The 72,089-nt window shown below is 41.2% G+C and overlaps 1 protein-coding gene and 2 pseudogenes across 1 annotated transcript; 2 read left to right on the top strand and 1 right to left on the bottom strand.

The window, feature by feature from the left end:
- Positions 1 to 707: 707 nt before the first annotated feature.
- On the bottom strand, positions 708 to 1,189 carry LOC114104576 (large ribosomal subunit protein eL32-like; annotated as a pseudogene).
- A 1,071-nt stretch (positions 1,190 to 2,260) lies between these two features.
- LOC114104577 (intelectin-1a-like) lies at positions 2,261 to 16,328 on the top strand. Its single transcript, XM_071618786.1, has 7 exons — positions 2,261 to 2,318; positions 3,845 to 3,946; positions 5,070 to 5,317; positions 5,646 to 5,804; positions 11,438 to 11,558; positions 13,436 to 13,539; positions 16,176 to 16,328. Exons 1-7 carry the CDS (start codon positions 2,261 to 2,263, stop codon positions 16,326 to 16,328), a joined length of 945 nt encoding a protein of 314 aa, XP_071474887.1.
- Positions 16,329 to 33,273: 16,945 nt separating this feature from the next.
- Positions 33,274 to 61,783, top strand: LOC114082150 (intelectin-2-like; annotated as a pseudogene).
- The last annotated feature ends 10,306 nt before the right edge of the window (positions 61,784 to 72,089 follow it).

The raw sequence follows: 72,089 nt of genomic DNA, 5'->3' as shown, positions 1-72,089 counted from the left end.
ACATTAGGAACAGGAAGCTGGGGGACTCTGGAGAAAGCTTGCTGTCTCCTGAAAAGGAGCCACAGGAAAAGATGAGCCCTCCTCCCTCGGCTTGTAGGTAATGCCTGGAATACCAGTCGCCATCTTGAACTCAGTCGTAGGATGAAGCCTGGTGGAGAGAAGCTAATGAGTCAGTTAAGCCTGAATCCTAGCCTCATTCTAGATTTCTTTTCCTGAAGTGATATATTTACTTTTTGTTTAAGCCACTTTGAGATGGGGTTTCTATTAATCATCACTGAATGTGTCCTATATAATCTAGACCTTAATTAAACAAGTGTCAAGGGCAGTCGGATTTGGAGGAGGTGGCATGGGGAACCAATTGCAGAGGAAGTAGGAGGTACAATCAGTGAGACACAGTCACTGACTTAATGTTGGTGGTTAGAAGGGATAATGTCCCTCAGACAGGTCCACCATTTTCCTAGACTCTTTGATTCAATCAATCAGTAGTAGACTCTTCCATGATGCCAGGAGGTGATCGGGAGACCTGGACTCTGCCCCTATGCTTTCTCCATAAAGATGGAATGTGTACTAAAGATGTCAAAATATGAAAAAAATACATCTCAGAATTAATTTAAAAAGAACTAAAAGAAGTATATATTTTCTCTCTCTCTGTGTGTGCAGTTTTTCTGGGTTTATTTAAGTACAAATGAAATACACACAGGAGTCTCCTATTCATTTTCTTCATTGTGCAGCCCTGCATTGGAACTGGTGACTCCGAGGGCCAGTAGGGTTTCTTTTTTCACGATGACTCTGAGGTTCTTGGAGGAAATACTGTGAGAAATTTCAGCACAATAAGACTCGTTGCTCAGTAGCAGCATTTCCAGCTCCTTGACATTGGGGACCAGGAACTTCCAGAAGCCACTGAGTAGCATGGGCTTTTCTTTCTTGTTGCTCCCATAACCAATGTTGGGAATCAAGCTATGACCCTCGAATCTTCTCTGTACACAGTTGTGGCTATCCCTGGGTTTCTATTGGTTATACTTTTGACATATCAGCCTGACTAGAGCTGAATGAGCTTCTTGTTCCTCTTTTTGATGACCTTGGACTTCATGAGAGGTCTGAGACTCATGATAATGCTGAGCAGGAGATTGCTGGTACCACTGCAGGCAGTGCAAGGAGGGGAGAGGGGCAGAAGTGGGCATTCCTTCATGGGCACTGTTTTATTTTATTCTCTCAATATCTCTGATTATTTTGTACAAATCTGAACTTTGAACCTACAAAGATAAAAATATTAGCTTAATTAAAGAGAGGTTAACAATCTTTTCCTATGGGCTGCAAAGTTTTCAGTACTGTAATGAATTAGGGATTTGGTGTCAGTGAGGAGGAGCCAATCACTTCTATTATAAGCTGATGGGATTTGGATAACATTGGAACAGGAATGATATAGGAGCTTTGAAGCATCAAAGAGGCTTTTTACTGACTTAATCCCACATGCAGTGGTAGTAAAGTTTCAATAGTTTGTGACAAAATGAGGAAATTAAGGACAAAATAGCAAAACTTTGTATGGAATGACATTTCTTCAAGGTAAAGGCTTCTACTGATCCTGAAGTGGTACCTTCCCTATTTTGTTGTTAAAGTTTCCTTGTTCTATAAAGTGATGATGATAGTAAATATTTAATTTTAGAAAAAGGTTTTACTTATCAGGAAAGAAAGGCACAAAGAAAAACCCAAAATCATCCTCAACTCTTGATAGTCTCATTTATTTTTATTTTTTTGAAAATACACATGTCCATGAAATTTAGAAATCTAGGAACAATGCTAGTAGTTGACCTCTAATATTTGTCCTGCTAATTCCATGAATTGTCACTGTTTATCTTTCCTATCATAACCAGAGACTTCACCTCCTTAGGAATCATGCCAGGGGAAGGTGAGTCTGGAGACCTGGACTCTGCCCCTAGGCTTTCTCCATAAAGGGCTCAGCTCTCACCTCCCATTAGGAGCCTCTGCAGAGAAAGATCCAGTCTCCACTCAGCTGGCAACTTCAGCTCCTGGCCCTGTGTTGGAGAAGGGGTTTGCTTTCTGTGAGTTTAAAGAGTCTTTATTTCAGCTCAGGTCTTGTTTAGTTCCCAGAGATGTGTGGAGAGAGAGGGAGGGAGGAAGGGGGTGGGGGAAGAAGAGAGCACTTTGAGTCTTTGTAGGATTAGACACGAGTGGGGACAGGGATAAAGAAAAAAATATAATCAAGACAGTGACTTTCATCTTGGTTTTTTTTTAGACTACAATGACCCAACTCTACTTCCTTCTGTTTCTCATTGTGGCCAGCAGAGGATGCAGTGCTGGTGAGTCTCCCTATCAGGGGTCCAGTCCCCCAGCTCACCTGCACACAGCTTTCAAAGAAAACACAGTAGGCAGGGTTGCTTCCAGGAAGGGGACTCTCCTGAGCCAGAGATGATGTCTTTGAGATGCACAGAGGCCACCTTGTTGCTGATTTCTGACCTCTGGAGGGATCTGGTCTCTAGCAGTGAGAGTATTGCTAAGACATATCCTGGGTCTGGTTCTTTGTCTCTGTGTGGTCCTGAGGGGACCCTTGTAAGAAGTGTGGCCTCTCCTTGCCATTTTCCACTATGATGGCCTGCATTGACCTTGGGATTTCCATGGCAATTGTGTGACATGCTCTGTGCCCAGAGAATGTTCTCTTCATACTCCTCTCTATAATAAGAAGAGCAATGGCATTTTACAATCTGTATTTTTAAAATTAATTAATTTATCTATCTTTTAAAGATAAACACCTGTTTCTTTCCAGAGTACTGGGGATTGAGCCCAGGGGAACTCTACCACTGAGCCACATCACCAGCGAGTTTAATTATTTTTTATTTTGAGATAGGGTCTCACTAAGTCACCTAAGCTGGCCTTGAATTTGTGATCCTCCTGCCTCAGCATCCTAAGTCACTGGGATCACAGGTGTTTACCACCGTTCCTGGCTGAGAAAAGCATATTTTCTCACTTGATCTTTACAAAAATACTAGTAATTAGCTTCATCTTAGGCAGAAGGAAACTGAGGCTCAGGTGTGGCAAGTAGAACCCAAGGACTCTCCCCTGGAAGCCTGAGCTACTTAGGCCTGAATCCCTCTGACTTGAAAGCTTGTGATGCTTCCAGCCCTCCAGACTTTTAGACTGGTTTGCAGAGTTGACGCTCGTGTACAAGGTTCTTCATTCTGTGCCCCTGCTGGTCTCCTGGCTAGAGTCTCAGCTCTGCCAACCTCACCCTCTGCCTCAACCCCCTTAAGCTACCTGTATTTCCTCCTCAAGCCGGGCTTTGCTTCATTCTTTTCTCCAGGTCTTTGGACATGTTTTTCTCCTGCCTTGAATTCTCTTTTCTTTCTTCCAACTGATGAATCATGTCTATTCTCTCAGAGTACACTGTAGTGTCACCAGAACTAGAAAGCCTCTGTCACTAAGTCATCCTACCCCAGACCACCCCCTGGCTCCCTTCAGACTTCTCTATTCTCATCTCAGAGCCTTTCTCTTGTTCTCCTGAGCTTATCCTTCATTCCTTTTAATAGAATTTTCTGTTGGTTTTGGCAACTCCCTCTAGAGGTAAGTTCCTGGGGATGTTGAATTTCTTTGAATGCCCGGTGCCCAGGGCAGGGCGTGGCCCAGCACGAGGTCGTGTGGAGGGAGAGAGGTAAACCTGTGCTGGATGCTGGCTCAGATGGGCTGGTGGATGATGCTGGATAGCTCAGGGTCTTCAACCCAGGCAGCGAAGCTCTGCCACAGAGGTGGAGTGAGTTGGGGAATAGTGGTAAGGGAAGGCTGGGTTTTGTGTCAAAGCAGCAAAGAGAATGAAACTCTGCATATTCTCTAGCTGTGAGCAATGTTGTTTCCGAGGAATGGACCTGGTCATCATTGTATGCATCTCTGCCTAGAAGCTGCAAAGAAATCAAAGAGAAATGCTTTAATGCACATGGTAAGTATGGAGCCCTATCAGGATTTTGTCCTCTGGGAAGTTTTTTATTTATATATTTATTTGGTCTATTTGTTTGGTTTTAGCTTATTGAAAAAAAAAAATTGGTACTGGGGATTGAACCTGGGCACTTTACCATTGAGCTACATCCCAAGGCCTGCCCTTGACCATTGGCCTACTTTTTTGAGACAAGGTCTCTCTAAGTTTCTGAGGCTGATCTCAAACTTGTGATCCTTCTGCCTCAGCCTCCTGAGTTATTGGGATTACAGGAATGTGTCACTGCACCAAGCTGGATATTTTTGTGACAAAATGTATATATTATATATTGGATGAGCTTTGTCATTTTAAGCAGTTTTAAGTGTACATTTTAGTGGCAGGAATTACTTTTGTCAATGCTATGCACTCATCACCACCATCCGCCTGAAGAAAATTTTCATTACCTCAAACAGATACTCTATCTATTAAGTAATAAATCTGTATTTTGCCTTTACCTAGAACCAGGTAACTGCTGTTGTATTCTCTATCTCTGTGAATTTGCCTATTCTAGTTACCTCATATGAGTAGAATCATAAGGTAGCTGGCTTATTTTACATCTGGTCTATCTCAATTAGCATAATGTTTTCAAGGTTTATACTTGTAGCATGAATAATTACTTCATTTTATCAATTGTTTATAGATACATGTCAATATATGCACAATATAGATTGTATATGATGTGCGTGTATATACACCCAATATTTTATTTATCTGTGGAATACTTGGGTTGTTTCTATGAGTCTTGTGACTAATGTACAATAAATATTAGTGTACAAATACGTGTTGTGAGACAAATTTTTAATTCCTTTGGGCATGTACTAGAAGTGGAATTGCTGAGTCATATGAAAATTCTGTGCTTAATTCTGAGAGGAACGTTGCTGAGAGCTTGGATAATTCTGTGTTCTGCCTCAGTCAGTAGGTTGTGTTATTCAAACCTGGGGGTGTTCCACTACACCAAGGGATGCATAGTGACAGGACTCAGGAGAGGAGCCCTTAGGCCATGTTTCTAGTTCCCAGAGCTGTCCTGGTCATGGCACTGAGATGGTATGAGCTCACAGACAGGGAGGCTCAGGGCTGGTTCTCTCCACAGATGGCCTGTATCTCCTCCGGGCCAAGAATGGTGCCATCTACCAGACCTTCTGTGACATGACCTCTGCGGGTGGTGGCTGGACCCTGGTGGCCAGTGTGCACGAGAACAACATGGCTGGGAAGTGCACGGTGGGCGATCAGTGGTCCAGCCAGCAGGGCAACAGAGCAGACTACCCAGAGGGGGACGGCAACTGGGCCAATTACAACACCTTCGGGTCTGCAGAGGCGGCCACCAGTGACGACTACAAGGTGGGTGCCACTGGGAAAGGGTGAGGACCTGAGTGTGGCTGGGCCACAGCATGCAGGAGGGAAGTTGGGAGGGGGGCTGCGGACATGGGGCTGGAGCAGAAGAGAGAAATAGTCACATGCCTCACATCCTAGCTTCCTCCCACAGGGCCATTAGGCAGCAGGGTGGTGGTGGGGGCATGATCTGCTGGAGGTGGGTGTGTGTGAGCATGGCTGGCCATCTGTCCCCCTGGAGCCCAGAGCTGTCAGCTTAGCTGAGGGAGCCCATGTGTGTCTTTTGCCCCTGTGGGACCTTCTGAGATGGTCAGTGTCAGTGTTGGTTGCTTTCCAGAACCCTGGCTACTATGACATCCAGGCTGCGGACCTGGGCATCTGGCATGTGCCCAACAAGAGTCCCATGGAGAACTGGCGGAACAGCTCTCTGCTGAGGTACCGCACCACGACTGGCTTCTTCCAGCATCTGGAACATAATCTGTTTGGCCTCTACCAGGTACACAGACAGGGCTGTTGGCTGGGGAGCACTTAAGTGTTCATGATGGGGGGACAAATCAGCTCTCTGGAGCCATGTCCTGATTGAGTGGCTGGAAAAATCAAAATTGTCACATTGCTCACGACTAAAACACTCAGGGGTCACTCCAGGGGAACTGGGCTAACTGGGCTACACGAAATAACCACACAAGAGACAGAAATACCTTTTTCTTTGGGGGTGCTATTACAGCTCCTCTGACCTTAAGGGTCCACAGAAAGAGAGAGTGAGGGAGCACATGCTGACCCCTTTTATTGAGGAGAAACCATTCAAATGAGGCAAGGGGTCAGGTTTCAGGGGGCTGAGTGTAACTTCACGATGTCTGACATCTAGCAAGGCCACATCCAAGGGCAGAGTAAGTGAAGGGGACACACAAAGGGAGTTCCCATGGAACATTCTACCCCATGGGACTGCAGGAAGGCACGCCTATGCATGAAGACACATTTGGTTGCATTATTTCTACCCTCAAGATTGGGGCTACCGTCTTCAGTTACTTAAAAGTGGCCAGACCACTGGAAGTGACCGACAATGCCTCAACCAATCAAGAGAGGAAAAACACTGGTCACATGACATGGCAGCCTCCCACATATTCCCCCTTTCTTAATATAAAAAAGTAACTGGGGAATTCTATCTTTCATCACTGGATTCTTGGTTCGAGGTCATCATGATCTGCTATTGAAACACAAAAGGAATTAGTAGAAAACATATCATTTTAATAACACAATCAACTTGGAAGATCCAGGTTATTATTATTACTTCACCAAACACTCATCAGAAGATTCTTAATTTTTTCCCAATTTTATTGGGAGGCATTGCATTTAGCCATAGTAACATAAACACTTTCATTGGCATTTAAGCCTCTCCATAAACCATAGAGCAGAGGACTCATTCACATTATTTATTACATTGTCTGTTAGAGCATTATAATCCAGTTCTCATCCTTCTATCAGCACTTATCTATGAAGGATCTTGAAGTAATTTAAGTCAAACATTAAGAAAATCCATACATTGTAAGTTTTAAGATATAGCCAAAAAGACTGTAATTGAAAAAGCAAGGAATAATATTTAAAGTAGTCACTTCAGGGATCATGAGACCAGCAGCTTGCCTAGGTCTGGTTAATTGGCATGCACCTGTTTCAAAGCCTGAACATTAACTTCAGCATATTATAGCTCTGAAATATTAGCTGTCAATAACTAATGATATAATTAGTTGTATTTTTATAAGCTACAGGATATTTATTATCCTTTCTCTTAATTGTCACATTTGAGGAATTAATTAGGTCTGTCAGTAATGTAAATACTCTTGAAAAAGTCTATTTTAATAATCTTTCTGACAATTGTCCAGATATAGTCTTAATCACTAAAGACCAGCATAATTGGCTGGTTTAGGTTTCTCATACATTGTCTTTTTCTCAAAAGATACTCCTAGTAAGCCTGTTTCCCACAGGATCAACATATAACTGACCATTACAGTCAGTACAATTAATCTAGTTTCATGGGTGGACTTTCTGTAATGTACATTAAAGGTGGACCTGGGAAATGGGTCCATACAAGTCTTTTCATAATTTTTACTTACCTGACAACTTGTGAAGCTACATGGCTATAAACTCTGTAGCTGGAAATTTACCTTCTTGTTCTAGATTTCTCAGTCATTATCATGATAACTGGTTTAAATTCTCCTTTGAAATCTGATTTAATTTACTGAATCGTGTTCTATAACATTAAGACTCTCAATATTATAATTTAAGAAAAAATTTTAAAATATTTTGTAAGACCTAGTGTGGGTCTCTGGGGTCCTATTTTCCCCCTTTTCTTTATTTAATAAAATTGAGTAAAGGCTTGGCATAAGCCATAGTATCATCAGTTTAAGTTATAGATAATAGTACAAGTATTTAAATGATAAGAATATTTACCTTTTATTGATTATTATATTTTTAAATATAGATTAGTTGATCTATTCTAACAATTTTAAAAGAACTCTTGATATCTTCTTGAGGTCTTAAAATATTTTAGAATATTATCCTTTAAATAGGTATCTCTTAATTGTCTTTTAAAAAGTATGATTAAGGTTATTTCCCAGTGTAGGGAGCAATATATAAACCTTACCATATTTTTTTATGGATAATAGGTCCAGTTATCAATGAGTTTTTGAAGTTTGTAACCTTTATTGTTCAAAATTAACATAAGACTTTAATTTAGAGAACCTCAGTCCTAATAAACTATTCTCGCAAATCTCATAATTATCCAACAGTGTCTTTGAATCAATCAAATTTAGTCTCCAAGGACAATTGTCAAAATTGGGATCTAAGTCAGTAGTTTAATATATTTAGTGTTTAATTGAGGATATGAATTTATTCACCAAAATTAATCCTTGCCTTAAACAGTAAGAATCATTAGGCAATAAAGATCTTCCTTTAAGGAAATAAACTCAAGATTTTAATAAGTCTTTATCATGTCAAAACATGGACAAAATCTTAGCTCACATCAGTATAGTAAAATTAGGAAAATAGCCTGAAATATCCTTGAATTAATCAGTTAAAAATTTTATAGTTAATCTGGTACATATAAATCTCTTTGTTAATTGTTTTAACTTTCTAAATCATCTGTTTAGGTAATGATATAAAGATCTTTCTATTTAGCAATATACTTTTATCATTAAAATCTAGAATATAAAGACCTTAGTTTACCCAAAGATTATTTATTTCTTCTTTTTAGGACCTCCAATGTGTGCTTCCTCTCTGTTGAAGCATCTTTTTCTTCTAAGATTTTTCATGGTTATAATTTGGAAAAATTTCTGAAAACCTTAGAATCTAAACAAATTATTGTACTTTGATAAGAGGAAATATCAATGAAAATATAGTTAAAGTCCTTAGATGTAATTATATCTTTTTATCATCTTAAAGTTTGTACAATAACTTTGAGAATTAGAAATTATTTGAATGTTGTATTCTCTTGAAAGCAAATTTATAGGAAAATACATTTATCTCAATATCTGTAACTAAAAGACAGCATCAGATAAATGAATGTATAAAACATATAAATTATGGGTTTCCTGTTGAAGAAAAACAATTAAACAAATATATATTAACTAAACAATTAGACATATGTTAATTATTGTATGGATTAACAACTATAGATTATCGAAATACCTAGAATATATATATATAGAATAAGGGCATATCATAATTGTATTAACTTTATATAACCATGAGGTTCTTAGATATTTGGATCCATTTCAATTTATTTATAACTAGGAGTGCACTCTTATATGTGATGTCAAGTGATGCAGCTGAAATAAGATCCTTGTGTATACATTTATTTCTTTCTTATAATTATATACTCAGGAATGAGAATAAGGATTTTTTGTTCATCACAGGAATATTGCCAGCTTTTGTTCCTATGGCAAGCAAATACATCCCCATAACCTCCAAACTTAAAAGCAAAATATAAAGAAGCATGTTTAGTATGTCTCATCAATAGAACATTATTTAGTAACACAACTATAGAGAAAAGTTGGGTTATTTAACTCAAAACTAACTTAAATTTAGGGCTACAATGTATAAACCTGTGGAATTAGATTTTGCCTGAAAAAGGATATCTTTCCATGGCATTTACAGGTGAGCATTCTTTAAAAATGCAGGCTCTGAGCAGCTCTAGTAGTAGGTCTGAAACAGGAAGTACAGGTTAGGAAGGCGGGACCAGAAGTCTTGTCTGAGTGACTGTGGAAGAACCAATGGGAATCCGGAGAAAATGCCGGAGGCGGGACCAGGAAGCCCACTCCCTGGATAGGCGTGGCGGTTACCATGGTGAAGGAAACACCATGGAATCTGCTGTCCATTGTCCACAGCAAAGGTTCCCTTAGTTTTCTTAGCCAGTTGGATTTCTTTTGGTTTTGTCTGCATTCCCCCGCCTGGTCAGGATCCTAGGGCGAGTAGCAGCTTGCTTTGTCTCTGCAACCTGCGGTAGCAGCTTGTGTCCTCCCATATTTTCTACATTTTCTTGTAGCACCTGGGTGGGTGCTTTAAAAGTGAGTTTTAGCCGCAGATGCCCATGTTACTATCAGATCATAAGGGAGTCTGTGTTTGGCATCTAGGTCAGATCATTTACGGGTTAAAAGCACTGCTGACCAGGGGTCTAGTTACAGACCCCATAGAGAGCAGCGCTAAAGTCTTTTGTCCCCAGCAGCTGCATTAACAGCCATTCTGATCCACAGAACAAGAATGTAGTAAAGAGGTTCAGCATAAACTTTCTGAGTATTCACAAAAGCAATAGAAAAATAAAATTTACTTCTCTCCAGGTAAAGAATCCTTGGATTAGGTCTCATTATAACATTTTTTTTCTTTTATTCACTTTCCAAGAACAGACTTCTAATACATAAACCCAAAAAAAATCTTTATAAAGATTCACAAAAACCATCCAAAGAAGTACATAAAGGTGCTTTTCCCATGGGAGAGGACTCAACTCAAAAACATAGCCTCTTAATCATCTTAATAACTATTTACATTTATTTAGAGTCTCTAGAATTACAAAAATCATTTTTTTTCTTTCTAAAGACAAAATATTCCCCAATATTAAAAAGTTTAAAGTCACAGACTTTCCTTCTGTCTAACTCGCTTACTTTCTACAATTCAGGCCAGAATACTCTGCAATCCTAAACAAGCTTAACTTCTGGAGAGAAATTCCAAACTCACTAAACTTCTAAAATTTATCCTGGAGCCCACCCAGGGACATCACTTGTGGTGTTGCTCATGACTGAAATACTCAGGGGTCACTCCAGGGGAACTGGGCTACAAGAAATAACCACACAAGAGACAGATAACTTTTTCTCTAGGGGTGCTGTGATGACTCCTCTGACCTTAAAGTGTCTGCAGAAAGAGAGAGAGAGAGAGAGAGAGAGAGAATGTGCTGACCCCTTTTATTGAGGAGAAACCATTCAAATGAGGCAAGGGGTCAGGTTTCAGGGGGCTGAGTGTAGCTTTATGATGTCTGCTGTCAGCAGGTTGACTGACACCTAGGACGGCCACACCCAAAGGCAGAGCAAGAGAAGGGGACACACAAATGGTGTTTCCATGGAACATTCTATCCCAAACAGGAAAAGGGGTAATACCACAAAGGAGCAGGTAAGCGTAGCTCTACCCATGGCGCTGCAGGAAGGCACGCCTACACATTTGGTTGCATTATTTCTACCCTCAAGATCAGGCTACCTCTTCAGCTACTTAAAAGTGGCCAGATCACTGGAAGTGACAGACAGTGCCTCAACCAATCAGGAGAGGAAAAACACTGGTCACATGACATGGCAGCTTCCCACACAAGGTCACTACTATTTGAGTGATATTTTAAAGAGTTCAGTACAATGTCATGTGTATCCCAGAAACTCTGAGCCAGGCAAGGAAGAGGCCTAAGGGAGAGCAGAGTGGGGAGAAAGAGGAAGAGACAGAGGACTTGGGACTCTTGGGGAGATCCTGCTATGGGGAGAAGGAGTCGTCATTATTAAGACTGGTTTCTGAGTAATGACAGTTGACTGGAGGGATCCCTTTCCTGTCCAAAATGGCGGCAATCTACTGTCCTTACAAAACTTTTCTTTTTGGTTCCTGCAGAAATACCCAGTGAAGTATGGATTAGGGAAATGTTGGAATGACAATGGCCCAGCAATACCTGTGGTCTACGACTTTGGTGATGCTCAGAAAACTGCATCTTACTACTCACCTTATGGTCAAAGTGAGTGTTTGCTCCCAAAGTCCAATCAGAAGTCCTTTCTTGAACTCCTGGTAAAAGAGGGAAAGAGGGTAAATAACAATAATAAAGAACTTCTAGACAGGGTCAGAGGTGCATACTTGTCATCCCAGCTACTCTGGAGGCTTGAGGCAGGAGGATTGCAAGTTTGAGGCCAGCCTCAGTAACTTAGCAAGACCCTGTCTCAACATAAAATATAAAATGGGTTGGGGATGTGGCTCAGTGCCAGAGCACCCATGCATTCAATCCCCAGTACCACCACCAAAAAACCAAAAGCTAGAATTCACTAATTGAGCTGTTAAAATATGTCAGACTCATTCCTAGGAATTTGATGTGATTTTGTGTTATTACATCATGAGAAAACTATGAAATTAGGATTATAATTTTCTCCATTTTATGGAGCATAAACCCAGCCTTCCTCCCTGTGCAGCCTCTTATAATAATTAAGAAAAGGCGAAGGCTAATATTTACAGGAAAGGACTAGAAAAGTGGTGAGGAATATTTATTTTTATTTATGTATTTATTTATTTTGTTCCTGGTGATAGAACCCAGGGGTGCTCAACCACTGAGCCACATCTCAGCCCTTTGTTATATTTTATTTAGAGACAGGATCTTGCTGAGTTTCTTAGGGCCTTGCTTAGCTGCTGAGCCTGGCTTTGAACTTGTTATGCTTCTGCATTAGCCTCCCATGACACTGAGATTACAGACATGCTACCACATCTGGCCAATATTTATTTTTGTTTTGGTGGGTAGCTATTAATTTTCTTTAAAAAGATCTTTTTCAGTACAATGAAACCATAGAAATGAAGTTTTGGACCAGAAAAATCAAGAGCCATGTGTTTTTGGTATTTGAAGGAAAGCAAGTGATGCTGGGAAAACATCCCATGGTCACTGGCTGAGAGGGGTGTAAACAGCAACAGGTAGCTGCATCGGACATTGCTTACCCTGCTCATCTTTACATAGGGATTTTTCTATTTTTTTTTTTTATTTGGTGGTATTGGGAATTGAGCCCGAGGGTACTCTACCACTGATCTACATCCCTAGCCCCTTTTTAAATTTTGTTTTAGGGTCTCACTAAGTGGCTGAGACTGGGTTAGAACTTGCAACTCTCCTGCCTCAGCCTCCTGAGTCACTGGCATTACAGGTCGCACTACTGTGGTGGGCCTAGTGAGCTTTCTGTCCAGTCTAATGTCTCCTGCAATCTTTAAGAAAACAAGTCTTCTGTGAGTTCCAGCCTCTTACTTCAGATGAGAGAGCTACCCTCAAGGCCAAGTTCCGGTCTGGGATTCACCAACCACTGGCCACATGGTGTGGAGCTCCATCCCTATGGCTTGGATATTCGGCTGTAGGCTAAAGTCTTGGCTTAGGGCATCTTGTTCTGGTTAAAAAAGAAAATGCTTCTAGTTATTATTATTATTATTATTAGATACTGGGAATTGAACCCAGGAGCACTGTACTACTGACCTACTGCACCAGTATTTGTTGTTTTTTTAAATTAATTACCCCCCTTTTTTTGGATGGGCCTTTATTTATTTATTTGTTATTGATTTATTTACTTATATGCAGTGCCGCTAAGAATTGAACCCAGTGCCTCACATGCTAGGCAAGCACTCTATCACTGTGCTGCAACCCCAGCCCCCTGCCCCAGTCTTTTTTTTTTTTTTTAATTTTGAGTCAGGATCTCTCTGATTTAGAGTCAGGACCCTCTACTGAGGGTCTCAATAAATTGCTGAAGCTGGTCTTGAACTTGTGATCCTTCTTCCTCAGCCTCCTGAGTCACTGGGATTATAGGTGTGTGCCTCTGGTGTCCTGCTCTAGTCACTCTTTTAATACTTGGCTCTTGTTTGCATCTTCTTTTTCAGTGGAATTTGTTGCAGGGTTTGTCCAGTTCCGGGTGTTTAATAATGAGAGAGCAGCCAACGCTCTGTGTGCTGGGGTGAGAATCACTGGCTGCAACACGGAGCACGTGAGTTTCTGGGAGACAGCAGCAGGCACGCATGCGTGCGTGTGCGTATGTGTGTGCACTTGTGTGTGTGTGTGCCTGTGTCATTGTGCATCAAACTTGCTCTCTTCCCCCCTTATTCTCTTTACTCCCCTTTCCCATTTTTATTGGTATATTATACATACTAGTGGCCTTGTTGCTACATATTCCTACATGCACATGACATAATTTGATCACTTTCATTTTATAGTACCTCTTTCCCTCCCCTCCTCCATTCCTGGTCCTCTTCCTCTACTCTACTTGTCTCCCTTCTTTCCCACTTTATCCTCTTAGCTTCTTTCCCACTTTATCCTCTTAGCTTCTACATATCTCATTACTCTCTTGATGGTGTCATATGAACAGAATTTGAATGGAGTCCATTTTATCAATATTTTAATTTATGGGGAGTATTCTTGTGCCTGTTTTCTTCCTTCATTTCTTTCTTTATTTTCTTTTTTATTTTATACTGGGGATTGAATCCAGGGGTGCTCTATCACTGAGCTACATCCCCTTTTAACTTTTTGTTTTGAGACAGGGTCTTTCTAAGTTGCTGAGGCTGGCCTCAAACTTGCCCTCCTCGTGTCTCAGCCTCCTGAGTCACTGGAATTATATGCATGTGCCACCATGCCCACTCAGCTTGTGTTTTCTTTAAGAAGTACTTCCTGTATTGAGGTCATAAGGCTACTGCAAATATAACATTAATAAAATTGGGAAAATGTTAATATTAGCATCTAGAATACTCATATTTATGTGAGCATGTGTTTGTGTATGAGAATGTGACTTCCTTTCTCCTTGCTGAGGCTCAGGGACCAGGACTGTGGGACCTCCTGTCCAGGCACAGACATCCTGTACTGTTTAGGACCAAAATCAAAGGTTGAAGTTTCCAATGCACCATTGTTGTATTCTCAGTCTTTGGGATTAAACATTCTATTATCTAGAGTTAGGGTGAGGATTATGTTCAGGAACAACCCATGAAAGCCTTTTGAAGCTGAGAGTGCTTGAGAAACATGAGGTGTTGTTACTCTCCACCTGAGCTTTAGCTGTCATAGTCAACCTTGGCCTTCCCACCCCATCATGGGATTGCATGATGGACCATGTGTTGAGATGTTACCAGGAAAGTCCTGGACATATTCTGCTAAGAACCTCACTCAGGCCATCCCAGCTCCCTACCACAGGTACTATCTCTGGCCAGAGGTCACCACGGGGACTGATTGCCAGAGCAGGACAAGGCAGCTTCACCATCAAGGAGGACCCTGGGGTTATGATGGGGAATTTTCAGTACGGAAACACTAAAGGAACAGGTCCGTTGTGACTACCTGGATCCCCCGGCACCTCGAAGCCATGGCTTCAGTCATGTGTAATGTAGTGTGCATATGTGCCAGCACACAACTGCTCTTACCTGCCCTGGGCACCTACACTGTACTAGAAGAGGAGACACAACGGTGATATATTCCTTGCTCTCATCCAACAGAGCAGACTTTCACATAAAGGTTAAATTACTATCTGATGAACCCAAGGTCATAATAGAAATATAAACCAGGGGGTGGAAATGTAGATCAGTGGTTGAATGCTTACCCAGCTTTTGTGAGGTCCTTGGTTCATCCCTCAGCAACAAAAATAAGAGAAAACAAAACAAAACAACACGACAACAACAACAACAAATAACTAGTGACTATAAGAACAGCTAACTCCGATGAGGTGTCAAGGAAGTGATTGTAGGAAAGGGAACTTCTGTGCTGAGTCTTGAGAGCTGGAGAGATAGAACTTTATGAGTTCTCAATGCACTTTAGGAAATGAATAATGTGTTCAGAATCATCAGTGTTTCAGAAGGCATGTGGCATTGAGGGGGCAGCAAGCTGTTTTGCAGTTTTGGTGCATGCGATGTATGTGGGGTAGCAACAGGAACTGGATTATAAGAGACTTCACATCACACCAATGATTTTGAACTTTATTCTATAGGTGATGGGAGTCAATAAAGCACTTGAAAGGGAAGATTGACTTGATCCTCTTTGTGATGATCATGTTGGTAGCACAGTGGTGACAGATTCTAGTGGGGCAAGATTAAAGACCAGGAGACCAATATTGAGGTGGTTCCCCATAGTCTAGATGAAGGCCTGAAACAGGGTATTGCCAAAAGGTATGAAAAGGGGGTACTGTGAATTCCAGAGATTCTAAATTTATGTCCAGTTGAACACAGATGATGGAGAGGCAACAAGTCTAAAATAAACTCATGGTTTTCATTGGGGTAAGGGAATATCTTTTATTACATCAGGGTGTCTGGATGATGAGCAGGTTTGGGGTCAACTAAGGACATATGCTGCTGCATAACAATGTTTTGATCAATGACATACTGCAAATATGATAAAGGTCCCAAGAGATAATACTGCTTTGTGACATCATGGTCATCTTAGTTTGTGTAAACACACTATCATGTTCACACAGTGTCAAAATTGCCCAATGATGCATTTCTCAGTAAGTGTCCCCATATTAAATGATGTCTGGATGTACTTAACTGTGTTTTGGTTGGGGGGGAGCTTGAAGTGCCTTCAGAGAGGTCATTAAGGTCTTTGGGCTCACCAGCAGACCTCTCATCACCACCTCCTCCTCTCCTTGTTTCCTAGCACTGCATTGGTGGAGGAGGATTCTTCCCAGAGGGTAATCCCATCCAGTGTGGAGACTTCTCTGCTTTTGACTGGAATGGATATGGAACTCATGTTGGTTACAGCAGCAGCCGGGAGATAACAGAGGCAGCTGTACTTCTCTTCTATCGTTGAGAACTTCATTCTACAGGACCCAGAGCTCTTCTCCCAGGGATGTGGTCCCAAGAATAGAAAACCATTTGCTTAGGAACTAGAATGTTAGTTGCACAGGAAAAAAGAATAAATCATATAATAAATCATATTATTTTAGGAATTGGTGTTTTTGTTAGTCCGCTTCGCATCACTGTGGCAAGAATAATTTAGAGGAGGGAAAGTTTGTTGTGGCTCATGGTTTCAGAGATCCAGTCCATGGTGGATCAAGTCTGTTGCTCTGGGCACAAGTGAGGCAGAACATCACAGTGGAAGGGTGTGGTGGCTACTCCATGCATGACAGTCAGGGTGGGGGCGGGGAGGAAGCGAGAGAGATAAATAATATAGTGGGAAGAAGAAGTGAACTTCCCCAGTGACCCACCTCCTCCAGCCTTGCCTCACCTGCCTACAGTTACTGCCCAGTCAGTTTATACCAATTAGGATGGACTGATTGGTTACAGTGCTCACAATCCAGTTACTTCACCTCTGAGTATTCCTGAATTAACACAGGATCTTTTTACATAGGGAGTAAAGCACTGCAGGAGATCCCAAAAGACTGTCTATTGCTCTGAACTATTCTACTTCCACCACTTCCGTGCTTGGACTGTTAGGGCTTAGGAATCCTGACAGAGGAATATGCCATCCCTCAACACCCTTCAGGTAACCCTTTAAAATAGCCAGAGGAGTAAAGGGCAGGGAGGAGGCTTTTTGTCCTGCTCCTTCTTACCTTACCCATATGGACTGCTCAATTTGCATCCTCTACCTGAAACTCCTAAGGAAGAAAATAGTCTTTTTGTGTGGGGGATTGGATGGGTGACGAAGACACCCAATATCCATATCTGGTGTCTGACAGCCTTGGTGGTGGGTTTCTCCTTAGGGAAGGATGGGGCTGGCAGGCCTCTGAGGATGACTCTTCTAGGGCAGTGGCTAACCCTCCTGGGATCCCATCTTCAGAGCCTTGTTCAAAAGGGGCCAAGTGACCCAATCATCCCCACTGGGTTATCAGTACAGGTGGGACGGGATGACATCAGTTTTGGCCCTTGGTTAAATATTTGGCATTTTATTGTGTTTTCCTCTAGAATGCCACCATGTTTATAATCAGCACTTCCTTATCTCCACTACTCTAAGTGGAATAATTGTATTCCTCTCTGACTGAGAGACATCCTTCTTGGGTTCAATAGTTGGTGAGAGTGGCTCATGGAATCCAGGAAAATAGTTTAGTTATTCTTGGCAATTAATTACAAAGTCCACACCTCCTGATTTCAAAATGTACTACAAAACCGTATGCTACTGGCATAAAGACAGGCACAGAGACTAATGAATCGGCCAGAGAACTCAGAAATGAGCCCTCAAATTATGGTCAAATGACTTGGAACCAGGTTGCCAGGACCATTCAATGGGAAGAGGACCTTTTTTTTGACCAATGGTGCTGGGAAAAGAGAATATCCACAGGCAAAAGAATGAAACTAGACCCTTGCCTAACAGCACACACACAGAAATTAGCTCAAAATGGATCCATAATCTACATGAAGGACCGACAATTATAAAACTCTTAGATCAAAACAGGTCAGAGTTCATAGTAGTGAGTTTGGAAATGACTTCTCAGACTTGTCAACAATGACACAGGCAACTAAAGAAGGAAAGGACTAATCAGACTTATTGAGAATTAAACATTTTGTGCATCTGGCAGGGCGTGGTGCCACAAACCTGTAATCCCAGCAACTGGGGAGGTAGAGGCAGGAGGATCACAAGCTTGTGGCCAGCCTCAGAAACTTAGTGGGACCCTGTCTCAAAACAAAACAAAAAAGGACTGATAACTCAGTGGTAAAGTGCCCCTGGGTTCAATCCCTAGTACCCAAATATGTGTGTGTGTTTGTAATTTAGAAGCACTATCAACATAGCAGAACAACCACAGAGTGGAGTAAATATTTGCATATCATATATGGACTCCTAAAATTCAACAATGCAACCCCAAACAACTCAACTCAAAACTTGGTAAAAGACTCAAACAGACATTTCTCCAAAGAAGGACTATAAATGGCCAAAAAGCATATGAAAAGGTGCCAAGTACCACTAATCATTTTGGAAATGCAAACCAAAGCTCTAGTGAGATACCACTTCATAACCCATGAGGATGGCTACTTTAAAACAAACAAAAATGAATCCAGATATAACAAGTGTTGGCCAGGATGCAGAGACATTGGGATCCTTGTGCACTGTTGGAAATGAAATGGCTTAGACACTGTGGGAAAGATTTTGGAGGCCAAGTTCATAGCTGGAACGTACCAACCACTGGCCACAGGGGTGTGGCCTCCATCCCTGCAGCTTGGATGTTTGGCCTAAACTTTTGGCTTAGGGCATCCTGGTCTGGTTAAAAAAGAAGATGCTCTAGTTATCGTTGTTGTTCTTGTTATTATTATTATTAGGCACTGGGAATTGAACCCATGAGCACTTTACCACTGAGCTCCAGCTCTGGTCTTTTTAATTTCTAATTTTGGGGGAGGATTTCACTAAGTTACTGAGGGTCTCACTAAATTGCTGAAGCTGGTCTTGAACTTGTGATCCTTCCTCCTCAGCCTCCTGAGTCACTGGGATTGCAGGTGTGTGCCACTGGGCCTGGCTATAGTCACTCCTTTTTTTTTTTTTTTTTTGGTACTAGGGATTGAACCCAGAGGTACTTTACCACTGAGCTACATCCCCAGTCCTTTTTAAATTTTATTTTAAGGCAGAGTCTCACTAAATTGGGTAGGACCTCACTAAGTTGCCACGGCTGCCTTCAAACTGTTGATCCTCCTGCCTCAACTTCCTGAGCTACTGGGATTAGAGATGTGAATGGGCTGTGTCCTGCTCTAGTCACTCTTTTTAGTACTTGGCTCTTGTTTGCATCTTCTTTTTCAGGAGAATTTGTTGCAGGGTTTGTCCAGTTCAGGGTGTTTAATAATAAGAGAGCAGCCAACGCTCTGTGTGCTGGGGTGAGAGTCACTGTCCGTAACACGGAGCGGGGAGTTTCTGGGAGACAGCAGCCTGCATGCATGCGTGGGGCAGAGTGTGTGTGTGTGTGGGGGGGGCATGCTGGCCTGTGCAGGATGTGCCATGTGTATCTAAATTGCTCTCTTCCCCACTAGGTCTCTTTACTCCCTTTTCCATTTTTCTTGATGTATTATACACACTAGTTGTCTTGGTGCTACATATTCCTACATGCACATGACATATTCGGTCACTTTCACTTTACAGCACCTCTTTCCCTCCGCTCCTCCTTTCCCGGTCCTTCCTCTATTCTACTGGTCTCCCTTCTATTTTCATGAGACGCCCCACTTTCCCCTGTATTCTCTTCAGCTTCCACATATCTGGTTACTGTTTTGATGGTGCCCTATGAACAGAATTTGAACGGGGTCCATTTTATCAGTGTTTTAGTTTATAGTTAGTATGCTTTTGCTTTCTTTCTTCTTCCTTTCTTTTCTTTTTATAGAGGAGAGTGAATCCAGGGGTGCTCTATCACTGACCTACATCCCCTTTTTATATTATGAGACAGGGTCTTGCTGAGGCTGGCCTTGAACTTGCCATCCTCATGTCTCAGCCTCCTGCGTCACTGGAATCATATGCATGTGCCACTGTGTCCACTCAGTACTTTAAGAAGTACTTCCTTGTGTCATGGTCACAAAGATATTGCCAAAATGACATCAGTATTGGAACAATTTTAATATTAACATCTAGAATACTAATCTTTATGTTTTAGGGGGTTTTCTCTCCAGTTTGGTAGAAGAGTGCACCATAGCTGTGATGACTGAAGACTGTTTTGGGGGGAGGTCTTGTAACTCCGAGGTAGGGAGAGATAGTCATCAAGAACAAGGACACTCACTCTTCCCTTCCCAAGTGGCTGAGGCATGAGGATCTCAAATTCAAGGCCAGCCTCAGCAATTTCCAGAAACCCTCAGCATTTGTGGTAAGACCCCATCTCAAAACAATAAAATAAAATAAAAAGGACTGGGGATGTGGCTCAGGGGTAAAGCACTCTTGGCTTCAACCTCCAGGGACAGACAGACAAAAAACCAACAAGCACCACAACACCTATCGCCCACGATCCACGCTGGCGATGGAATCAGGGTCACTCTGCGTCACTCTGCGTGGTTTGGGCAGGTGATGAAAAGGCCACATGAACACGAAGGTCCCTTTTTCTCAATTGTGGGAGGCAGGGCGGCTCTGCAACCTCAAGGGTCAGCTCCACACTAGACACTGGACCTGGGCAAGAGCACAAGAGAGAGCGCACCCCGAACCCCTCTATTTATTAGGACAAAGACATTTGATAGAATATTCCTCCCAAATAAGGCAGGGGATGATGTTTCAGAGGAGGGGCTGCCCAATCCCGTTGGGTGACACCCAAGCCCAGAGCAGAGGCACTTCCTCGCCCAGTGAAGGGAAGGCCCAATGCTTCGCACAGTGTGCGATGCCAGTTCAATGTCCTTGTTACTCAAAGCTGAGGGGGTGTGCCTAGCTCATGTGCAGGGCAGCCCCCGACAAATCCTCCTCAACAAACACACCCCGAAACCATCTTATATTGCAAAATATATTCTCATCTCACAATAAGGAATGGTCTGACCTGCAATGTCCATAGTGCTGTGGTTGAGAAACAAAGGCCAGCTAACATAGTGAGACCATCTCAAAAAAAGAGACTGGGGATGTAGCTTGGGGTAGGATGGTAGAATGCATCTGAGTTCAGTCCCCAAAACTAAAAAAAAATCTCAAGGTCAAGGTATCCATTGTGCAATACCAGGCAGTCCTTCACCTATCACCCCTTGGTCAGGATCCTTAATCAGAAGGAGGAAGGATGACCAATGTATTTTTCTCCATAATAATTTCATAATATATTTTTGGGTAAGCAGCAGATTTTATAATGGTAACATCAGGAGATAATTACAAGGCTTGTACAAGAGCATGTAAGTCTGATTCCAACTGGCTGAGCAGAGTGGATGAGTCTGATATCATTAGCACATAGGGACCAATATGAAGGGGGATGGAAGCAAGAATATCTTGTGTGTCATAGTCATTGAAATAGCTGGTAATGAATGAGGCATTTCAGAGAGGATGATGACTTTTGCCTTCCAGAGAGGACTTAAGTTTGCTCCTGGCAGGTGCTCAGAGGTGCTAGTACTTAGGGATCACCTTAATTCTATTTTAACATTAAGATGACTCAGAGGAAGCTGGGAATGTAGTTCAGTGGTGCAGTGTCTGCAGATCAGGCGTCAAGCCCTAGATTTAATCCTCAGCACCAAAACAAAAACAATAAAGTCTCTGGCTCTTCCTTAATTTATATTAGTCTTAAGAACAGGACATTTCTGCACTAAAACTAAAATTTTCAGTTTTTTATCATATTTTTCGGTTATTTGTTTAAAAATATGTCTTCTGCTGGGTGTGGTGGTACATGACTATAATCTTAGGGACTTGGGATGCTGAGACAGAAGGATTGAAAGTTCAAACCAGCCTCAGTAAGTTAGCAAGGGCCTAGGTAACTTAGCAAATCCTGTCTCAAAATAAAAAATAAAAATGGCTAGGCAATTCTGGTTAAGAAAAAAAGTGCCTTCTTTTTTATTATTTTGAACATACCAAACACTTAGTCTGTGTCTGATAACTCTGTTACCTGGATTCCTGTGTTTGTTACATCATCTGTTATTTCTCTTGGTTTCTGTCATTGTTTTTTCTGTACCTTTGGAAGGTGATTTGTGATTGGGTGCTTGCCTTAGTCCGTTCAGGCTGCTACAACAGAATATCTTAGAATGGGTGGCTTAAAATCAACAGAGATTTACATTTCTCAGTTCTGGAGGCTGGGAAGCGTAAGGTGAAGGCACTGGAAGACTTGGGGTCTGGTGAGGGCTGCTTTTGCACAGCTCACTATCTTCTCTGTAAACTCCCCTGTGGAAGGTGAGAGGGAGCTTCAGGACCTCTTTGATAAGTGCATGAATCCCACTCATGAGAGCTCTGCCCTCATGACCTCATCTCACAATGTCTCTACCTCCAAATACTCTCACATTGGGGAGTAGGTGTCAACACATAAATTCTGAGAAGACACAAACATCAGGCCACAGCAGGCTGGACCCTGTGTATCTAAATTGCAGACACAGTTGGAGACCTAGGATGACGACTGCTGTTGGGGGCTCAATTGTGTTCCCTAAGAAGATATGTCGAAGTGCTAATGTCAGGTACCTATGAATATGACCTTATTTGGAAATAGGGCTTTGCACATGTAATTACTAAAGAAAGAGGAGTTATACCCAGTTAGGCCTGGCCCTAACTCTAATATGATTGGTGTCCTTATAAGAAAGAGAGAAGAGACAGAGACAGAAACCTACAGAGGGCAGACAGCCCTATGAAGATGGAAGCAGGGAATGGAGTTATGTTGCCGCAGGTCAAGAAATGCCAGATGGTGACAGTTACCAGAGCCAATGCCAGTCCCCTCTGGAAGGCAGAGGACTCCATCCCCTCTGAAATTCCCCATTCATTACCAGCTCTTTCAATGACTAAGACACACACGAAATTCTTGCTTCCATTTCCCCTTCACTTTGGTCCCTAGGTGCTAATGTCAGACTCTTTCATTCTGCTCAACCAGTTGGAATCAGATAAAACAGAAAGAAACCTTTTCTAGAATGCTTCGCTATCCCTCACATTCAGAATCAAAGGTAGATGTGCACACTGTAATGTCATGGCTTCAACAAGAATTGATGATCCCATCTAAAAGAAGCCAGGAGCTGGGTGTGGTGGGGCTCGCTCCTAATTCCAGTGGCTCAGGGAGGCTGAGGCAGGAGGATCGTGAGTTCAAAGCCAGCCTCAGAAACTTAGCGAGGTCCTAAGCAACTCAGCAAGACCCTATCTCAAAATAAAATACTAAAAAAGGGCTGGAGATGTGGCTCAGTAGTTATGCACCCATGGTTTCAATCCCCAGTACAACAACAACAACAAGAAAGTAGAAAGAGTCAATAACCCCTTTTGAGACTCTTCAGAAAGAACATGGTCCTGAGGATACCTATATTTTGGACTTCAAATCTCCAGAATTGTGAGAGAATAACTTTCTGTTGTTTTAACCACACAAGTTGTGGTAATTTGTTTTAACAACCATGGAGAATTAATACAATTGTGTTTTTTGGTTCTCATTCTCTTTTGTTTAAATATTAAATATTTATTTGCAGTTCTGGCGATTAGACACTCAGTGCTCTACTACTGAGCCATATCCTCAGCTCTTTTTTAAAAATCTTTTATTTTTTAGTTGTACACAATACCTTTATTTTGTTTGTTTATTTTTATGTGGTACTGAGGATGGGACCCAGGGCCTCATATGAGGTAGGTGAGGGCTCTACCACTGAGCCACAACCCCAGCCCCATCCTCAGCCCTTTTATGTTTGATTTTGAGACAGGGTCTTTTTAAGTTGCTCATACTGGTTGGAACTTGATATCCTCTTGCCTCAGCCTCCCAAGTAGCTGGGATTACAGGCATGTGCCACCACACCTAGCTACAATTGTGTTTCATTATTTGTTTTCTTCTCTATATAAGCTTTAAAATTATGCACTTTGTTTCTATTCTTTTAGTGGTTACTGTAGAATTAAGAGCATATTTTATGAATGTCTTCTAATCATTCATTCATAAACTTCATTTTTTTCCTCTGGTGCTGGGAATTGAACCCAGGGATGCTCTACCATGATATTCCCAGCCCTTTTTATTTTTTATTTTGAGATGGGGTCTCACTAAACCCTGGCCTCAGACTTGCAATTCTGCCTCAGCCTCGCTAGTCACTGTAATTAAAAGTGTGCCACCACGCCCAGATAAATTTCATTCCTTTTACAAGTATTAACCAAGAGCCAATTACATGCCAGGTCATGTTCTAGACACTGGGGATAGAGCAGCAAAACAGGTAAAACTTTCTGCCTCCCTGGGGATTGTGCTCTAGTCCTGGAAAGCATACAATATAAATAAAGTAAATGGAATGTCAAGTTTTGACAGGTATTTTAGAAAAAAGAGAGTAGAGCAGGGACTTGGATGTGTTGAGTGGTGGCTTGCAGTTTTGAGTAGATCCCTGTGAGGGGCTGAGCCATGAAGGGGCGTGGAGTAGCATGTCCCAGGCGGAGGGAGCAGCACAGGCAGTACACTTCAGGTGGAGGTGAGTCTGCTGTGTTCAGGGAGCAGAAGGAACCCGAGCAGCAGAAGCTGAATAAGCCTGGAGCAGAGTAGGAGGTGATGATGTTGGAAAGGTAAATGGAGGTAGGAAAGGAGGAATGAGAAATAGGGAGGAGACATAAAGGAAGGACAGGGGGAAAAGATTTAAATTCAGAAGTTCCCCACACTTTTCCAGGTCTGTGACACCCCCCCCCCACAGCCTGTCTTCCTTGCAGACCTGCCACACCCAGTTTCTTGGGGAATCTGTAAATCTACCTGTGCACTGTTCATTAACTCCCCCAATAAACAGAGTAAGCAAAGAGAGATAGGATGCCTTGGGGAACCTATAATTTAGGGACTTTCCAGCGTTTATCTATCATCAGATAATGAAGACCACAGCAGCTGGAGGATCCTGAGGCTGAACAGACCACCAGAGAGATCACCAGATTGATATCATCTCTACACACCATCTCATACTCACCCCTCTTCAAGTTTCCTTTGAAAGAAGAGCTCGGAATCCCCCAAACATGCCCTTCACTCTGGAGATGGGCCACATTCTCTCTTGAATGTGTATTTCTTGCTTGATCCCCAAAGGCATCTCTCTCTTGAAATTGTCCTCGTTCTCTCTTGTTTAAATATTTATCTACTTCCCTAAATTAATCTCTGTCTATTCCTCTGTGGGTGTGGGCTGAAATTCTTTTCTATCACTTGTATCAAGAACCCAGCTGGGGGCCTGGGGCTGGGACTCAGCGGTAGCACACTTGCCTGGCATGTGTTGAACTGGGAACCCCCTTTTTTCACAAAAAAGCCCTCTTCACCATGTCTGATTTGGGGACTGTCAGCAAAAGAGTCTCTGCAAAAGAGTTCAATGTAGATAAACTTCCTATTTTCATGTTGCTGTATTTTACTCAGCCACTAGCTGGGAAGAAATCAGCACTCCAGGTGCTGGACACCCCCTTACTACTTTTTCACAAACATATCCAGTATAGTACTTTGAAGAAATGTGTAAACAAGGCCTCTGTCCTTGAGCTGGGCTTCACAGAGATGTCTACATTTTTAAGATAAGTTACAATTGGGCCCCATGGTAACAGCTGGCAGGGGAGGAAAGAAAGGGGAGAAGAAGCTCTCCCCTTCTCAGGTGTTTTTCTTGAAGGGTTAACTTGCCCAGAACAGTGAAAGAAAAAGCTGCTTTTATGTGAACTTCTGCAGACTGTGAACTTCTGAGTCCCTCCCCTTACATGCTGGGTATAAAATTCTGAAACTCCCTGAACTCAGGGTTCAGGGGTTTGATTGATTACAGCAAAGGCTATACCCTCTGAACCTGGCTGCAGCCAAATAAAACTGTTTCCTGCTATCTTCAGTGCCTTGCCTCGTTTGTCCCTACAGCAGTGTGAGGCACTGTGTTTGATTCTCAGCACCACATATAAATAAATAAAATAAAAGTCTATCAACAAATATATATATACAAAAAAAGAACCCTGATGGTCCTAAGTCAAGTTCCCTCTTCTCTCTGTACTCCTTGAGCCCTTCTTCAGAGACATGTTTTCTTCCTTGACATCTTGGGGTCAGATTGTGTAGGGTCTTGTGAGCTTTCTGGCCAAGGCTGGAAGACATTAGGAGGTTTGATAAGTAAATTAGCCTCATTTAGCAAAATGGCTTTGGTTCTTGGGGATGTGTTGGAGACAGTCACAGGCAGAAGCAGAGAGCAGAGGGGAGCTGATTGTGGTGAGCCTCATGATGCCTGTGACTCAGACAAGGTGAGAACCAGGGAGGTGAGAGGAGTGGGAGACCAGGGTTAAGCCTCACGGAGGGCTGACAGACTGGCTGTGGGGCGGGGGTGAAAGAGAGGCATCAGTGAGATTTTTTCCATTTCCTAGGCATTTTCCCTTATTTTTGTTCCTCTTCATTGTAAAAAAATCACAATATACTGAAAAGGTATGTAGAGCACCGAATAATGTCCTCTCAAAATTGTCCACATTCTTATTCCAGGAACCCATGGATACATCATTTTAAATGGCAAAAGGGATTTTTCAGATGTGATTAAGTTAATAATCTTGAGGCAGATTATTCCAGATAATTTAAGTTTTCCCAATATAATCAGATGGGTCTGTTTGTGTGTGTGTGTGTGTGAGTGAGATATTGGGGATTGAATCCAGGGGTATTCTACCATGGAGCTGTATCCCCAGTCCTTTTTATTTTTTATTTTGAGACAGGGTCTTACTAAGTTGTCCAGGCTGGCCTTGAACTTGGGATCCTCCTGCTTTACTTTTCTAAATCCCTGGGATTACATGTGTGTGCCACCACGCCTGGTCTGGTTCCTTTGAAAGGCAACTAAAAGATTTAGACACATGTGAACAGGAGATGTGATGATGGACACAGAGGTCAGATAGGCTTTGATGATGGAGGAAGGGGCCACAATCCAAAGACTGTGAGTGACCTTATAGAAATTTTAAAAAGTGGACTGGGATGTAGCTCAGAGGGAGAGCACTTGCCTAGCATGCATAGAGCCCCAACACTGAAAGAAAGAAAAGTTGAAAAAGAAAAGGGAAATGTTTATAACTAGAACCGTCAGAAGGAAGTGCTCCAAACCATTTTAGGGATCCATAAGACTCACTTATAATTTCTTATTAATTGATTTTTTTTTTTTTTTTTTTTTGCAGTGCTGGGCATTGACCCAAAGGCCTAGTGGATATAAGCACTCTATCACTGAGCTGTATCCCCAATCTCCCCATTTTATTTTTCATTTTGAGACAGAGTCTTGCCAAATTGTCCAGGTTGGCCTTGATCCTTGGCCTTGTGATCCTTCTGCCTCGGTCTCCCAAGTCACTGGGATTACAGGTAAGTGCCAGCATGCCTGGCTATACTTAGGAATTTTAGGCCTTTTTCCCTCTGTCTCTTTCACACACACACACACACACACACACACACACACACACACCCAACTGAAGCAGAAAGGAATTTACTTAAAAATGTTAGGACTATTCTAGGATCATTGAGACATCTGAAATCCCAGGCTGGGAAGATGGGCTAAAACTAAGGATGAGCTTCATCTTGTCCCTGTCACTGTGGCTAAATGGTAGAACCAGTTTTGTCAGGACACTGCTGTTCCACTGTCACCATCAACCTCCCCCAGGATGCTGTTGGACTTCTGGTACTGCCACTATAGAGGCACCCCCTCCTCCACAAAAAGGGCTTCTTAACTGGGCTTCTCCAGAAATCGTCACCATGGCTGATTTTAGGACTGTCAGCAAAAGAGTCTCTGCAAAAGAGTTCAATGTCGATAAACTCCTATTTTCATGTTGCCATATTTTACTTGGCCACTGGCTGGGGAAAAAAATCAGCATTCCAGGTGCTGGAGACCCCCTTACTAGTTTTTCACAAACATATCCAGTATAGTAGTTTGTGGAAATGCATAAAGAAGGACTCTGGCCTTGAGCTGGAGCTTCACAAAATGTCTACATTTCTAAGATCAGAGAAGTTACCAATTGGGCTCCATGATAACAGCTGGCAAGGGGAGGAAAGAAAGGGGAGACTCAGGTGTTGTCCTTGAAGATTTAACTTGCGCAGAACAGTGAAAGAAAAGCTGCTTTTATGTGAACTTTTACAGACAGTGAACTTCTGAGCCCCTCCCCTTTCATGCTGGGTATAAAACTCTGAAAATCCCAGAACTTGGGGTTCATGGGATTGACTGATTATAGCAAAAGCTGTGCCCTCTGAACCTGGCTTCTGCCAAATGAAACTGTTTCCTGCTATCTTTGGTGCCTTGCCTCGTCTGTCCCTACAACACCACTCACCTCCTGTAATCACCGAACTGAGTATATGACTTTGCTTCTCTATCTCAAGGTTCAGAATTCTGGGTTGCAACTTTCAATTAGCCAAACCTGGTCTATATGCCTGCATCAAGGACTGTCAGAGGGGTGTGAGGGAGAATCAAACTTCTTCAACTTCCTTAGAACTGGGACTCTGCCTCCTTCCAGTTCTTACAAAATTGGGTGTGTGGGAGACATTTCTCCAAAGTAGGAAAGGTGTCTTGCTCTGGGGTAGCCAGAAAAGTGGCAAAGGTTCACTATAGACAGTCCCCAAAGAGAAAGATTCAAGATATTCCACAAAGGAAGTAGTATTCTGAATTAATAGCACCTCTCAACCAGGAATCACTGGTAGTAGATGTGAGTGTGACTGGCTGGTGAACTGCAAGTGAGCAGATGCTGCGTTGCACTCTTCTACCAGTAAGAGGACTTTAAACAAGGAGAGTTCCCAAGATGATTTCAAACAGGAAAGGGTCGTAGCCAGAATGCTTGTAGCTAAAGGAAATGTTCTTTTATTCAAAGTGAAAACTGAATGCAGCATATAATTCATGGGAAATGTTTCAACTTGTATGTGATGAGGGTCTGAAAAATCAAAAGAAAATACTGCAGTGATGAAATTTTAGTTCTTACAAATAACAGAATCTCGCAGAATGCCAAATGCTGGAAACTTCTAGTTCAATCACTATATCTGCAGCAGATTCTGGCTCTTGTGTATATATGTATATGTTCTCTACTTCAATCTCTGCTACTCAACATGATACCAAAAGTAACCACAGTGCAGTAGGCCAGAAAAAAGAATCAGAATGTGTGGAGATTGGCAAGGATTGGCAAGATTGGCAAACTGTTAGGCAGAAAATCTAAAATAATTTGCTGATACATGATCACAGTGGGTAAGAGAGAAGAGCATGTTTGCTAGATATGAAATCAACCTGCAAATCAGTTGTATTTCTCTATGTAAACATTGAGCAATCAGAAAATAAAATTTTAAAATATAGCTTCAAAAAATGTAAGATACATTGGAAAACTATAATACAAAATATGCACTTCAGATAGAGCCCTAATATCCAGAGTACACAAAGAACTCTAAAAATTAAACAATAAGATAACAAATAACCCAATCAACAAATGAGCCAAGGACCTGAACAGACACTTCTCAGAGGAGGACATACAATCAATCAACAAGTACATGAAAAAATGCTCACTATCTCTAGCAGTCAAAGAAATGCAAATCAAAATCACCCTAAGATACCATCTCATTCCAGTAAGATTGGCAGCCATTATGAAGTCAAACAACATCAAGTGCTGGCGAGGATGTGGGGAAAAGGGTACACTTGTACATTGCTGGTAGGACTGCAAATTGGTGCAGCCAATTTGGAAAGCAGTATGGAGATTCCTGGGAAAGCTGGGAATGGAACCACCATTTGACCCAGCTATTGCCCTTCTCAGACTATTCCCTGAAGACCTTAAAAGAGTGTACTATAGGGATACTGCTACATCGATGTTCATAGCAGCACAATTCACAATAGCTAGACTGTGGAACCAACCTAGATGCCCTTCAATAGATGAATGGATAAAAAAATGTGGCATTTATACACAATGGAGTATTACTCTGCACTAAAAAATGACAAAATCATGGAATTTGCAGGGAAATGGAAGGCACTAGAGCAGATTATGCTAAGTGAAGCCAGCCAAATGTCATCTTTGATATAAGGAGAGCAACTAAGAACAGAATAGGGAGGAATAGCATGAGAAGAAGATCACCATTAAACAGGGACAAGATGGGGGAGGGAAAGAGAGAGAGAAGGGAAATTGCATGGTAAAGGAAGGAGACCCTCATTGTTATACAAAATTACATATAAGAGGAAGTGAGGGGAAAGGGGAAAAACAAGAGAAATGAATTACAGTAGATGGGGTAGAGAGAGAAGATGGGAGGAGAGTGGAGGGGAAGGGAGGGGAGGGGGGATAGTAGAGGATAGGAAGGGCAGCAGAATACAACAGACACTAGTATGGCAGTATTTAAAAAAGTGGATGTGTAACCGATGTGAATCTGCAATATGTATACAGGGTAAAAATGGGAGTTCATAATCTGCTTGAATCAAATGTATGAAATATGATATGTCAAGAGCTTTGTAATGTTTTGAACAACTAATAATAAATAATAATAACAATAATAATAATTAAAAAAATTTGTTCCCAGGATGTAGGCTCCCTATTTACCTCTCTTATTTTTTCTCTTGCACAGAAAAAATTTTTTAGTTTGAGTAAGTCCCATTTGTTGATTCTTATTTTTAACTCTTGTGCTGTGGGTGTCCTATTAAGGAATTTGGAGACGGAACCCACAATATGTAGATCAGAGCCAACTTTTTCTTCTATCAGTTGCAGAGTCTCTGATTTGATATCAAGCTCCTTGATCCATTTTGAGTTAACTTTTGTGCATGGCGAAAGAAAGGGATTCAGTTTCATTTTGTTGCATATGGATTTCCAGTTTTCCCAGCACCATTTGTTGAAGATGCTATCCTTCCTCCATTGCATGCTTTTAGCCCCTTTATCAAATATAAGATAGTTGTAATTTTGTGGATTGGTCTCTGTGTCCTCTATTCTGTACCATTGGTCCACCCGCCTGTTTTGGTACCAATACCATGCTGTTTTTGTTACTATTGCTCTGTAGTATTGTTTGAAATCTGGTATCGCTATACCTCCTGATTCACACTTCTGCTTAGAATTGCTCTTGCTATTCTGGGTCTTTAATTTTTCCATATGAATTTCATGATTGCTTTATTGGCATTGCATTAAACCTATAGAGAACTTTTGGTAATATCACCATTTTGATGATGTTAGTTCTGCCTATCCATGTACAGGGTATATTTTTCCATCTTCTAAGATCTTGCCGCTCCCGGCTGGCTGGGCAAAATAACTGGGGGGGTGATGAACAACTTGTGTACGTTGATACAGCAGGAGTGGGAGCCGTTTATTGCAGGACAGGAGCAGTATTTATACATTCCACACAGCTTATCTAATTAGCATAAACTAGATACATCAGTCAACCAATAAGAGATCTCCACACTTAATGGCTCGCTGGTGTTACTTCACAAACCACTCCCTCTGGCATTTTGCCAGGCGCCATCCAGACTTGTTTACAGACTCTAACATTTCTCTGGCAAAATGCCAGGCACCATCCTGACTTGTTTACAGACTCTAACAAGATCTTCTATTTCTCTCTTTAGGGTTCTGTAGTTTTCATTGTATAAATCTTTCACCTCTTTTGTTAGATTGATTCCCAAGTATTTTATTTTATTTTTTTTGAGGATATTGTGAATGGGGTGGTTTTCCTCATTTCCATTTCAGAAGATTTGTCGCTGATATACAGGAATGCTTTGATTTATGCATGTTGATTTTATATCCTGCCACGTTGCTGAATTCATTTATTAGCTCTAGTAGTTTCTTTGTAGACCCTTTTGGGTCTGCTAGGTATAAGATCATGTCAGCCGTAAATAGTGATAATTTAAGTTCTTCTTTTCCTATCTTTATGCCTTTAATTTCTTTTGTCTGTATAATTGCTCTGGCCAGTATTTCGAGAACTATAGTGAATAGAAGTGGTGAGACAGGGCATCCCTGTCTTGTTCCAGATTTTAGAGGGAATGCCTTATTTGGTGCATACATATTGATAATTGTTATGTCTTGTTGGCGAATGGTTCCTTTTAACAGTATATAGTGTCCTTCTTTATCCCTTTTGATTAACTTAGGTTTGAAGTTGATTTTATTCGATATGAGTATGGCCACTCCTGCTTGTTTCCAAGGACCATATGAGTGGTATGATTTTTCCCAACCTTTCACCTTCAGCCTGTGTATGTCTTTTCCTGTCAGATGAGTCTCCTGAAGGCAGTGTATTGTTGGGTCTTTTTTTTAATCCAAGTTACTAGCCTATGTCGCTTGATTGGTGAGTTTAAGCCATTAACATTTAGGGTTACTATTGATATATGGTTTGTACTTCCAGTCAAGTTTATTTATTTATTTATTTATTTTAATTTGGCTTGTTTTTCCTCTTTGGTTATTTCCCCCCCTTTACTGAGTTACCTCCCACTGTTAGTTTTGGGTGCTGTTTTTTCATTTCCTCTCCTTGTAGTGTTTTGCTCAAAATGCTTTGCAGTGCTGGTTATCTGGCTACGAATTCTTTTAACTTTTGTTTATCATGAAATATTTTAATTTCATTGTCAAACATGAAGCTTAATTTTGCTGGATACAATATTCTTGGTTGGAATCCATTATTTTTCAGCGTTTGAAATACGTTGTTCCAGGATCTTCTCGCTTTCAAAGTCTGTGATGAAAAATCAGCTGTTAACCTAATTGGTTTACCCCTGAATGTAATCTGCCTCCTTCTCTTATAGCTTTTAATATTCTCTCCTTGTTCTGTATGTTGGATATCTTCATAATAATGTGTCTTGGAGTTGGTCTATTACGGTTTTGTATGTTTGGGGTCCTGTAGGCTTCCAGAATTTGGCAGTTCATCCCATCTTTCATTTCTGGAAAGTTTTCTAAGATTATTTCATTCAATAGGTTGCTCATTCCTTTGTTATGGACCTCTATACCTTCTTCTATCCCAATGACTCTCAAGTTTGGTTTTTTTATGGCATCCCATAACTCTTGGATGGATTGCTCATGATTTCTTAGGATCCTTTCTGTGTTGACTATATTCTTTTCAAGTTGATAAACTTTGTCTTCATTATCTGATGTTCTGACGGCCCCCTATTGTTTTGATTCCCTCCGATAGCCACTCCTCCGGGAGCTGGCAAGACAGGTTTTGTTTTCACAGCTGGTGGGATGGGGGAGTTGGAGGTCAGGTGCCTTTACCTACCCCACGCCTCTATTCATGCTCACTCTGATAATCACGCCCCCGGAAAGCCGGGGAGAGATTTTATGCAATTTCCCCGCTGTATTGGAGAAGGGCTAAATGTCACACACCTGTTCTATTGCTGAACTTGCTGCGATGGGGTCGGATCTGTCAGAAACTGGCGATGGTGATGTCAGCTCTCCAAGATGGTGGCCACTGGCTTCCTCGGTGGGGTGTCTGGTGTGGAGGGCAGATCTGGACTGTTTCTCTCCCCCGTCTCAAACCCAGAACTCAGCCTGGAGCACTGTGAGGGCACAGTTGGCAGGACCCCAAGAATCCATAGCACCGTTTCTCTGCATTGCTGGCACGTCAGCGCACAGGCTCTGGCTACGGGGTGGGCCGCTGATCAATCAGCCTGAATCTCCAGGTGCACGGTTCACTCGCGATTGAGCTGCAGTAACTGATCCTCGGGTGTTGAAATCCTTCCTCTAGGTTTCAGTGCACCCCAATTTTGCTGGAAATTCCTAACAAGATAGCTTCTTGCCGTTCTAAACTCGCTAATCACCTGTGCAGTGACGCGGTACAGTGGGGGGGGGACGCACTCTATTCACCGCCATCTTCAGAGCAGGTCCTACTTTAAAATTTTTTTAAATTTTCAGACAGAGTCTCATGAGGTTGCCCAGATTGGCCTCCAACTTGAACTCCTACTGCCTTGTCTACCTCAGTAGCTTTGATTACATAAGGTGTGTGCTACCATGCCTGGCTATAAATCTATAATATCTTTCACAGTATGGTGAGGGTTCAGAATCTGATTGTCAAAAGAATTAGGCACATGATTATTTTAAGGTGGAAGGGAGAGGTTTTTATAATCTGGAAGGAGCATATGGGAAGCTCCTGGGGTACTGACAGTTTTATTTCTTGTCCAGAATAATATGATACAGGTATTTGCTTTTTTGTAATTCATTAGGTTCTATATTTCTCTCTCTCTCTCTCTCTCTGTGTGTGTGTGTGTGTGTGTGTGTGTTGTGTGTGTGGGTGTGTAGAAAAGCTTACTTTTTTAAAAATAAGAAAGTATAACCAAGTCACTAGAGACAGATGCTGGGCTGGAGTGAGGTGGGGTGGAGCTTCTCTCTTGGTGGACACACATACTGTCAATTTCCTGTCTCAGGTACATTTTGAATTGTTTTGACATTCACTGGCCAATGATGATGAATCTAAGTTCACCAAAAGCAATATTCTATTAAAACAGTCATCTTTTCTTCTTTGTTTTTGTAGTGCTGGGAATTGAACCCAGGTCCTTGTGCATGCTTAGGCAAATACTTGAAGTCTTTCCTATACCTACCAGCACTCCCTCACCTCCCAATAACTTTCAGCTTGTCACTGCAGCTGAGAGCTTGGATAATTCTGTGTTCTGCCTCAGTCAGTAGGTTGTGTTATTCAAACTTGGGGGTGTTCCACTACACCCAGGGATGCATAGTGACAGGACTCAGGAGAGGAGCCCATAGGCCATGTTTCTAGTTCCCAGAGCTGTCCTGGTCATGGTACTGAGATGGCATGAGCTCCCAGATAGGGAGGCTCTGGGCTGGTTCTCTCCACAAATGGCCTATATTTCCTCCGGGCCAAGAATGGTGTCATCTACCAGACCTTCTGTGACATGACCTCTGCGGGTGGTGGCTGGACCCTGGTGGCCAGTGTGCACGAGAACAACATGGCTGGGAAGTGCACAGTGGGTGATCGGTGGTCCAGCCAGCAGGGCAACAGAGCCAACTACCCAGAGGGGGACAGCAACTGGGCCATTACAACACCTTCGGGTCTGCAGAGGCGGCCACCAGTGATGACTACAAGGTGGGTGCCACTGGGAAAGGGTGAGGACCTGAGTGTGGCTGGGCACAGCATGCAGGAGGGAGGTTGGGAGGCAGGCTGAGGACATGGGGCTGGAGCAGAAGAGAGAAATAGTCACATGCCTTGCATCCCAGCTTCCTCCCACAAGGCCATTAGGCAGCGGGGTGGTGGTGGGGGCATGATCTGCTGGAGATGGCTGTGTGTGAGCATGGCTGGCCATCTGTCCCCCTGGAGCCCAGAGCTGTCAGCTCAGCTGAGAAAGCCCATGTGTGTCTTTTGCCCCTGTGGGATCTTCTGGGATGGTCAGTCTCAGTGTTGTTTGCTTTCCAGAACCCTGGCTACTATGACATCCAGGCTGTGGACCTGGGCATCTGGCATGTGCCCAACAAGAGCCCCATGGAGAACTGGCAAAACAGCTCTCTGGTGAGGTACCACACCACAAATGGCTTCTTCCAAGATCTGGAACATAATCTGTTTGGCCTCTACCAGGTACACAGGGCTGTTGGCTGGAGAGCACTTAAATGTTTGGGATGGAGGGACAAATCAGCTCTCTGGAGCCATGTCATGATTGAGTGGCTGGAAAAATCAAAGTTGTCTCATTGCTCACTACTAAAACAGTCAGGAGTCACTCCAAGGGAACTGGGTTGCATGAAATAACCACAAGAGACAGAAATACCTTTTTCTTTGGGGGTGCTATGACAGCTCCTCTGACCTTAAGGGTCCACAGAAAGAGGGAGTGAGGGAGCATGTGGTGACCCCTTTTATTGAAGAGAAACCATTCAAATGACGCAACGGGTCAGGTTTCAAAGGGCTGAGTGTAGCTTCATGATGTCTGCTGTCAGCAAGTTGACTGCCATTTAGGAAGGCCACACACAAGGGCAGAGTAAGGGAAGGGGACACACAAAAGGAGTTTCCATGGAACATTCTATCCTAAACAGGGCAAGGGGTAATAACACAAAGGAACAGGTGAGCATAGCTTGACCCATGGGGCTGCAGGAAGGCACACCTACCTGAAGAGACATTTGGTTACATTATTTCTACCCTCAAGATCGGGGCTACCATCTTCAGTTACTTAAAAGTGGCCACATCACTGAAAGTGACTGACAGTGCCTCAACCAATCAGGAGAGGAAAAACACTGGTCACATGACATGGCAGCCTCCCACATATTCCCTCTTTCTTAATATAAAAAAGTAACTGGGGAATTCTATCTTTCAGTCACTGGATTCTTGGTCGGAGTTCATCATGATCTGCTATTGAAACCCAAAAGGAACTAGTAGAAAACATTTTAATAACACAATCAACTTGGAAGATCCAGGTTATTATTATTATTATTATTATTATTATTATTATTATTATTATTATTATTTTGCCAAACATTTATCAGAAGATTCTTAATCTTTTCCCAATTTTATTGGGAAGCATTGCGTTTGGCCATAATAACATAGACACTTTCATTGGCATGGCATTTAAGCCTCTCCATAAACCATACAGCAAAGGGCTCATTAAAATTATTCATTTCATTGTCTTCTAGAGCATTATAATCTAGTTCTCATCCTTCAATCAGCACTTATCTGACTATGAAGGATCTTGGAAGTAATTTAAGTCAAACATTAAGAAAACCTGTACATTGTAAGTTTTAAGATATAGCCACAAAGACTGTAATTGAAAAAGCAAGGAATAATATTTAAAGTAGTCACTTCAGGGATCATGAGACCCAAAGCTTGCCTAGGTCTGGTTAATTGACATACACCTGTTTCAAAGCCTGAATATTGACTTCAGCATATTATAGCTCTGAAATATTAGCTGGTAATAACTAATAATACAGTAAGTTATATTTTTATAGGCTACAGCATATTTATTATCCTTTCTCTTAATTCTCACATTTAAGGAATTAATTAGGTCTTTCAGTAATGTAAATACTCTTGGAAAAGTCTATTTTAATAATCTTTCCTGCAATTGTCCAGATATAGTCTTAATCACTAAAGACTAGCATAATTAGCTGGTTTAGGTTCCTCATCTGTTATCTTCTTCTCAAAAGATACTCCTAGACAGCCTGTTTCCCATAGGATCAACATATGACTGACCATTACAGTCAGTACAATTAATCTAGTTTCATGGGTGGACTTTCTATAATGTACATTAAAGGTGGACCTGGGAAATGGGTCCATACAAATCTTTTCATAATTTTTACTTACCTGACAAGCTCATGAAGCTACATGGCTATAAACTCTGTAGCTGGAAATTTACCTTCTTGTGCTAGATTTCTTAGTCTTTATCATGATGACTGGTTTAAATTCTCCTTTGAAATCTGATTTAATTTACTGAATCGTGTTCTGTAACATTAAGACTCTCAATAAAACAATTTAAGAAAAAATTTTAAAATATTTTGTAAGACCTAGTGTGTGTCTCTGGAGTCCTATTCTCCCCCTTTTCTTTATTTAATAAAATTGAGTAAAGGCTTGTCATAAACCATAGTATCATCAGTTTAAGTTATAGATACTAGTATAAGTAATTAAATGATAAGAATAGATTTACCTTTTATTGATTATTGTATTGTTTAATATAGATTAGTTGATCCATTCTAACAATTTAATAGAGCTCTTGATCTCTTTTTGAGGTCTTAAAATATTTTAGAATATTATCCTTTAAATAGGTATCTCTTAATTGTCTTTTAGAAAATATGATTAAGGTTATTTCCCAGTGTAGGGAGCAGTATATAAATCTTACCATATTTTTATAGATAATAGGTCCAGTCAGAGAACTTATATAATATCAATGAGTTTTTGAAGTTTGTAACCTTTATTGTTCAAAATTAACATACAACTTTAATTTGGAGAACCTCAGTCCTAATAAAATATTCTCCCAAATTTTAATTGTTTTAACTTTCCATAAATCTCATAATTATCCAACAAACAAAATACGAAAGAATCAACAGTGTCTTTGAATCAATCAAATTTAGTCTCCAAGAACAATTGTCAAAATTGGTATCAAAGTCAGTAGTTTAATATATTTAGTGTTTAATCGAGGATGTGAATTTATTCACCAAAATTAATCCTTGCATTAAAAAATAAGAATCATTAGGCAATAAAAGCCTTCCTTTAAGAAAGTAAACTTAAGATTTTAATAGGTCTTTTTCATGTCAAAATATGGACAAAATCTTAGCTTACATCAGTATAGTAAAATTAGGAAAATAGCCTGAAATATCCTTCAATTAATCAGTTAAGGCCAAGCAGCAGGAAGAACAAAGAGATTGAAAAGGAGACGCTTGGCTCCCGGACGCTTTGCCGCTCAGAGTCGTGGGCGCTTTGCTCCCATCTGCTTCCTCTTTCGCTTCGCTCTGGGCAGAGAAGCTGAATGTGTAATCAGCAGTGGATTGTAAGTACCCGAGGCAAAGAAAGCTCAGTGCGCCCCGACTTTTTTTTTTTAATATTTTTTATACAGGGAGAGTTTGTGGATTGGGATTGTTGGCTGGGCTGCGGTTTCTGGGCCGAAAATCCACTCCGCGGGAGCCGCCATTTGCTCTCTGCTTGCTGTCTTGATGGCTATATCTACACTGTCCGGCAGCCGCACCTAGAGGTTGGAGCTGGGCTGCGTGCCAAGCCCTGTCCTCCGAAGGCTGGACCACAGCCTTGAGCACCTGGGTCACCTGTTCGCCGCTGCACCTTCGGGCAGAGCCTGCTCTGGGGTCGTTCTGTATCCCCCTGCGAGGGGACCCGTGCTCCAGAGGAGGGGGCCTGAGAGCCATGGAGGCATCCGCTTGGGCCCAGGGGGCCGGGCACCGGGCGGCGGCACAGCTACAGTCGCAGACGAGCGCGGCACCCCTGAGCGTGGCCCCTGGGAAGAAGCGATGGCGGCAGGGTTTAATTTCTAGAAATCTGGACTGGAAACAGAAGCAGCAGTTTGTATAATCCCAAGAACTTGCTTATGCCAGGAAGCTGTAAGGGTAACATGAATATCATTGAGGAGATCTAACATGGCAGCGGGCGGGGAGAGATCAAGTCTCTGACCTCTTCAACTGCGCGGGCATAGGGAGATATAAATTGTATAAATGCTGATTGCTCAGGATCACTAGGCAATGCTGAGCTGATGTGGATCTGGGGTGTACAGTCTGGGCCCCTCAGAACACACAAACCGAGCCCGGATCGGCTGCATTCAAGCTCCGGTTCACCTGCTTCTTGTGACTCAGCACTAATGATCCCGCTGAAATAACTGGTTGGCCCTTATGAACTTACAGAGGTAAAAGCCAACCGAACCTTCATAGGCAGTGGCCACAGGATTGAAACGGGGATTGGGAGAGACAGTCAGGACCCACCCGTTGCATTGGTCACCCGGCAAAGGGAACGAACGGTCACCATTTGCATGGGATACCACGTTAGCAGAGAACTGACATCATGGGCGGAGGAGATAACTGCATTGAAACCAGCGCGACAGGGCTCCCAGGAACAGCAGACCTGGCTGCTGTATTGTGGTGAGCGTCACAGGTGAGCGCGGCCTGGCTTGAGGAAACACAAGAGAAGGCCCTAGGCACTCAGGATTGGAGACCCGCCCAGTCTGTGAGGAAGAGCTGCTGCACAGTGATTGGTTCCCACCTATTGAGAGGAGAAGCTTGACCCAGTGGGCACAGCTACACCTACTGGAAGAGAAATTAATCGAACTCTATGACTGCATTTATTATTATTATTATTATCATTTTTTTTCTTTTTCTTTTTTTTTCTTTCTTTCATTTTCAATTTTTTTGTTGTTGTTCTTTAAATTTTTAATGTTTTTAATTTTTTTATTTTTTGTATTTTATTATAATTATTATTTTTTTTAATTTTAATTTTCATTATTTTTATTATCATTATTATTTTTGTAAAACAATTTTTTTTCTTTTCTTTCTTTCTTTATTTTCTAACTTTTTTGTGTGTGTTTTGTTTTTGTTTCTTTTGTCTTTTCATTTCTTTTCAATTTTCTTATTCCCCCTTCCTTGAATTCTACCTGCCTACTCTCATTCTCTTTAGTGACTTCTTCCCTTCCCTTCTAATATCTTTCCTCCCAAGCATCAAATAAATTTATGAGTAAACAGTAACTCAGCAGTCAAACAGAACAAGAAGTAACATGAGCAGCATAAAAAAGCAGGAAGAAAAGGAGTACAAATAATGAAGGACAGCCTAAATATTCAGGAGGACCTAGAGTCAGCAGAAAAATGGTCATATAAAGAACTCAAGGAATACCTTAGACAGATGGAATGGAACCTTAAAGAGGATACGAGATAGCAAATCCAAACAGTGAAAGAACACTTTGAAAATGAATTACATAAACAGATAAAAGAAGAAGTTAAGCATCTTTATCAGGAGATAGAGATTATTAAAAAAAAATCAAACAATAATTCTAGAAATGAAGGAAATGATAAACCAAATTAAAAACTCAATTGAGAGTATCACTAACAGAGTGGAGCAAGTAGAAACCAGAACGTCAGATAATGAAGACAAAATATATCATCTTGAAAAGAGCCTAGCCAACTCAGAAAGGCTGGTTAAAAATCACGAGAGAAACATCCAAGAGATATGGGATAACATAAAAAAAACCAAACCTATGAGTCATCGGGATAGAAGAAGGTACAGAGATTCAAACCAAGTGAATGAGTAGGCTGCTGAATGAAATAATTACAGAAAACTTTCCAGAAATAAAAGAGGAAACAGATATACAAATTGTAGATGCATACAGGACAACGAGCGCACAAAATCACAGTAGACCAACGCCAAGACACATTGTTATGAAGATATCCAATATACAGAACAAAGAGAAAATACTAAAAGCTACAAGAGAAAGGAGGCAGATTACATTCAGGGGTAAACCAATAAGGTTAACAACGGATTTTTCATCACAGACGCTGAAAGCGAGAAGATCCTGGAACAACGTATTTCAAACACTGAAAGACACTGGATGCCAACCAAGAATTCTGTATCCAGAAAAATTAAGCTTCAGGTACAACAACGAAATAAAAATCTTTCATGATAAACAAAAGCTAAAAGAATTTGCAGCCAGAAAACCAGCATTGCAAAGCATCTTGAGCAAAACACTACACGAGGAAGAAATGAAAAACAATAACCAAAACCATCAGTGGGAAGTGCCTCTATAAAAACAGAGGACGGGGGGAAAGCTAACCATGGAGAAACAAACTAAATTAAATTTAAAAAAAGAAGATAAATAATCAAACATGGCTGGAAGTACAAACCATATATCAATAGTAACTCTAAATGTTAATGGCTTAAACTCTCCAATAAAGCGACATAGGCTGGTAACATGGATTAAAAAAACAAATCCAACAATATGCTGCCTCCAGGAGACACATCTGATTGGAAAAGACATACACAGGCTGAAGGTGAAAGGTTGGGAAAAAATATACCACGCACACGGTCCTCGTAAGCAAGCAGGGGTGGCCATCCTCATATCGAATAAAATCGACTTCAAGACTAAGTTAATCAAAAGGGATAAGGAAGGACATTATATACTGTTAAAAGGAACCATTCACCAACAAGACATAACAATTATCAATATTTATGCACCAAATAATGGTGCTGCGACGTTCATAAAACAAATTCTCCTCAAGTTCAAGAATCAAATAGACCACAACACAATAATTATGGGTGACTTCAACACACCTCTCTCACAATTGGACAGATCCTCCAAACAAAAGCTGAATAAAGAAACTATAGAACTCAATATCACAATCAACAACCTAGACATAACTGACATATATAGAATATATCAACCATCATCAAGTGGACATACTTTTTTCTCAGCAGCACATGGCTCCTTCTCAAAAATAGACCATATATTATGCCATAGGGCAACCCTCAGTAAATATACAGGGGTGGAGATAATACCATGCATTTTATCTGATCATAATGGAATGAAACTGGAAATCAATGATAAAAGAAGGAAGGAAAAATCCTACATCACATGGAAAATGAACAATATGTTACTGAATGATCAATGGGTTACAGAAGACATAAAGGAGGAAATCAAAAAATTCTTAGAGATAAATGAAAATACAGACACAACATATTGGAATCTATGGGACACAATGAAAGCAGTTTTAAGAGGGAAATTCATCGCTTGGAGGTCATTCCTCTAAAAAAGGAAAAACCAACAAATAAATGAGCTCACACTTCATCTCAAAGCCCTAGAAAAGGAAGAGCAAAACAAAAGCAAATGTAGCAGAAGGCAAGAAATAATTAAAATCAGAGCGGAAATCAATGAAATTGAAACAAAAGAAACTATTGAAAAAAATAACAAAACTAAAAGTTGGTTCTTTGAAAAAATAAATAAGATCGACAGACCCTTAGCCATGCTAACGAAGAGAAGAAGAGAGAGAACTCAAATTACTAACATACGGGATGAAAAAGGCAATATCACAACAGACGCTACAGAAATACAGAAGACAATTAGAAATTATTTTGAAAACCTATATTCCAATAAAATAGAACATAGTGAAGACATTGATAAATTCCTTAAGTCATATGATTTGCCCAGACTGAGTCAGGAGGATACTCACAACTTAAACAGACCAATATCAATAGATGAAATAGAAGAAGCAATCAAAAGACTTCCAACCAAAAAAAGCCCAGGACCGGATGGGTATACAGCGGAGTTTTACAAAACCTTTAAGGAAGAATTAATACCAATACTTTTCAAGCTATTTCAGGAAATAGAAAAAGAGGGAGCTCTGCCAAATTCATTCTATGAGGCCAACATCACCCTGATTCCGAAACCAGACAAAGACACCTCAAAGAAAGAAAACTACAGACCAATATCTCTGATGAACCTAGATGCAAAAATCCTCAATAAAATTCTGGTGAATCGGATACAAAGGCACATCAAAAAAATTGTGCACCATGATCAAGTAGGATTCATCCATGGGATGCAAGGCTGGTTCAATATACGGAAATCAATAAATGTTATTCACCACATCAATAGACTTAAAGATAAGAACCATATGATCATCTCAATAGACGCAGAAAAAGCATTCGACAAAGTACAGCATCCCTTTATATTCAAAACATTAGAAAAACTAGGGATAACAGGAACTTACCTCGACATTGTAAAAGCTATGTATGCTAAGCCTCAGGCTAGCATCATTCTCAATGGAGAAAAATTGAAGGCATTCCCCCTAAAATCTGGAACAAGACAGGGATGCCCTCTATCACCACTTCTATTCAATATAGTTCTCAAAACACTGGCCAGAGCAATTAGACAGACGAAAGAAATTAAAGGCATAAAAATAGGAAAGGAAGAACTTAAATTATCACTATTTGCGGATGACATGATTCTATACCTAGAAGACCCAAAAGGGTCTACAAAAAAACTACTAGAACTAATAAATGAATTCAGCAAAGTGGCAGGATATAAAATCAACACGCATAAATCAAAGGCATTTCTGTATATCAGCGACAAAACTTCTGAAACGGAAATGAGGAAAAACACTCCATTCACAATATCCTCAAAAAAAAATAAAATACTTGGGAATCAACCTAACAAAAGAGGTGAAGGATTTATACAATGTAAACTACAAAATCCTAAAAATAGAAGTAGAAGAAGATCTTAGAAGATGGAAAAATATACCCTGTTCATGGATAGGCAGAACTAACATCATCAAAATGGCGATATTACCAAAAGTTCTCTATAGGTTTAATGCAATGCCAATCAAAATCCCAACGGCAAAGATGGCCACTGCGTACGGGGGTTGCTGAAGTGCTGAGTGTGGTGCTCAAAGCAGCGGCTTTAATAGAGATTTCGCACAGTCTGTTAGAGCTCATTTCACCGTTAATCTGTAGCGGACCACTTTGCCAAGGAGCAGGAAGAACAAAGAAATTGAAAAAGAGACGCTTGGCTGCTCAGAGCCGCGGGCGCTTTGCTCCCATCTGCTTCCTCTTTCACTTCGCTCCGGGTGGAGAAGCTGAATGTGTAATCAGCAGTGGATTGTAAGTACCCGAGGCAAAGAAAGCTCAGTGTGCCCCGCCTTTTTTTTTTTCTTTTCTTTTTTCTTTTTTTTTTTTTTGAATATTTTTTATACAGGGAGAGTTTGTGGATTGGGTTTGTTGGCGGGGCTGTGGTTTCTGTGCCGAAAATCCACTCCGCGGGAGCTGCCATTTGCTTTCTGCTTGCTGTCTTGATGGCTCTGTATACACTGTCTGGCAGCCGCACCTAGAGGTTGGAGCTGGGCTGCGTGCCGAGCCCTGTCCTCCGAAGGCTGGACTGCAGCCTCGAGCGTCTCGGTGGCCTGTTCGCCGCTGCACCTTTGGGCAGAGCCTGCTCTGGGGTCGTTCTGCACCCCCCTGCCAGGGGACCCGTGCTCCGGAGGAGGGGGACGGAGAGCCGCGGCGGCAGCCGCTTGGGCCCCTGGGGCCGGGCACAGGGCTGAAAAGCTGCGGAAGCCAGGGCGGCTCTGCTACGGTCGCAGACAAGCGCGGCCCAGAGACGGAGGCGACGGCGGCAGGGTTTCATTTCTAGAAATCTGGACTGGAAACAGAAGCAGCAGTTTGTATAATCCCAAGAACTTGCTTATACCAGGAAGCTGTAAGGGCAACATGAATAGCATTGAGGAGATGTAACATGGTGGCAGGCGCAGAGAGATCAAGTCTCTGACATCTTCAACTGCGCGGGCATAGGGAGCCGTAAACTGTCTAAATGCTGTTTGCTCAGGATCACTAGGCAATGCTGAGCTGACGTGGATCTGGGGTGTACAGGCTGGGCCCCTCAGAACACACACACAGAGCACGAATCGGAAGCAATTAAGCTCCGGTTCGCCTGCTTCGTGTGACTCAGCACTAACGATCCCGCTGAAATAATTGGCCGGCCCTTAGGAACTTACAGAGGTAAAAGCCAACCGAGCCTTCATAGGCAGTGGCCACAGGACTGAAACGGGGATTGGGAGAGACAGTGAGGACCCACCCGTTGCATTGGTCACCCGGCAAAGGGAACAAACGGTCACCATTTGCATGGGATATCACCAGGGCAGAGAAACGGCGTCACGGGCGGAGGAGATAACTGCATTGAAACCAGCACGACAGGTGTGTAATCCCCTAGACATCTCTCTCCACACAGCAGGGAAAACTTAAGGGCCACTCCCAGCTCTCCTGTGAACGCAATAACCAGACCGAGGGAATCAGGAGTGGTGCGGGACTCGCGGCGCGGAACTCCCGGCTACCGCTCCCACCAGTGCTGACAACTGAGGTCTCTTGCACCAGCTACCGGGGGCGTGGCTACAGGAGGGCAAGCAAATTCGCTGGGGGATCTCAGCCCCAAGCTCTACAAACTTAGGGTCTGAGGGAGGCAAACAGCGAGAGTGAGCCCAGGTGTTCATGAAAACAGGGCTCCCAGGAGCAGTAGACCTGGCGTGTAGCCAGTATTGTGGTGAGCGCCACAGGTGAGCACGGCCTGGCTTGAGGAAACACAAGACAAGGCCCTAGACACTCAGGATTGGAGACCCGCCAAGTCTAGGAGAAAGAGCGGCTCCACAGTGAATGGTTCCCACCTATTGAGAGGAGAAGCTTGGCCCAGTGGGCACAGCTCCACCTACTGGAAGAGAAGTTAATAGAACTCTAGGACTGCATTTATTATTATTATTATTATTATTATTATTATTATTATTATTATTATCATTTTTTTTCTTTTTCTTTATTTTTCTTTTTTTCTCTTCTTTCATTTTCAATTTTTATTTGTTGTTGTTCTTTAACTTTTTTTCAATGTTTCTATTTTTTTTTAAATTTTTTTTATTTTATTATTATTATTTTTTTTAATTTTAATTTTCATTTTTTATTATCACTATTATTTTTGTTAAAAATTTTTTTTTCATCTTTCCTTTCTTTCTTTATTATCTAATCTTTGTTATTCTTCTTTCTTTTGTCTTTTCATTTCTTTTCAATTTTCTTATTCCCCCTTCCTTGAATTCTACCTGCCTACTCTCATTCTCTTTAGTGACTTCTTCCCTTCCCTTCTAATATCTTTCCTCTCAACCATCAAATAAATCTATAAGAGTAAACAGTAACTCAGCAGTCAAACAGAACAAGAAGAAACATGAGCAGCATAAAAAAGCAAGGAAGAAAAGTAGTACAAACAATGAAGGACAGCCTAAATATTCAGGAGGACCTAGAGTCAGCAGAAAAATGGTCATATAAAGAACTCAAGGAATACCTTAGACAGATGGAATGGAACCTTAAAGAAGATACGAGACAGCAAATCCAAACAGTGAAAGAACACTTTGAAAATGAATTACATAGACAGATAAAAGAAGAAGTTAAGCATCTTTATCAGGAGATTGAGATTATAAAAAAAACCAAACAATAATTCTAGAAATGAAGGAAACTATAAACCAAATTAAAAACTCAATTGAGAGTATCACTAACAGAGTGGAGCAAGTAGAAGCCAGAACATCAGATAATGAAGACAAAATATATCATCTTGAAAAGAGCCTAGCCAACTCAGAAAGGCTGGTTAAAAACCACAAGAAAAACATCCAAGAGATATGGGATAACATAAAGAAACCAAACCTATGAGTCATCGGGATAGAAGAAGGTACAGAGATTCAATCAAAGGGAATGAGTAACCTGCTGAAAGAAATAATTACAGAAAACTTTCCAGAAATAAAAAAGGAAACGGATATACAAATTGTAGATGCATACAGGACAACGAGCACACAAAATCACAGTAGACCAACGCCAAGACACATTGTTATGAAGATATCCAATATACAGAACAAAGAGAAAATACTAAAAGCTACAAGAGAAAGGAGGCACATTACATTCAGGGGTAAACCAATAAGGTTAACAACGGATTTTTCATCACAGACGCTGAAAGCGAGAAGATCCTGGAACAACGTATTTCAAACACTGAAAGACACTGGATGCCAACCAAGAATTCTGTATCCAGCAAAATTAAGCTTCAGGTACGATAACGAAATAAAAATCTTTCATGATAAACAAAAGCTAAAAGAATTTGCAGCCAGAAAACCAGCATTGCAAAGCATCTTGAGCAAAACACTACACGAGGAAGAAATGAAAAACAATAACCAAAACCATCAGTGGGAAGTGCCTCTATAAAGACAGAGGGCGGGGGGAAAGCTAACCATGGAGAAACAAACTAAATTAAAAAAAAAAAGAAGAAGATAAATAATCAAACATGGCTGGAAGTACAAACCATATATCAATAGTAACTCTAAACATTAATGGCTTAAACTCTCCAATAAAGCAACATAGGCTGGTAACATGGATTAAAAAAACAAATCCAACAATATGCTGCCTCCAGGAGACACATCTGATTGGAAAAGACATACACAGGCTGAAGGTGAAAGGTTGGGAAAAAATATACCACGCACACGGTCCTCGTAAGCAAGCAGGGGTGGCCATCCTCATATCGAATAAAATTGACTTCAAGACTAAATTAATCAAAAGGGATAAGGAAGGACATTATATACTGTTAAAAGGAACCATTCACCAACAAGACATAACAATTATCAATATTTATGCACCAAATAATGGTGCTGCGACGTTCATAAAACAAATTCTCCTCAAGTTCAAGAATCAAATAGACCACAACACAATAATTATGGGTGACTTCAACACACCTCTCTCACAATTGGACAGATCCTCCAAACAAAAGCTGAATAAAGAAACTATAGAACTCAATATCACAATCAACAACCTAGACTTAACTGACATATATAGAATATATCAACCATCATCAAGTGGATATACTTTTTACTCAGCAGCACATGGATCCTCCTCAAAAATAGACCATATATTATGCCATAGGGCAACCCTCAGTAAATATACAGGGGTGGAGATAATACCATGCATTTTATCTGATCATAATGGAATGAAACTGGAAATCAATGACAAAAGAAGGAAGGAAAAATCCTACATCACATGGAAAATGAACAATATGTTACTGAATGATCAATGGGTTACAGAAGACATAAAGGAGGAAATCAAAAAATTCTTAGAGATAAATGAAAATACAGACACAACATATCGGAATCTATGGGACACAATGAAAGCAGTTTTAAGAGGGAAATTCATCGCTTGGAGGTCATTCCTCAAAAAAAGGAAAAACCAACAAATAAATGAGCTCACACTTCACCTCAAAGCCCTAGAAAAGGAAGAGCAAAACAACAGCAAATGTAGCAGAAGGCAAGAAATAATCAAAATCAGAGCGGAAATCAACGAAATTGAAACAAAAGAAACTATTGAAAAAATTAACAAAACTAAAAGTTGGTTCTTTGAAAAAATAAATAAGATCGACAGACCCTTAGCCATGCTAATGAAGAGAAGAAGAGAGAGAACTCAAATCACTAACATACGGGATGGAAAAGGCAATATCACAACAGACACTACAGAAATTCAGAAGACAATTAGAAATTATTTTGAAAACCTATATTCCAATAAAATAGAAGATAGTGAAGACATCGATAAATTCCTTAAGTCATATGATTTACCCAGACTGAGTCAGGAGGATACTCACAACTTAAACAGACCAATAACAATAGATGAAATAGAAGAAGCAATCAAAAGACTTCCAACCAAGAAAAGCCCGGGACCGGATGGGTATACAGCGGAGTTTTACAAAACCTTTAAGGAAGAATTAATGCCAATACTTTTCAAGTTATTTCAGGAAATAGAAAAAGAAGGAGCTCTGCCAAATTCATTCTATGAGGCCAACATCACCCTGATTCCGAAACCAGACAAAGACACCTCAAAGAAAGAAAACTACAGACCAATATCTCTGATGAACCTAGAGGCAAAAATTCTCAATAAAATTCTGGCGAATCGGATACAAAGGCACATCAAAAAAATTGTGCACCATGATCAAGTAGGATTCATCCCTGGGATGCAAGGATGGTTCAATATATGGAAATCAATAAATGTTATTCACCACATCAATAGACTTAAAAATAAGAACCATATGATCATCTCAATAGACGCAGAAAAAGCATTCGACAAAGTACAGCATCCCTTTATATTCAAAACATTAGAAAAACTAGGGATAACAGGAACTTACCTCGACATTGTAAAAGCTATGTATGCTAAGCCTCAGGCTAGCATCATTCTCAATGGAGAAAAATTGAAGGCATTCCCCCTAAAATCTGGAACAAGACAGGGATGCCCTCTATCACCACTTCTATTCAATATAGTTCTCAAAACACTGGCCAGAGCAATTAGACAGACGAAAGAAATTAAAGGCATAAAAATAGGAAAGGAAGAACTTAAATTATCACTATTTGCGGATGACATGATTCTATACCTAGAAGACCCAAAAGGGTCTACAAAAAAACTACTAGAACTAATAAATGAATTCAGCAAAGTGGCAGGATATAAAATCAACACGCATAAATCAAAGGCATTTCTGTATATCAGCGACAAAACTTCTGAAACGGAAATGAGGAAAAACACTCCATTCACAATATCCTCAAAAAAAAATAAAATACTTGGGAATCAACCTAACAAAAGAGGTGAAGGATTTATACAATGTAAACTACAAAACCCTAAAAAGAGAAGTAGAAGAAGATCTTAGAAGATGGAAAAATATACCCTGTTCATGGATAGGCAGAACTAACATCATCAAAATGGCGATATTACCAAAAGTTCTCTATAGGTTTAATGCAATGCCAATCAAAATCCCAACGGCATTTCTTGTAGAAATGGATAAAGCAATCATGAAATTCATATGGAAGAATAAAAGACCCAGAATAGCAAAAGCAATTCTAAGTAGGAAGTGCGAATCAGGCGGTATAGCGATACCAGACTTAAAACTATATTACAGAGCAATAGTAACAAAAACAGCATGGTACTGGTACCAAAACAGGAGGGTGGACCAATGGTACAGAATAGAGGACACAGAGACTAATCCACAAAACTACAACTATCTTATATTTGATAAAGGAGCTAAAAGCATGCAATGGAGGGAGGATAGCATCTTCAACAAATGGTGCTGGGAAAACTGGAAATCCACATGCAACAAAATGAAACTGAATCCCCTCCTCTCGCCATGCACAAAAGTTAACTCAAAGTGGATCAAGGAGCTAGATATCAAATCAGAGACTCTGCTTCTGACAGAAGAAAAAGTTGGCTCCGATCTACATATTGTAGGGTCGGGCTCCAAATTCCTTAATAGGACACCCATAGCACAAAATTTGATAACAAAAATCAACAAATGGGACTTACTTAAACTGAAAAGTTTTCTCTCAGCAAGAGAAACAATAAAAGAGGTAAATAGGGAGCCTACATCATGGGAACAAATTTTTACTCCTCACACTTCAGATAGAGCCCTAATATCCAGAGTATACAAAGAACTCAAAAAATTAAACAATAAGAAAACAAATAACCCAATCAACAAATGGGCCAAAGACCTGAACAGACACTTCTCAGAGGAGGACATACAATCAATCAACAAGTACATGAAAAAATGCTCACCATCTCTAGCAGTCAGAGAAATGCAAATCAAAACCACCCTAAGATACCATCTCACTCCAGTAAGATTGGCAGCCACTATGAAGTCAAACAACAACAAGTGCTGGCGAGGATGTGGGGAAAAGGGTACTCTTGTACATTGCTGGTGGGACTGCAAACTGGTGCGGCCAATCTGGAAAGCAGTATGGAGATTCCTGGGAAAGCTGGGAATGGAACCACCATTTGACCCAGCTATTGCCCTTCTTGGACTTTTCCCTGAAGACCTTAAAAGAGCGTACTACAGGGATACTGCTACATCGATGTTCATATCAGCACAATTCACAATTGCTAGACTGTGGAACCAACCCAGATGCCCTTCAATAGATGAATGGATAAAAAAAATGTGGCATTTATACACCATGGAGTATTACGCAGCACTAAAAAATGACAAAATCATAGAATTTGCAGGGAAATGGATGGCACTAGAGCAGATTATGCTTAGTGAAGCTAGCCAATCCCTAAAAAACAAATACCAAACGTCTTCTTTGATATAATGAGAGCAACTAAGAACAGAGCAGGGAGGAAGAGCAGGAAGAAAAGATTAACATTAAACAGATAGATGAGGTGGGATGGAAAGGGAGAGAAAAGGGAAATTGCATGGTAATGAAGGGAGACCCTCATTGTTATACAAAATTACATATAAGAGGTTGTGAGGGGAATGGGAAAATAAACAAGGAGAGATATGAATTACAGTGGATGGGGTAGAGAGAGAAGATGGGAGGGGAGGGAGGGGGGATGGTAGAGGATAGGAAAGGTAGCAGAATACAACAGTTACTAATAGGGCATTATGTAAAAATGTGGATGTGTAACCGATGTGATTCTGCAATCTGTATTTGGGGTAAAATTGGGAGTTCATAACCAACTTGAATCTAATGTATGAAATATGATATGTCAAGAGCTTTATAATGCTTTTAACAACCAATAAAAAAAAATTAAAAAAAAAAAACTATAAAAAAAAAAAATCCCAACGGCATTTCTTGTAGAAATAGAGAAAGCAATCATGAAATTCATATGGAAAAATAAAAGACCCAGAATAGCAAAAGCAATTCTAAGCAGGAAGTGTGAATCAGGTGGTATAGCGATACCGGATTTAAAACTATATTACAGAGCAATAGTAACAAAAACAGCATGGTACTGGTACCAAAACAGGCAGGTGGACCAATGGTACAGAATAGAGGACACAGACTAATCCACAAAACTACAACTATCTTATATTTGATAAAGGGGCTAAAAGCATGCAATGGAGGAAGGATAGCATCTTCAACAAATGGTATTGGGAAAACTGGAAATCCATATGCAACAAAATGAAACTGAATCCCCTCCTCTCGCCATGCACAAAAGTTAACTCAAAGTGGATCAAGGAGCTAGATATCAAATCAGAGACTCTGTGTCTGATAGAAGAAAAAGTTGGCTCCGATCTACATATTGTGGGGTCAGGCTCCAAATTCCTTAATAGGACACCCATAGCACAAAAGTTAATAACAAGAATCAACAAATGGGACTTACTTAAACTGAAAAGTTTTTTCTCAGCAAGAGAAATAATAAGAGAGGTAAATAGGGAGCCTACATCATGGGAACAAATTTTTACTCCTCACACTTCAGATAGAGCCCTAATATCCAGAGTACACAAAGAACTCAAAAAATTAAACAACAAGAAAACAAATAACCCAATCAACAAATGGGCCAAAGACCTGACAGACACTTCTCAGAGGAGGACATACAATCAATCAACAAGTACATGAAAAAATGCTCACCATCTCTAGCAGTCAGAGAAATGCAAATCAAAACCACCCTAAGATACCATCTCACTCCAGTAAGATTGGCAGCCATTATGAAGTCAAACAACAACAAGTGCTGGCGAGGATGTGGGGAAAAGGGTACACTTGTACATTGCTGGTGGCACTGCAAACTGGTGCAGCCAATTTGGAAAGCAGTATGGAGATTCCTGGGAAAGCTGGGAATGGAACCACCATTTGACCCAGCTATTGCCCTTCTCGGACTATTCCCTGAAGACCTTAAAAGAGCGTACTACAGGGATACTGCTACATCAACATTCATAGCAGCACAATTCACAATTGCTAGACTGTGGAACCAACCCAGATGCCCTTCAATAGATGAATGGATAAAAAAATGTGGCATTTATACACAAAGGAGTATTATACAGCACTAAAAAATGACAAAATCATGGAATTTGCAGGGAAATGGATGGCACTAGAGCAGATTATGCTTAGTGAAGCTAGCCAATCCCTAAAAAACAAATACCAAATGTCTTCTTTGATATAATGAGAGCAACTAAGAACAAAGCAGGGAGGAAGAGCAGGAAGAAAAGATTAACATTAAACAGATACATGAGGTGGAGGGAAAGGGAGAGAAAAGGGAAATTGCATGGTAATGGAGGGAGACCCGCATGGTTTTACAACATTACATATAAGAGGTTGTGAGGGGAATGGGAAACTAAACAAGGAGAGAAATGAATTACAGTAGATGGGGTAGAGAGAGAAGATGGGAGGGGAGGGTAGGGGAGATAGTAGAGGATAGGAAAGGTAGCAGAATACAACAGTTACTAATAGGGCATTATGTAAAAATGTGGATGTGTAACCGATGTGATTCTGCAATCTGTATTTGGGGTAAAATTGGGAGTTCAAAACCCACTTAAATCAAATGTATGAAATATGATATGTCAAGAGCTTTGTAATGTTTTGAACAACCAATAAAAAAAATAATTGGAAAAAAAAATCAGTTAAAATTTTTATAGTTATTCTGGTACATGTAAATCTCTTTTTTTAAATTGTTTTAACTTTCAACATCATCTGTTTAGGTAATGATATAAAGATCTTTCTATTTAGAAAAATACTTTTATCATTAAAATCTAGAATATGAAGACCTTATTTTACCCAAAGATTATTTCTTTCTTCTTTTTGGGACATCCAATGTGTGCTTCCTCTCTGTTGAAACATCTTTTTCTTCTAGAATTTTTCCTGGTTATGCTTTGGAACAATTTCTAAAAACCTTAGAATCTAAACAAATTATTGTATTTTGAGAAGAAGAAATATCAATGAAAATATAGTTAAAATCCTTATATATAATTATATTTGTTTATCATCTTAAAGTTTGTACAATAACTTTGAGAATTAGAAATTACTTGAAGGTTGTATTCTCTCTTGAAAGCAAATTTATAGGAAAATACATTTATCTCAGATATCTGTAACTAAAAGACAGCATCAGATAAATGTATGTATAAAACATATAAATTATGGGTTTCCTGTTGAAGAAAAACAAACAAATATATATCAACTAAACAATTAGACATGTTAATTATTATATTGATTAACAACTGTAGGTTATCAAAATACCTAGAAAAATATATATATTAAGAATAAGGGCATAACATAATTGTATTAACTTTATGAAACCATGTGGTTCTTAGATATTTGTATCCATTCCAATATACTTTTAATTAGGAGTGCACTCTTACATGTGACATCACGTGATATAGCAGAAATAAGATCCTTGTGTATACCTTTATTTCTTTCTTATAATTATATAGTCAGGAAAGAGAATAAGGATTTTTTGTTCATCACAGGAACATTGCTGGCTTTTGTTCCTGTGGCGAGCAAATGCATCCCCATAACCTCCAAAATTAAAAGCAAAATATAAAGAAGCATGTTTAGTATCTATAATCAATAGGATATTATTTAGTAACACAACTATAGAGAAAAGTTGGGTTATTTAACTCAAAACTAACTTAAATTTAGGGCTGCAATGTAGAAACCTGTGGAATTAGATTTTGCCTGAAAAAGGATATCTTTCGATGGCATTTACAGGTGAGCTTTCTTTAAAAATGCAGGCTCTGAGCAGCTCTGGTAGCGGGTCTGAAACACAAAGTACAGGTTAGGAAGGCGGGACCAGAAGTCCTGTCTGAGTGACTGTGGAAGAACCAATGGGAAGCCCGAGAAAAGGCAGGAGGTGGGACCAGGAAGCCCACTCCAAGGTTAAGGGTGGCGGTTACCATGGTGAAGGAAACACATGGAACCTGCTGTCCATTTTAGACAGCAAAGGTTCCCTGAATTTTCCTAGCCGGTTGGATTTCATTTGGTTTTGTCTGCATTTCCCCGCCTGGTCAGGATCCCATGGAGCGTAGCAGCTTGCCTTGTCTCTGTGGTTGCAGCTTGTGTCCTCCCATATTTTCTACTTTCTCTTGTAGCACATGGGTGCTTTAAAACTGAGTTTTAGAGGCAGACACCAGTGTTACTATCAGATCCGGAGTCTGCATTTGGCATCTAGGTCAGATCATTTAAGGGTTAAAAGTACTGCTGACCACAGGTCTAGATACAGACCCCATAGGGAGCATCAGCTAAAGTCTTTTGTCCCCAGCAGCTGCATTAACAACCATTCTGATCCACAGAACAAGAATGTAGTAAAGAGGTTCAATATAAACTTTCTGAGTTTTCACAAAAACAATAGAAAAATAAAATTTACTTCTCTCCAGGTAAAGGATTAAGTCTCATTATAACATTTTTTCCCTTTTTCTCACTCTCCAAGAACAGACTTCTAATACATAAACCCAAAAAAATCTTTATAAAGATTCACAAAAACCATCCAAAGAAGTACATAAAGGTGCTTTTCCCATGGGAGAGGACTCAACTCAAAAACATAGCCTCTTAATCATCTTAATAACTATTTACATTTATTTAGAGTCTCTAGAATTACAAAAATCATTTTTTTTCTTTCTAAAGACAAAATATTCCCCAATATTAAAAAGTTTAAAGTCACAGACTTCCCTTCTGTCTAACTCACTTACTTTCTACAATTCAGGCCAGAATACTCTGCAATCCTAAGCAAGCTTAACTTCTGGAGAGAAATTCCAAACTCACTAAACTTCTAAAATTTATCCTGGAGCCCACCCAGGGACATCACTTGTGGTGTTGCTCATGACTGAAATACTCAGGGGTCACTCCAGGGAAACTGGGCTACAAGAAATAACCACACAAGAGACAGATAACTTTTTCTCTGGGGGTGCTGTGATGACTCCTCTGACCTTAAAGTGTCTGGGGAGAGAGAGAGAGAGAGAGAGAGAGAGAGAGAGAGAGAGAGAGAGAGAGAGAGAGAGAGAGAGAGAAAGCATGTGCTTTTATCAAGGAGAAGGCATTCAAATGAGGCAAGGGGTCAGGTTTCGGGGGGCTGAGCCTAGCTTCCTGATGTCTGCTGTCAGCAGGTTGACTGACATCTAGGAAGGCCATACCCAAGGGCAGAGAAAGAGAAGGGGACACACAAAGGGCATGTCCATGGAATATTCTATCCCAAACAGGGCAAGGGGTAATATCACAAAGGAACAGGTGAGCGTAGCTTGACCTATGGGGCTGCAAGAAGGCACGCCTACCCATGAAGACACATTTGGTTGCATTATTTCTACCCTCAAGATTGGGGCTACCATCTGCAGCTACTTAAAAGTGGCCAGATCACTGAAAGTGACCAACAGTGCCTCAACCAATCAGGAGAGAAAAAACGCTGGTCACATGATATGGTGACCTCCCACACTAAGTCACTACTATTAGAGTGATATTTTAATCAGTTCACTGCTTTGTCATGTGTATCCCAGAAACTCTGAGCCAGGCAAGGGAAGAGCCCTAAGGGAGAGCAGAGTGGGAAGAAAGAGGAAGAGACAGGACTTGGGAATCTTGGGGAGATCCTGCTATGGGGAGAAGGAGTCATCATTACTAAGACTGGTTTCTGAGTAATGACAGTTGACTTGAAGGGATCCCTTTCCTGTCCAAAATGGTGGCATATCTATTGTCCTTACAAAACTTTTCTTTTTGGTTCCTGCAGAAATATCCAGTGAAGTATGGGTTAGGGAAGTGTTTGAATGACAATGGCCCAGCAATACCTTTGGTCCACGACTTTAGTGATGCTCAGAAAACCGCATCTTACTACTCACCTATTGGTCAAAGTGAGTGTTTGCTCCCAAAGTCCAATCAGAAGTCCTTTCTTGAACTCTTGGTGAAAGAGGGAAAGAGGGTAATAACAATAATAAAGAACTGCTAGACAGGGTCAGAGGTGCATTCTTGTCATCCCAGCTACTCTGGAGGCTTGAGGCAGGAGGATTGCAAGTTTGAGGCCAGCCTCAATAACCTAGAAAGACCCTGTCTCAACATAAATAATAAAATGGGTTGGGGATGTGGCTCAGTGCCAGAGCACCCCTGCATTCAATCCCCAGTACCACCACTAAAAAAACCAAAAGCTATTATTCCCTTATTGAGCTGTTAAAATATGTCATCTCATTCCTAGGAATTTGATGTGATTTTTTGAAATCACATCATGAGAAAACTATTAGGATTATAATGTTCTCCATTTTACAGGGCATAAACCCAGCCTTCCTCCCTGTGCAGCCTCTTATAATAACTAAGAAAAGGTTAAGGCTAATATTTACAGGAAAGAACTAGCAAAGTGGTGAGGAAGATTTATTTTTATTTATCTATTTATTTATTTTGGTCCTGGGTATTGAACCCAGGGGTGCTCAACCACTGAGCCACATCTCAGCCCTTTTTTATATTTTACTTAGAGAGAGGATCTTGCTGAGTTGCTTAGGGCCTTGCTTAGCTACTGAGGCTGGCTTTGAACTTGTGATACTTCTGCCTTAGCTTCCCATGACACTGACATTACAGACGTGCTACCCCATCTGGCCAATATTTTTGTTTGTTTGTTTTAATGGATAGCTATTGGTTTTCTTTAAAGAGACATTTTTCAGTACAATGAAACCATAGAAATGAAGTTTTGGGTCAGAAAAATCAAGAGCCATGTGCTTTTGGTATTTGAATGAAAGCAGGAAAGCGAGTGATGCTGCTTTGGTCACTGGCTGAGATGTGTATAAAACAGGTGGCTGCATCGGACATTGCTTACCCTGCTCATCTTTACATAGGGGTCTTTCTTTCTATTTTCTTTTTAGTTGGTGGTATTGGGGATTGAGCCCAAGAGTACTCTACCACTGATCTACATCCCTAGCCCTTTTTTTTTTTTAGGGTCTCACTAAGTGGCCGAGACTGGATTAGAACTAGCAATTCTCCTGCCTCAGCCTCCCGAGTCACTGACATTACAGGTCGCACCACTGGGGTGGGCCTAGTGAGCTTTCTGTCCAGTCTAATGTCTCCTGCAATCTTCTGTGAGTTCCAGCCTCTTACTTCAGATGAGAGCTTCTCTCAAGGCCAAGTTCAGGTCTGGGATTCACCAACCACTGGCCACACTGTGTGGAGCTCCATCCCTATGGCTTGGATGTTCGGCTGTAGGCTAAACTCTTGGCTTAGGGCATCTTGTTCTGGTTAAAAAGGAAAATGCTTCTAGTTATTATTATTATCATTATTAGATACTGGGAATTGGACCCAGGAGCACTTTACTATTGAGCTACTGCACCAGTATTTGTTGTTTGTTTGTTTGTTTAATTAATTCCCCCCCCCGCCCCGTTTCTTGGATGGGCTATTTATTTATTTATTTATTTATTTGCAGTGCTGCTTATAATTGAACCCAGTGCCTCACATACTAGGCAAGCACTCTATCACTGTGCTGCAACGCCAGCCCCCTGCCCCAGTCTTTTTTTTTTTTTTTTAGTTTTCAATTTTGAGTCAGGATCTCTCTGATTTAGAGTCAGGACCCTCTACTGAGGGTCTCAATAAATTGCTGAAGCTGGTCTTGAACTTGTGATCCTTCTTCCTCAGCCTCCTGAGTCACTGGGATTATAGGTGTGTGCCTCTGGTGTCCTGCTCTAGTCACTCTTTTAATACTTGGCTCTTGTTTGCATCTTCTTTTTCAGGAGAATTTATTGCAGGGTTTGTCCAGTTCAGGGTGTTTAATAACGAGAGAGCAGCCAATACTCTGTGTGCTGGGAAGAGAGTTACTGGCTGCAACACGGAGCATGTGAGTATATGGGGAGACAGCAACAGGCACGCATGTGTGTGTGTGCGTATGTGTGTGCACATGTGTGTGTGCCTGTGTCATTGTGCATCAAACTTGCCCTCTTCCCCCCGTATTCTCTTTACTCCCTTTTCCCATTTTTCTTGATGTATTATACATAGCAGTTGGCCTTGTTGCTACATATTCCTACACGTACATGACATAATCTGATCACTTTCATTTTACAGTGCCTCTTTCCCTCCCCTCCTCCTTTCCTGGTCCTCTTCCTCTACTCTACTGGTCTCCCTTCTATTTTTGTGAGATGCCCTTCTTTCCTCCTTTATTCTCTTTAGCTTCCACATATCTCATTACTTTCTTGATGGTGTCATATGAACAGAATTTGAATGGAGTCCATTTTATCAATATTTTAATTTATGGTGAGTATTTTTGTGCCTGTTTTCTTCCTTCATTTCTTTCTTTCTTTTCTTTTTATTTTATACTGGGGATTGAATCCAGGGGTGCTCTATCACTGAGATACATCCCCTTTTTATTTTTTATTTTTATTTTGAGACAAGGTCTTTCTAAGTTGCAGAGGCTGACCTCAAACTTGCCATCCTCATGTCTCAGCCCCCTGAGTCATGTGCCACCGTGCATATATGCATGTGCCACCATGCCCACTCAGCTTGTGTTTTCTTTAAGAAGTACTTCCTGTATTGAGGTCATAAGGCTACTGCAAGTATAACATTAATATTGGAAAATTTTTAATATTAACATCTAGAATACTCATCTTTATGTGAGCATGTGTATGTGTATGAGAATGTGACTTCCTTTCTCCTTGCTGAGGCTCAGGGACCAGGACTGTGGAACCTCCTGTCCAGGCACAGACATCCTGTACTGTTTAGGACCAAAATCAAGGGTTGAGGTTTCAAATGCACCATTTGAAAATACAACAATGCACCATTGTTGTATTCTCAGCCTTTGGGATTAAATATTCTGTTACCTAGAGTTAGAGGGAGGATTATGTTCAGGAATTTTAGCCCACAGCCAGCACAGACTTCATAAATGAAGGTTCAGCTACGTGAGAAATCCTTAGGGAGTTTGAATTAAGGAGACCAGACTCTAATTACCTTTAAACCAGCTCCAGGATGGCTCCTCCTACCTCCAGGCTCCAGCCACCTATTATGGTATCGAGGTTTACTGAAGAGGCCAGCGAGAAAGAGAGAACACACCAGGGAGTGGACTTTTATTGGGGAACAAAAAATTCTGGGGAAAATCCCATCCAATAAAGATTAAGGGGGGCAGTGTCCCAAGGTCAGGGGCAACAATGGGTCTTTGGGGTAGTGGCAAGACACACCTCCACACGGATGAGCCCTTGGACCTGAGAAGGGTGGGGAAAGCTCTGGACACAAGAATGTGTCTAAGTGCCTCTCGCCCAGCCAGGGAGGTAACTCAAATCACATGGGAGGATGGTCTCCCACAAGGAACAACCCATGAAAGCCTTTGAAGCTGAGAGTGCTTGAGAAACATGAGGTGTTGTTATTCTCCACCTGAGCTTTAGCTGTCAGAGTCAAACTTGGCCTTCCCACCCCTATTCAGGGATTGCATGGATGGACCATGTATGAGACGTTACCAGGAAAGTCCTGGACATGGTTATGATGGGGAATTTTCAGAATGGAAACACTAAACGAGCAAATCTTTTGTGACTACCTGGCTCCCCTGGCACTTTGAAGCCATGGCTTCAGGCATGTGTAATGTAGTGTGCACATGTGCCAACAAACACCTGCTCTTACCTGCACTGGGCACCTACACTGTACTAGAACAGGAGACACAACGGTGATATATTTCTTGCTCTCATCCAACAGGGCAGACTTTCACACAAAGGTGAAATTACTATCTGATGAACCCAAGGTCTTAATAGAAATATAAACCAGGGAGGTGCGAATGTAGCTCAGTGTTGAATGCTTACCCAGCATATGTGAGGTCCTTGGTTCAACCCTCAGCAACAAAAATAAGCAAAACAAAACAACACAACAACAACAACAAATAACTAAGGGCTATAAGAACACCTAACTCTGATGAGAGTGTCAAGGAAGTGATTGTAGGAAAGGGAACTTCTGTGCTGAGTCTTGAGAGCTGGAGAGATAGAACTTTATGAGTTCTCAATGCAATTTAGGAAATGAATAATGTGTTCAGAATCATCAGTTTTTCAGAGGGCATGTGGCATTCAGGGGGCAGCAAGCTGCTTTGCCGTTTTGGTGCATGAGATGTATGTGAGGTAGTGAAAGGAGCTGGATTAGGAAGAGACCTCACATCACACCAATGATTTTGAACTTTATTCTATAGTTGATGGACTTGATCCTCTTTGTGATGATCATGTTGGTAGCACAGTGGTGACAGATTCTAGTGGGGCAAGATTGAAGACTAGGAGACCAATATTGAGGTGGTTCCCCATAGTCTAGATGAAGGCCTGAAACAGGGTATTGCCAAAAGGGATGAAAAGGGGGTACTGTGAATTCCAGAGATTCTAAATTTATGTCCAGTTGAACACAGATGATGGAAAGGCAACAAGTCTACATTGGGGTAAGGGAATATCTTTTATTATATCAAGGTGTCTGGATGATGAGCAGGTTTAAGGTAAACTAAGGACATATAGTCATATGCTACTGCATAACAATATTTTGATCAATGACAGACTGCAAGTATGACAGAGGTCCCAGGAGATCATATCACCTTGTAACATCATGGTCATCTTAGTTTGTGTAACTACACTATCATGTTCACACAGTGTCAAAATTGCCCAGTGATGTATTTCTCAGTAAGTGTCCCCATGTTAAATAATGTCTGGATGTAATTAACTGTGTTTCAGTTAAGGGGAGCCTGAAGCGCCTTCAGAGAGGTCCCAGTGATAGAGTTTGAGGTCTTCATCCCAAGAAACAAATGGACTGGAGATAGAGCTTTGGGGCCATCAGTGAGTTGTTACTAACTCTAGCCAAAGAGGATCAGACAATCTATATGGGAGAGGGAGATGTGTCCCCTCCTAGGGAGCAGCACTTAAGGAATTCATGAAGGAAGAGTCCAGTCAGGGAATCCAAGAAGGAATATTCAGGAAAGTTGAAGGAAAGTCAGGAGGAGATGGTGTGTAACTAAAGCTAGGGGTAGAGAAGTTTTTATCAGAGACACAGATCAACACTGCCCATGGAGAATTGATGAGTACCAAAGATTCCTCTGTATTTGGTCATTAAAGTCTTTGGGCTCACCAGCAGACCTCTCATCACCACCTCTTCCTCTCCTTGTTTCCTAGCACTGCATTGGTGGAGAAGGATTCTTCCCAGAGAGTAATCCCAAGCAGTGTGGAGACTTCTCTGCTTTTGACTGGAATGGACATGGAACTCAGGTGCATTTCAGCAACAGCAGGGAGATAACAGAGGCAGCTGTGCTTCTCTTCTATCATTGAGAACTTCAGACTATGGGACCCAGAGCTCTTCTCCCAGGGATGTGGTCCCAAGGATGGAGAACCACTTGTCTAGCAGCTAGAATGTTAGTAGTAGAGGAATGAAGAATAAATCATACTAATTCAGGGATTGGTGTTTGTGTTATTTGACTTTGCATCCCTGCGACCAAAATATCTGTCAAGAACAACTTAGAGGAGAAAAAGGTTATTTTGGCTCATGGTTTCACAGATTCAGTCCCTGGTGGATCAAGTCCATTGCTTTGGGCCCAAGGTGAGGTAGAACATCATGATGGAAGGTGTGGTGGAGGGAAGTTACTCCAGTTATGGCAGAAGGGGGGGAGACAGAGATGGGTGGGAGACACACGTGTGAGAGCGAATAGAGTAGGAAGGGGCCTCTGGGAAGAAGATCCTTCTAGGGTCACTAGACCCCAGTGACCCACCTCCTCCAGCCATGCACCACCTGCCTATAGTTGTTGAAAGCCACAGCTGAAGGGGCCCCAGCAAACTTCCAGCTCCCAGCAAAAACTTCCAGCTGCCAGCAAACTTCTAGCTGCCAGCTGATGATTGGCTTACAGCAGCCCCAGCAAACTTCTAGCTGCCAACTGATTGGCTCCTGTGCTGTGATGCTCATTGGGCTGTTTCCCCGCCCTTCAGACCACAGAGCTGCTCATTTGGGGACTTTTTTTGGCTCTGCCCACATGACCCAGCCAATCAGCCTCAAGAGCAGGAGGAGTGGGGGAGGTTGAGAGGCTTGTGGGAAGCCGGTGGTGGCAGTTGGGCTCTGAAGGTTTTCCCGAGGAGCTGTTTTATTGGCGTGTGTGGTTCTAAAAATAAAGTTTGTTTCTTTTGACAAGTGGCTCCTGAATTGTGCCCAGCCAGACTGCGGCATTTGGTGGGCCGCACAGGGAACGACTGAGGGTAAGTGATAAGGTAAACTGCTTGCCCCTGGGGGCAGGGTGAGAGGATGGGTAGCCATTTTAAGATTCTTCTTTTGTTTTGCTTCACTTTTGTTTTAAGTTGCCTGTTGCTGGAGATGTGTAATATGGAAGAAAAACCACTCACATCTGAGGAACAGATAGGGAAAAAGGACGGATGGACATTTCAGGAGGATAGAAAGGCTATTATAATGATTTTCTGTTGTTCCACTTTTGTTTCATTCTGTTTCAGTTTTGTTTGGCGTTATCTTCTTGGGTTGTATTATAGTTATAGTAGAAATATTCAAGTAAAAGAGAAGGTCTCTAGAGCTAGTCAGACAGAGAAAAAAATTTAAGTAAAAAAGAAGGTCTCTCAAGCTAGTCAGACAGAGGAAAAAATTCAAGTAAAAGAGAAGGCCTCTCAAGTTAGTCAGACAGAGAGAGAAAGTGTAAAGCAGAAAAAGCTATCAGGGGGAAAGTTACAACAGGAGACTGCTACTAACACCTTTCTATCACCAGAGGATGTAAGTGTCCAACTAACAAGGCCACCTCCATATGCTGGGAGGCCCCCAAACCCCACAGTTGATAGTTGGGACCCTGAGACAGGATCTCACATATTAACATGCCCTGTATTTGAGGCAGGAGGGCAGCGAATTCACCATGCTTTAAATTTCAAAACAGTGAAGCAGCTAAAAGAGGCTGTAACAACTTATTGTCCTCAAGCACCCTTCACTGTAAGCATGGTCGAATCCATAAACAACTTGAACATGACGCCAGCAGATTGGGCTAATATGTGTAAAGCTGTGTTAAATGGAGGACAGTACCTGTTATGGAAGGTTGCCAATGAGGAATTTTGCAAGGAGACGGCTAGGCGAAATGCAGCAGCTGGTTATCCTCAGAGAAATCTAGATATGTTGTTAGGAAAGGGACCTTATGAGGATCAGCAGCAACAAATTGCATATGATCTTGGTGTATATGCACAAATTGCTGCAGATGCAGTTAAGGCGTGGAAGACTTTACAAGGACATGGAGGTTTACAAGGTCAATTATCTAAGGAAATACAAGGAGCTAATGAACCTTATGCTGAATTTGTAGATAGGCTTATTCAAACAGCTACCAGAGTTTTGGGGAATACAAAACAAGCAATGCCATTACTAAAACAACTGGCTTATGAGCAAGCGAATCGTTGGTGCAGAGAAGTCATTAGACCATGGAAACATGAAGATTTAAACACATAAATTATGTAGAGACATTAATGAACAAGAGCAAGTCATGGCAGCTGCAGTAAAACAGGCTTTAGAACAAGGGCAAGTCATGGCAGCTGCAGTAAAACAGGCTTTAGATGCCAGGCCAAGAACATGCTACAATTGTGAACAAACAGGACATTTTAAAAGGATTGCCCCATAGGAGGAGGGTTTAACAAAACTAGGTATCAAAGGAGTAGAATACCGGGTATTTGCCCATGATGCCATAGAGGGAGACATTGGGCTATTGAATGCCGTTCTCAAACCACCATAGAGGGTACTCCATTATCAAAAAACGAACAAGGACCAGGTGTTTATCCACGATATCGTGGAGAAAGGCATCGGGCTCCGTTGCCAAAAAATGGACAGGGGGGCCCAATGCTCCAGGGCCCCAAACCACAAATATATGGAGCACTGGAGGAACCCAGCAACCCCATCAGGGTAGTGCCCAGGACACATTGTCCATCAGATCCCTTATCAGACAAACCAGAGGGAGCACAGGGTTGGACATGTGCGCCTCCGCCAGAGCAGTACTAACTCCAGAGATGGGAGTTCAAATCATTCCCACAGGGGTAAAAGGACCTCTTCCCAAAGGAACAGTAGGCTTATTATTGGGAAGCAGCTCTTCTACTCTAAAAGGACTTATGATAAGTCCTGGGGTAATTGATCCCGATTATGAAGGTGAAATAAAAATTATAGCCAGTTCTCCAAAAGGTATATCAGTAATTTCACCAGGAGATAGAATAGCACAGTTACTAATAATACCCAGCCTACATGATAAAATTTCCAGTCATACTGTAGAAAGAGGTTCCAAGGGATTAGGCTCCACAGGTGTAGATTGGGCTATGCTTTCTTTAAATTTAGATTCTCGCCCCATGCTAAAACTAAATATTCAAGGACATGAATTTAATGGACTACTGGATACAGGTGCAGACCTTAGCATCATCTCTCGTCAAGAATGGCCAAAACATTGGCCATTACAACAAGCCACTCAAATGCTTCGAGGCCTAGGAGTGGCGACTAATCCCCATAGAAGTGCAATGGCATTAGATTGGAAGGATCCTGAAGGATGTGAAGGAACTATACAGCCATATGTATTGGATCATCTTCCTGTAAATTTATGGGGACGAGATGTCCTAGATCAATTAGGTTTGACATTAACAAATAACATCAACCAAAATGCACCCACTATTATGACTAGACAAGCTTTTAGGAAAGGAAAAAGATTAGAAAAACAAGAATAAGGTATAGCAGCACCAATACAAATAGATCAAGGAACGGACAGACATGGGTTGGATTTTCAGAAAGGGCCACTGAGACAATAAAAATCACTTGGAAATCAGAAAGACCAGTATGGGTTCCTCAGTGGCCCCTGACTAAAGAAAAGATACAAGCAGCCCATGACCTGGTCAAACAACAATTAGCGACTTTCAAAAGTTATTAGGAGACATAAATTGGATAAAGCCTTATCTAGGTATACCAACAGGAGAGTTGGGACCTTTATTTGATATCCTAAAAGGTCCATCAGATCCAAATTCACCCCGAATGTTAACGCCTGAAGCAAGAAAGGCATTAAAAATCATTGAAACATATATGGAAAATATGCATTTGGATAGAATTGATATAAGTTTGCCTTTATTATTTATTGTACTACCAACAAAAAAATATTCCTACAGGAATATTTTGGCAAGAAGGTCCATTATTATGGATACATTTATCTTATTCTCCTAACACTATTCTTACTAGGTATCCTGAGGCTGTAGGACAATTAATACTCAAAGGAATAAAAGCAGCAAAGGGAGTGTTTGGAATTTCTCCCAATAAAATTATTACTCCATACACTATGAATCAAATTGATGAGTTAGCTAATGAGTTAAATACTTGGGCAATAATCATGTGCAAATCTAATGTTTCATTTGATAACCACTTACCATCTAATCCTTTATTGTCTTTTTGGTCATCGCATCCTGTAATGTTTCCAAAAATGACAAGAAAAACACCTATCATGAATGCTCCAAATATATTCACTGATGGGTCAAATAATGGTACAGCAGCAATAGTTACACCTGATCAAACTTTTACATTTTTAGTACCCAAACAATCAGCTCAAAAGATAGAGCTTAATGCAGTATTACAAGCTTTTGTGATGTTTAAAGATTCTGTATTTAATTTATTTTCCGATAGTCAGTATATAGTTAATGCTATAGTATCCCTTGAAGATGCTGGTAGGATTTCCCCTTCCTCTACTGTTTTCTCTTTGCTTTCCACTATACAAAGTCTAATCTGGGACCAAAAAGATCCATTCTTTATAGGACATATCAGGGCACATACAGGATTGCCTGGAGCCCTTAGTTTGGGCAATGATTTAGCAGATAAAACTACACATGACATACATATTTTCTCTACACTAGAAGAAGCTACAAATTTTCATAAAAAGTTCCATGTCAATGCTAGTACTTTACAAAAGCATTTTAAAATAACTAAGGAACAAGCTAGACAAATAATAAAACAATGTCAAAATTGTGTGACCTTTTTACCACAAGTTAATCTTGGAGTCAATCCTAGAGGATTGATACCTAACCATATTTGGCAGATGGACATCACACACTTGCCAGAATTTGGAATATTAAAATATTTGCATGTTACAGTTGATAGTTCTTCTGGATTTTTGATGGGCTCCCTTCATGCTGGAGAAAAAACTAAAGATGTTATAGCTCATTGCTTAAAAAATTTTGCCACTGTGGGCGTTCCAAAACAGTTAAAAACAGATAATGCCCCTGGTTATACTTCTACCTCTTTTAAACAATTTTGCTCAACATTTGGCATTACTCATATAACAGGAATCCCATACAATCCACAGGGACAAGGCATAGTTGAAAGAGCTCATCAAACTATTAAAATGTACTTATTAAAGCAAAAAGAAGGAATTGGGAAGGGGTATATATTCCCCAAAGATAAACTTAAAATAACCCTTTTTACTCTAAACTTTTTTAATTTGGATTCATCAGGGCTTAGTGCTGCGGAAAGGCATATGTGTCCAAAAAATGTACATAAGCTCAAGGTACTTTGGAAGGATATTCTAACAGGACAATGGAAAGGTCCTGACCCAGTCATTGTCTGGAGTCGGGGGTCTGTTTGTGTGTTTCCACAGGGAGAACAGCAGCCGATTTGGATTCCAGAGAGATTAACTAAGGTCCTGACCCAGTGATTGTCTGGAGTCGGGGGTCTGTTTATGTGTTTCCACAGGGAGAACAGCAGCCGATTTGGATTCCAGAAAGATTAACTAAAGCGATTTCTACAGACCAAAAAGAAGATGATTTGGCTCAAATCCATAACAACTGATATCCAAAACTCCAGTTTGGCTATTCTTACATCTGCAACAGAACCAGGATGCTTTTTTCAATATCTATTTTATTATTGCCCTTTCCCACATCATGAAGTTCTATTTTGTTTTTTGAGCTCATACAGACCTAGGTTAATGTTTTGCTGATCAGTTCTATTTTTTGACTATAGAGTTTTTAAACATTGCAATGGAGATTTCACCTGTAAAAAGTTATAAGGCCTTTACTATTAAGTTATGTGTTGTATGTATTATGTGTGCACACTTGTGTTTTGTGTTATATGTTTGAATGTACGTATGTCCATATATCATATATGATGAGTGCTCATGAAAAAATGGATCCAAATATTTTTTCCATGTGATTTAAATGGTTTAATTTAAATTGGGTAAACAGCTGTTGAGGATTGTTTTAATATATGAACAAAAAAAGGAGGTTAACAGATCTGTTTGTTTACTTTCACCTTTTCTTTTCATTATATTTAATAATTCTGTTCAAGATAAGGTACATTGTTAAGAAAATTGTTTTCTTTTAGTGACTTCTGGAATGTTACATAATTTTTTCTTTAGCCATTATTGCCAGAATTCCATATGCTGATGGTGTCATCGGTGGTACAATTTTTCCAAAAGGAGCTATCACTGAACTGCTTGCAGAACTTGCCTGGACTATGAATCACTTGTATGCATTGTGAACTCACTTGTATGCATTGTGAACTGTCTGTTGGTGCAGCGACTTGTGGTAGTATTGGGGTATTTTTGCTGATGATGTCATCGGTGGTACAATTTTTCCAAAAGGAGCTATCACTGAACTGCTTGCAGAACTTGCCTGGACTATGTATCACTTGTATGCATTGTGAACTCACTTGTATGCATTGTGAACTATCTGTTGGTACAGCGACTTGTGGTAGTGTTGAGGTATTTTTGCTGATGGTGTCATCGGTGGTACAATTTTTCCAAAAGGAGCCGTCAATTGGCTTGGTGTATCTTCCTCCCTTCTGCTTGTCATGGTCGTTCAGCTAAAATTTGGGGGCCAACAGAGGTGAGGCAAAGAACCTCATCCCCCCACTGGTACAAAGACCTATCCACAGGTGTGGCTGTATACTGGACCGGTAGTCAGTGACGGGTAAGATCCAATTGCAATGGTACCAACCTAAGATAGGAGGCTGACGCCTTGAGGTCAGCTCATCCGATAACGGGTAAGGACCATATGTACTATTGGACAACCTAAGGCAGGCACGGTCCCTAAGCCACATGCTTGTTGTTTAAACAGAGAGGGGGAGATGTTGAGAGCCACAGCCGAAGGGGCCCCAGCAAACTTCCAGCTGCCAGCAAAAACTTCCAGCTGCCAGCAAACTTCCAGCTGCCAGCTGATGATTGGCTCATAGCAGCCCCAGCAAACTTCTAGCTGCCAACTGATTGGCTCCTGTGTGGTGATGCTCATTGGGCTGTTTCCCCGCCCTTTCAGACCACGGAGCTGCTCATTGGGGGACTTTTTTTGGCTCTGCCCATGTGACCCAGCCAATCAGCCTCAAGAGCAGGAGGAGTGGGGGAGGTTGAGAGGCTTGTGGGAAGCCGGTGGTGGCAGTTGAGCTCTGAAGGTTTTCCTGAGGAGCTGTTTTGTTTGGCATGTGTGGTTCTAAAAATAAAGATCATTTCTTTTGACAAGTGGTTCCTGAATTGTGCCCAGCCAGACTGCGGCATACAGTTACTGCCCAGTCAGTTCATACCAATTAGGATGGACTGATTAGTTACAGTGCTCACAGTCCAGTTACTTCACCTCTGAGTATTCCTGAATTAACACAGGATCTTTTTACATAGGGAGTAAAGCACTTCAGGAGATTCCAAAAGACTGTCTATTGCTCTGAACTATTCAATTTCCACCACTTCCGTGCTTGGACTGTTAGGGCTTAGGAATCCTGACAGAGGAATATGCCATCCCCCAACACCCTTCAGGTAACCCTTTAAAATAGCCAGAGGAGTAAAGGGCAGGGAGGAGGCTTTTCGTCCTGCTCCTTCTTACCTTACCCATATGGACTGCTCAATTTGCATCCTCTACCTGAAACTCCTAAGGAAGAAAATATTCTTTTTTGTGGGGGGGATTGGATGGGTGACGAAGACACCCAATATCCATATCTGGTGTCTGACAGCCTTGGTGGTGGGTATTCTCCTTAGGGAAGGATGGGGCTGGCAGGCCTCTGAGGATGCCTCTTCTAGGGTAGTGGCTAACCCTCCTGGATCCCATCTTCAGGGCTTTGTTCAAGAGGGGGCCAAGTGACCCAATCATTCCCACTGTGTTATCATACAGGTAGGATGGGATGACCTCAGTACTGGCCCTCGATTAAATGTTAGGTGTTTTAAAAGAGGGGAAATTTGCTGGAATCTAAAACTGAACATTCAAAACAACCTGAAGAGGACAAGGGGACACAGGATGTTGGATATCATAAAATAAAGAAGAAATTCCCAGCAGCATAGCCACTGCCACAGCTGGGTAGAAGCACCACCCAGAGCAGCCCCTCTGTGAGCAAAGTGGAAGGATAGAAGAATTAAAGGAACCCACATTTCTAGGATCCCGGAGGTGTGTGTGGTCATGGAGTGTTTAGAAATCAAGGACATTGCTTGATTAAACTGAAAGATGTGCTGCACAATATCCTTGGAAGGAAAGAACCAGCCATCTCCCCAGGCCATAGGAAAGGACAAGGGAAGGAACAATTTTGCAGCCACTTCATGGGATTCAGCACCTGAAAGAGCTGACTCTTGGCAAACCCGAGATTGGCCTGAAATACAGGCCCAGGAAACACACGGCAGGACATAGGGTATTCTTACATGACCTGCAGAAAATCAAATGTGGAGAGAGGTTTAAACTGGGGACAACTGGTTGTGAAAACCTGCTGGGCTCTGCCCCTCCCCCTCCAACCTGGCTGCTTGAAGGAATGGCCAGTGATTCAGAAGGATGACAGCCGGAGAGAGTGAGTTTTGAGACTAAACCCAACACCAGGAAATGTGGGTGCCACAGGTGACATAGGGGACTAAGTATTGGCTCCTCCACCACACAAGTGGAACCCAGGGGAAATCCCTGGGGACCTGTCTTCCAGAGTGGACTGGTAATTACTGGGCCCTGGATGTGCAATGATTTAAAATTTCCAGGCCAATTGGCATTCAGTGAAGGGCCTGGAGTTCACCTAAGCCTAAATCCTGACTCCAGGAATTTCACCTATGGGGTGACCTCTCTCACTGCAGCAATCCAGAAGGTGCAGCATCATATTCCAGACGACCCTACCTGAAACTGAGAAGAGAAGCTGAGAATCTTTTGAAATCCAACAGAATGAATTTTTTAACTTTGCATTGAGTTTTTTTTTTTTCTTTTCTCTATTTAATTGTGACCTTAATGGTATATGGACATTTATACATACACATATTTGGTTTTCTTTTCTCATTTCTAGCATCTTTGAAATGAGTTATTGTTTTTGCGGACTAGGATGTTTGATTATTATATTTTAGTTTTGTTTTGTATTCTTTTATTTTTATTTTTAATTATTAAAAAATTTTACTTTATATATATTTTTATTTTACCTGTTTCCCTTGATTGTCTTTCTCTCTTTTCTTCTGCTAACAGCCAATCTTTATTGTTCTCTCTTTCACTCCTCCTTTAATGTTTTATTTCTATCTTATCTCCTTCTCCCTTGTAATTATCTAATCTTATACCACTTCTGTTATCTCCCTGTCCACCACTGGAAATTGTAAAATTTTTTTTGCAAATGTGCTGTTTTTATTGTAGGCAATAACTGATCATATCATTGCTGTTTATTGTGATAATTAACATTGTAGATGTCATAGTAGGAACTATTTGTTTTAATGCTGTATATTGTTTGCATTGGTTGTTTTAATACTTGACTCCCCTAAACAGTGAAGTACTGGAAACCTTCAAGAACACTGTAGATCCACAGGGGATAAACTCTACTGCTCAGATCCATACTGTCAGATGGCTAGACACACAAGCAACATGAAAATGCAAGGGAACACGGTGGAATGAGATGGACATTATTACCCTAAGTAAAAGTATAAAGACATGAACGGTGTGACTCTACTTTGTGTAGAAGCAGAAATATGAAAAATTGTGCTATATGTATAATATAAATTGTAATGCATTCTGCTGTCATAACAAATTAGAATAAAAAATAAAAATAAATTTCAAAAAGCTAAAATAAAAAAAGGCAATGTTGGGGTTTTTTTAGCCCACCCCCACCTTCCCTCCTGACCTGCAGGAGAGATTGGGGGAGCACACCCCGACCAGGACAGGCCAAGAAAGGTAAAGGTCGACTCACCGCCTGCCCACACCTAGCCCTCCCTCCCTGGAGGACAATCAGATGCGCCAGGGAGAACTGTCAAAGCAGGATCTCATTTAATGAGAAAACATGCACAGCTAATATAATGTACAGGAGTCAATCAGGATAAAGGTCAGCAGGATGGGGAGAATTTACATCTACACCCACCCTACAGGCAGTAATGTATGTGAGGGCAGAGGAGTTCTGAGCCTATCCTAGAGGTGATCTGATTCTTCATCACAACCCATGGCAATGCCTCTGGCTAATCGCTAGGTGCTCTCTTAGCCACATGTGGCTCCAGGACTGGGAAGCGGGTAGCAGCCAGCAAGTTAAGTTTCCTCTTTTCTGATGCAACATGCCCCACGTTACATCATGCCCTACATCTCCCTCATTTTGTTTTATTAGCAGGTGTTTGCCTTACTCGAGAGTGTGCCTGTCTTAGGTTGTCCCCCTCTGGGGATCTTACCTGTCATTGACTACCACTCTGGCTCT

This window comes from Marmota flaviventris, chromosome 10 (genome assembly GCF_047511675.1).
Source record: "Marmota flaviventris isolate mMarFla1 chromosome 10, mMarFla1.hap1, whole genome shotgun sequence".
Lineage (NCBI taxonomy): Eukaryota > Metazoa > Chordata > Mammalia > Rodentia > Sciuridae > Marmota > Marmota flaviventris.
The sequence above is the reverse complement of the archived record's forward strand: the minus strand, read 5'-3'. Positions and strand labels throughout refer to the sequence as shown.

What these genes read in the sequence shown, in the direction of transcription:
- LOC114104577 (XM_071618786.1), top strand. Translation starts at nt 2,261, where the DNA reads ATGACCCAACTCTACTTCCTTCTGTTTCTCATTGTGGCCAGCAGAGGA. An exon ending in GAAATGCTTTAATGCACATG is followed by an intron (nt 3,947 to 5,069) that starts GTAAGTATGGAG and finishes TTCTCTCCACAG; the next exon opens with ATGGCCTGTATCTCCTCCGG. An exon ending in ATCTGTTTGGCCTCTACCAG is followed by an intron (nt 5,805 to 11,437) that starts GTACACAGACAG and finishes TGGTTCCTGCAG; the next exon opens with AAATACCCAGTGAAGTATGG.